Source organism: Triticum urartu, chromosome 1A, assembly GCF_056163025.1.
Source record: "Triticum urartu cultivar PI428250 chromosome 1A, HENAU_Tu73, whole genome shotgun sequence".
NCBI classification, from domain to species: Eukaryota; Viridiplantae; Streptophyta; class Magnoliopsida; order Poales; family Poaceae; genus Triticum; species Triticum urartu.
Genome location: NC_141873.1, coordinates 567869411 through 567939473, shown reverse-complemented (window position 1 = coordinate 567939473; position 70063 = coordinate 567869411). Strand labels below are relative to the sequence as shown.

The 70063-nt window shown below is 44.0% G+C and overlaps 7 protein-coding genes across 9 annotated transcripts; 5 read left to right on the top strand and 2 right to left on the bottom strand.

Moving 5' to 3' along the window:
* The first annotated feature begins 13894 nt into the window (after nt 1-13894).
* On the top strand, nt 13895-16999 carry LOC125530141 (uncharacterized). Of its 2 annotated transcripts, none has more exons than XM_048694543.2 (4): nt 13895-14182; nt 14636-14984; nt 15874-16001; nt 16402-16999. In XM_048694543.2, the coding sequence occupies exons 1-4, from the start codon at nt 14108-14110 to the stop codon at nt 16834-16836; spliced, it is 987 nt and encodes a 328-aa protein (XP_048550500.2). In that variant the 5' UTR covers nt 13895-14107; the 3' UTR covers nt 16837-16999. The 2 variants fall into 2 exon arrangements, with proteins under 2 accessions (XP_048550500.2, XP_048550508.2); XM_048694551.2 differs by having other exon boundaries at nt 13898-14176.
* An 850-nt stretch (nt 17000-17849) lies between these two features.
* On the top strand, nt 17850-21302 carry LOC125530119 (pentatricopeptide repeat-containing protein At5g39680). Of its 2 annotated transcripts, none has more exons than XM_048694522.2 (3): nt 17850-19982; nt 20791-20888; nt 20974-21302. In XM_048694522.2, exon 1 carries the CDS (start codon nt 17876-17878, stop codon nt 19922-19924), a length of 2049 nt encoding a protein of 682 aa, XP_048550479.2. In that variant the 5' UTR covers nt 17850-17875; the 3' UTR covers nt 19925-19982; nt 20791-20888; nt 20974-21302. The 2 variants fall into 2 exon arrangements, with proteins under 2 accessions (XP_048550479.2, XP_048550485.2); XM_048694528.2 differs by having other exon boundaries at nt 17850-20010.
* Nucleotides 21303-21885: 583 nt separating this feature from the next.
* Nucleotides 21886-32170, bottom strand: LOC125539465 (eukaryotic translation initiation factor 2 subunit gamma-like). The gene is made up of 8 exons (XM_048702927.1): nt 32065-32170; nt 31901-31962; nt 31535-31647; nt 31100-31202; nt 23085-23306; nt 22780-22998; nt 22427-22687; nt 21886-22188 (listed from the first exon to the last, which is right to left on the bottom strand). Exons 1-8 carry the CDS (start codon nt 32168-32170, stop codon nt 21886-21888), a joined length of 1389 nt encoding a protein of 462 aa, XP_048558884.1.
* Nucleotides 23736-25067, top strand: LOC147992839 (uncharacterized). Its single transcript, XM_087541558.1, has 3 exons — nt 23736-23807; nt 23908-24060; nt 24465-25067. Exons 1-3 carry the CDS (start codon nt 23736-23738, stop codon nt 25014-25016), a joined length of 777 nt encoding a protein of 258 aa, XP_087397684.1. The 3' UTR covers nt 25017-25067.
* Nucleotides 26815-30179, bottom strand: LOC147992838 (uncharacterized). The gene is made up of 3 exons (XM_087541567.1): nt 28762-30179; nt 27430-28687; nt 26815-27334 (listed from the first exon to the last, which is right to left on the bottom strand). Exons 1-2 carry the CDS (start codon nt 30119-30121, stop codon nt 28458-28460), a joined length of 1590 nt encoding a protein of 529 aa, XP_087397693.1. The 5' UTR covers nt 30122-30179; the 3' UTR covers nt 26815-27334; nt 27430-28457.
* A 1948-nt stretch (nt 32171-34118) lies between the features above and the next one.
* LOC147992837 (uncharacterized) lies at nt 34119-35323 on the top strand. Its single transcript, XM_087541548.1, has 3 exons — nt 34119-34205; nt 34332-34481; nt 34772-35323. The coding sequence occupies exons 1-3, from the start codon at nt 34119-34121 to the stop codon at nt 35321-35323; spliced, it is 789 nt and encodes a 262-aa protein (XP_087397674.1).
* An 18865-nt stretch (nt 35324-54188) lies between these two features.
* LOC125539456 (protein phosphatase 2C 51) lies at nt 54189-56686 on the top strand. The gene is made up of 3 exons (XM_048702915.2): nt 54189-55006; nt 55622-55727; nt 56204-56686. The coding sequence occupies exons 1-3, from the start codon at nt 54308-54310 to the stop codon at nt 56542-56544; spliced, it is 1146 nt and encodes a 381-aa protein (XP_048558872.1). The 5' UTR covers nt 54189-54307; the 3' UTR covers nt 56545-56686.
* Nucleotides 56687-70063: the final 13377 nt, after the last annotated feature.

Sequence of the window (70063 nt, the reverse complement as noted above, 5' to 3'; positions counted from 1 at the left end):
AAACTTTTCATAATCTTCTGACTTGTCTGTCTTGTCATCCACTCCCACGATGTTTCTCTTCCTAGAAAGAACTATGTGCCGCTTTGGCTCATCGTACGATGCATTCGCTTCCTTATCTTTTATTTTTCTTGGCTTGGTAGACATGTCCTTCACATAGAAAACCTGTGCCACATCATTGGCTAGGACGAATGGTTCGTCTGCATACGCAAGATTGTTGAGATCCACTGTTGTCATTCCATACTGCGGGTCTTCCGTTACCCCGCCTCGTGTCATATTGACCCATTTGCACCGAAACAAAGGGACCTTCAAACCACGTCGATAGTCAAGTTCCCATATGTCCTGTATATAACCATAATATGTTTCCTTTCCCGTCTTGGTTTCTGCATCAAAGCGGACACCACTGTTTTGGTTGGTGCTCTTCTTATCTTGGGAGATCGTGTAAAATGTATTACCATTTATCTCGTACCCTTTGAAAGTCATTATATTCGAAGATGGTAACTGGGACAGCAAGTACAGGTCATCTTCAATAGAGGTGTCATGCATGGTACGTGCTTGCAACCAGCTGGCGAAACTCCTGGTTTGTTCACGTGTAATCCAGTCATCAGACCGCTCCGGGTGTTTGGAGCGTAGCAAATTCTTGTGTTCATCCATATACGGAGCCACCAAGGCGGAATTCTGTAGAACTGTGTAGTGTGCTTCAGTGAGAGAATGTCCGTCCATACATATTATTTGTTCCCCTCCTAGCGTGCCTTTTCCATCCAGTTTGCCCTTATGCCGCGATTCAGGAACACCAATCGGCTTAAGGTCAGGAATAAAGTCAATACAAAACTCAATGACCTCCTATTTTGACGGCCCTTGGAGATGCTTCCTTCTGGCCTAGCACGGTTATGAACATATTTCTTTAAGACTCCCATGAACCTCTCAAAGGGGAACATATTGTGTAGAAATACAGGACCCAAAACGTTAATCTCTTCGCATAGGTGAACTAGGACGTGCGTCATGATGTTGAAGAAGGATGGTGGGAACACCAACTCGAAACTGACAAGACATTGCACCAAATCATTCTGTAACCTTGGTATGATTTCTGGATCGATTACCTTCTGAGAGATTGCATTGAGAAATGCACATAGCTTCACAATGGCTAATCGAACGTTTTTCGGTAGAAGCCCCCTCAATGCAACCGAAAGCAGTTGTGTCATAATCACGTGGCAATCATGAGACTTTAGGTTCTGGAACTTTTTCTCTGCCATGTTTATTATTCCCTTTATATTCGACGAGAAGCCAGACAGTACCTTAATACTGAGCAGGCATTCAAAGAAGATTTCCTTCTCTTCTTTGGTAATAGCGTAGCTTGCATGACCCTGATGTATGCCGTCTTTTCCGTGCATACGTTGCTGGTCCTCCCGTGCCTCAGGTGTATCTTTTGTCTTCCCATACACGCCCAAGAAGCCAAGCAGGGTCACACAAAGATTCTTCGTAACGTGCATCATGTCGATTGCGGAGCGGACCTCGAGGTCTTTCCAATAGGGCAGGTCCCAAAATATAGATTTCTTCTTCCACATGGGTGCGCGTCCGTCAGCGTCATTCGGAACAGGTTGTCCACCAGGACCCTTTCCAAAGACCACCTTCATATCCTTGACCATATCATGTACATCAGCACCAGTACGATGGCGAGGCTTCGTCCGGTGATCCGCCTCACCTTTGAAATGCTTGCCTTTCTTTCTTACGGGATGCCTGCTCGGAAGAAATCGACGATGTCCCAGGTACACATTCTTATTAGCCAAATATATACTGTCGGTATCGTCCAAATAGTGCGTGCATGCACGGTATCCCTTGTTTGTCTGTCCTGAAAGGTTACTGAGAGCAGGCCAATCATTGATGGTCACGAACAGCAACGCCTTTAGGTCAAATTCTTCCCCCATGTGCCCATCCCACGCACGTACACCTGTTCCATTCCACAGTTGTAAGAGTTCTTCAACTAATGGCCTTAGGTACACATCAATGTCGTTGCCGGGTTGCTTAGGGCCTTGGATGAGCACTGGCATCATAATGAACTTCCGCTTCATGCACAACCAAGGAGGAAGGTTATACAAACATAGAGTCACAGGCCAGGTGCTATGGTTGCTGCTCTGCTCCCCAAAAGGATTAATGCCATCTGCGCTTAGACCAAACCATACGCTCCTTGCGTCATCTGCAAACTCCTTCCCGTACTTTCTTTCGATTTTTCTCCACTGCGACCCGTCAGCGGGTACTCTCAACTTTCCGTCTTTCTTACGGTCTTCTCTGTGCCATCGCATCGCCTTGGCATGCTCTTTGTTTTGGAACAAACGTTTCAACCGTGGTATTATAGGAGCATACCACATCACCTTGGCAGGAATCTTCTTCCTGGGGCGCCGGCCCTCGACATCACCAGGGTCATCGCGGCTGATCTTATAGCGCAATGCACCACATACCGGGCAAGCGTTCAAATCCTCGTACTCACCGCGGTAGAGGATGCAATCATTAGGGCATGCATGTATCTTCTGCACCTCTAACCCTAGAGGGAAGACAACCTTCTTTGCTTCGTACGTACTCTCGGGCAATTCGTTGTCCTTTGGAAGCATATCCTTTATCATTACCAGCAACTTTCCAAATTCCTTGTCAGATACACCATTCTCTGCCTTCCATTGCAGCAATTCCAGTGTGGTGCCCAGCTTTTTCTTGTCACCTACGCAATTCGGGTACAACAATTTTTTGTGATCCTCTAACATGCGCTGCAACTTCTTCTTCTCCAAATCACTTGCGCAGTTTCTCTTTGCATCGGCAATGGCCCGACCTAGATCATCAACGGGCTCATCTGATGCCTCTTCTTCAGCTTCTTCCCGCATTGCCGGCTCAGCTTCTTCCCGCATTACCGGCTCAGCTTCTTCCCCCATTGTTGTATCATCGTATTCAGGGAACCCATGGCCAGGATAGTTGTCGTCGTCCTCTTCTTCTTCATTGTCTTCCATCATAACCCCTATTTCTCCGTGCTTGGTCCAAACATTATAATGGGGCATGAAACCGGACTTAAACAGGTGGACGTGAATGGTTCTTGACGTAGAGTATTGTGACCATTCTTACAGCGAGCACATGGACAAGGCATAAAACCATCCGCCCGCTTGTTTCCCTCAGCCGCAAGCAGAAAAGTATGCACGCCCTCAACGAACTGGGGAGAGCATCGGTCATCGTACATCCATTGTCGGCTCATCTTCATTACACAACACCGAATAGACCAAATTAATACAAGTTCATACATAAAGTTCATATAACACTTAAATGCAACAAACAAATAACTCTCTAGCTAAAGCATTTAAATGCAACAACAAATACGATCAAGATCGCAACTAAGGTAACAATGGATCCAACAGCATAATGATACCAAGCCTCACTATCGATGGCATATTTTCTAATCTTTCTAATCTTCAAGCGCATTTTCTCCATCTTCATCTTGTGATCATCGACGACATCGGCAACATGCAACTCCAATTCCATCTTCTCCCCCTCAATTCTTTTCAATTTTTCTTTCAAGTACTCGTTTTCTCTTTCAACTAAATTTAACCTCTCGGCAATAGGGTCGGTTGGAATTTCCGGTTCACATACCTCCTAGAAAAAATTTCTATGTCAACTTGATGGGCATAATTTGTCATAAACACGAAATGCAACTAGTTTTAAAAGAGAATATACATACCACATCCGAATCATAACAAGGACTAGGGCCGACGAGGACGGATATCAAAACCATGGCACTATATGTATAACAAACAACGTACGGGTAAGATAATTATACGAGTAACTATATATCCAAATCACACAAACATCAATTTTTATATAAAATTTCATGAACTAGAGGCTCACCACAAGGTGGTGCCGGCGACGGGACGGTGCGGGCGATCGACGGTGGCTACGATGGAGATTTAGAAGGCACTAAGTAAACCACACCTACATATGCAAACTAAGTGTTATTTTTGACCTCAAATTGCATATAAATCAAATACTAGCACATATATATATATATCCTCCCAAATTACTAAACTCACAAATTAATCACTATATAAAGCATTGCAAGAGCTAATCTAGCAATGAGAGATGAAAGGACAAAGTTGCTAACCTTTGTGATCATTTGAATGGATGGGGGCCTTCAAATCTTGACAAATTTTGGGCAAAATGTGTGATGAGCTCGAGAGGAAGAGGGGAAGAACAGAGAGGAGAGGGGAAAGGGGAAGAACAGAGCGAGCTCGGGTGGACGAAGGGTTTATGTAGGACGACCTTTAGTACCGGTTCGTGCCAAGAACCGGTACTAAAGGGGCTGGAGGGGCCCCAGTCTGACAACATCCTGCCACCACTCTCATTCGTACCGGTTCGTGGCACGAACCGGTGCTAAAGGTTCTCCACGAACCGGTACTAATGAAAGCGGCCCGGCTAGCCGTTGAAACCGGCACTAATGTATACATTAGTGCCGGCTCAAATACAAACCGTCACTAATGTGCTTCACGTTTGACCCTTTTTCTACTAGTGGTGAGGCAAGTCCTTCGTGGGCAATGGACATGGTGGGATAGACAAGGTTGCTTATTCGTGGGCCCTTCGTGGGTGGAGCCCTCCATGGACTCACGCAACCGTTACCCTTCGTGGGTTGAAGTCTCCATCAACGTGGATGTACGATAGCACCACCTATCGGAATCACGCCAAAAATCTCCGTGTCTACATTGCGTTTGCTCCCTCCAAACTCCTCCCTTTACCTTCATATGCAAATGTTTTACATTCCGCTGCTATACTCTTAGACTTGCATGTGTAGGTTGATTGCTTGACTTGTGCTAAGTTGCTAAAATCTGCCAAGACTTAAAATTGGGAAAAGGCTAGATTTTTATTTGGTTGAGTAGTCTAATCACCACCCCCCCCCCCCCCTCTAGACATACTTTCGATCCTACAAGCATGCATACACAAGTTCTATGTTCAAAAGCGCCCAAAATGGGTTCAAATTTAACAGCATTCACACTAGTCCTACTACCTATATGACCAAGCACATTGGTCCTACTACGTATATGAGCATCAACATTGATCCTACTAACTCTAATGAGCATGCATGTGTTGGGGAACGTAGCATAAATTCAAAATTTTCCTACGTGTCACCAAGATCAATCTATGGAGTCATCTAGCAACGAGGGAGGATTGGATCTACATACCCTTGTAGATCGCGCGCGGAAGCGTTCAAGAGAACGGGGTTGATGGAGTCGTACTCGTCGTGATCCAAATCACCGATGATCCTAGCGCCGAACGGACGGCACCTCCGCGTTCAACACACGTACGGAGCAGCGACGTCTCCTCCTTCTTGATCCAGCAAGGGGGAAGGAGAGGTTGATGGAGATCCAACAACACGACGGCGTGGTGGTGGAAGTAGCGGGATTCCAACAGGGCTTCGCTAAGCGCTGCGGGAGGAGGGAGATGTGTCACGGGAGGGAGAGGGAGGCGCCAGGCTTTAGGTATGGTTGCTCCTCCTTTTCCCCACTATATATAGGGCCAAGGGAGAGGGGGGAGGCGCAGCCCTTGCCCCTTCCTCCAAGGAAGGGTGCGGCCAAGGGGGGGAGGAGTCCATCCTCCCCAAGGCACCTCGGAGGTGCCTTCCCCTTTTAGGACTCTCCCCTTTTTCTCTTCTCTTGGCGCATGGGCCTCTTGGGGCTGGTGCCCTTGGCCCATGTAGGCCAAGGCGCACCCCCTACAGCCCATGTGGCCCCCCGGGGCAGGTGGCCCCACCCGGTGGACCCCCGGGACCCTTCCGGTGGTCCCGGTACAATACCGGTGACCCCGAAACTTGTCCCGATGGCCGAAATAGCACTTCCTATATATAATTCTTTACCTCCGGACCATTCCGGAACTCCTCGTGATGTCCGGGATCTCATCTGGGACTCCGAACAACTTTCGGGTTACCGCATACTAATATCTCTATAACCCTAGCGTCACCGAACCTTAAGTGTGTAGACCCTACGGGTTCGGGAGACATGCAGACATGACCGAGATGACTCTCCGGTCAATAACCAACAGCGGGATCTGGATACCCATGTTGGCTCCCACATGTTCCACGATGATCTCATCGGATGAACCACGATGTCAAGGACTTAATCAATCCCGTATACAATTCCCTTTGTCTAGCGGTACGATACTTGCCCGAGATTCGATCGTCGGTATCCCGATACCTTGTTCAATCTCGTTCCCGGCAAGTCTCTTTACTCGTTCCATAACACATCATCCCGTGATCAACTCCTTGATCACATTGTGCACATTATGATGATGTCCTACCGAGTGGGCCCAGAGATACCTCTCCGTTTACACGGAGTGACAAATCCCAGTCTCGATTCGCGCCAACCCAACAGACACTTTCGGAGATACCTGTAGTGTACCTTTATAGCCACCCAGTTACGTTGTGACGTTTGGCACACCCAAAGTATTCCTACGGTATCCGGGAGTTGCACAATCTCATGGTCTAAGGAAATGATACTTGACATTTAGAAAAGCTTTAGCATACGAACTACACGATCTTTGTGCTAGGCTTAGGATTGGGTCTTGTCCATCACATCATTCTCCTAATGATGTGATCCCGTTATCAATGACATCCAATGTCCATGGTCAGGAAACTGTAACCATCTATTGATCAACGAGCTAGTCAACTAGAGGCTTACTAGGGACATGGTGTTGTCTATGTATCCACACATGTATCTGAGTTTCCTATCAATACAATTATAGCATGGATAATAAACGATTATCATGAACAAGGAAATATAATAATAACTTATTTATTATTGCCTCTAGGGCATATTTCCAACAACATGTACTACGATCATGCAGAAATCCTAACTATGAACAAAATCGAACTATAACTGTGAATGAACTAAGAACGACACAAATAGCAAGCACAAATCTAGCGACAACACAATATCACTACCAATCTAGCATCAACGCAGACACGCAGTAGCACTACCTATCTAGCATCAACAGCCGAGGAGTACTAATCCAACAATCTAAAATAAACCCATGATCATGCACCAATTCTTCATCAACACCCGAGGCAGTTGCCACCTACATTTTCAATCAACCGCAATTGATTGGACTGAATTGATTCGATTCAAATCGGATCCTATCCAATCAAATAAAATCTAATCCTAGTACTCACTAAGCACAAACCCTAAACTACATCTACGAGCAAAGGGGGGTGTCACTACTTACCGGAGTGGTTGCCATTGGAGCATAGGCCGAGGAACAAACCCTGGCGGCAACGCTAGGCCGCCCGAAGAGGATGGCCCAGCCATCGCCGATGTGCTGGTGCTCTTGGTGACGCGCGTCGTGGACGAAGTGGGAGACATCGTCCATGGCTCTGCCGCCCTCCCCGGAGAAAACCCCTAATAGGGGGGAACCTTTCGTCCATGGCTACCGATGTCGTAGCCGATGAGGTTCCCACCGCCACCACAGTCGAACCGAGGACCAGTAGGTCCGGAATTCGAGGTGGAGCTGGAGCGGCTGGCAACATATTGGCCGGAGGACACGATCTGGTACAGAAGGGGTTGACGTGCAAATGGCCGCCATGTGGTCAATGCCATTGTTGGAGAGGCTGGCCACCCACCGGTCTTGGATTGGGTTGCTACTGGCGATGATGGGGTGGGGCGGCGCGGCGGCGGGCATGCCATTGGAGCCTGGAGGAGAGCACAAAAGGGTGTGAGGGTGAGGGAGAGAGGGCGGTGTGAATGAGAGTGGGGGTGACTAGAGAGAGGGAGGAGATTTATGAGACATCCCGTCCGTCTCCCGCGCTTTCCAATGCATGTAGGCGACGGGCACACGTGGCTCGAGCGAACCTGTCATGCCAAAAACGGTCGATTCGATAGTTCCCTCGTATTCAGCCCCGTGTGGCCTGAGAAGTAGATGCACGCCAACGGCCTAAAAACATCTCCCACAGGCCTAGTTGGCCTATATGCCGGCAACCAAACACATCATTAGTGCTTGTGGAACGCACGTGCTCGTTGTGCCGTATCATTCCGCCCCCGCCCCAAAAACTCGCATCAAGGCGCCCTCCGTTGGCAGAAATCCAATGGCGCAGCGCACATAGTGAATTGCGACGACCCGGCGCACAATCCCTCTTCTGGTTTTGAGATGTATCTAGAGCCATCTAAGGGGTACGGCTATGTCTCGCTTCTAGCAAGACAAGTTGTTCGCTTGCCTGAAGCGTCGATGTAATGGGCCGACCCAGTGGCACAGTTCGTTCGTTTGTTCACTCGATTTCGTTCTTTTTTCTTTTTTCTTTTTGTCATATTTTAAAAAACTACACATATTTCAAAACAAAAAAATTAAGTTTGAAAAACTGTTGGTGCAACTATAAAAGAACTTTAATACTTCCAAAACACCTAAATAAATATATTATGCAAAACACTTTAAATAAAACATTTGAACAAAATGTTAACCAAGCATTTGGAAAAAGTTAAATGCATATAAAAAAATGTTTCTCATGTACATAAAAAATATATACAGAAAAATATAAATGTGTATGAAAAAGCTGATCACGTATTTAGAAAATATTAATATTTTATTTGAAAATGTTAATCAAGCATTAGACATAAATAAAAATGTATACACAAAAATGTTAACCATGTATTTAAAAATTGCTGACTATGTATTCCAAAAATGTTAATATTTTTTCTAAAATGTTAATCAAACATTTGAAAATGTTTAATATGTATAGGAAAATTGTTGACCATGTATTATAAAAATGTTAATCTTGCATCTGAAAAATAGTAATCAAGCATTTAAAAATGCTAAATGTGTATAGAAAAGATTTTGACCATGTATTAAAAAAAGTTAAAAATGCGTATGAAAAAAATGTTGACCATGTATTAAAAAACTATTTTCCTTGTATTCACAAAATGTTGAACGTGTATTACAGAAACTTATTAGATATATACCAAAAAATGTACAATTTGTATGAAAAAAAGTAGACATCAAAAAATGTTAATTTATATAATAAGTTGTTCCTACTGTGCACGCAAAATGTACATTGTGTTTCAAAAAAAATGTGCAATATATACGAAAAAATGTTGACCATATATTAAAAAATGTTAGTTTTGTATTTTGAAATGTTAAATGTGTATAGAAAAATGTAGATATATATAAAAATGTACAATGTGCATGAAAAATATTATACATTAATATCTAGTTTTCAAAATATGTTAATCATATATTTGAAAAGGTTAAGCATGTATATAAAAAAATGTTTCTGATGTATACGAAAAACGTATAATCTGTAGTAAAAAGTGGACATGTGTTCAACAAAATTGACACCGGTGGAAATTGACAAATAAAAAATTAAACAAACAGGCCCAAAGAAAACCAAAAAAGAAAGTGAAAACCAAAAAAGAATGGAAAAGTAATATCTGAGAAAGAGTCAGAGAAATACAAAGAAAAAAGAATGAAATCCAATGAACACCGAAGAAATATTAGAAAATATGAAAGAAAAGGACAAACCTATGAAACCGGAGAAAGAAACAAAGAAAAAAAAAGGGAAAACGAGTAAAAACCAGGAATAAAATGTAGTAAACCGGTGAAAAAAACAAAGGAAAAAAATAGAGATACCAATGAATAAAGAAAGAAAAAAACAGAGAAAACGTGGCGTAGGCTAGCATGCGAGCGAAGGCTCCGGAGCAAGAAAAAGCCTGCAGAGAGACATAAGCTACTCTCGCACCAAGCGAGATATAGCTCTCGCGGCTTCTCAGACCCGTTCTTTTCGGTTTTCTTCGGTTTTTCTATTCTTTTATAATCTTTGTTTTTCCTTTCCTTTTTTCTTATTTCATATTCATTTCCTATTTTTTTATTACAGGTTTACTTTTAATTTTATCTTTAGATTTATTTTTTATTTTTTAAATATGGTAATAATCTTCTGTTCATAATTCCAAAAAAATAATCAATTTAACAATATGTTCATCAATTTCAAACATGTTCAGGTAATTCAACAAATGGTCATCAAATTAAATTTCTACTGTATCTATGAAATTCAAAAAACATACATCTAATTCAAAGATTTTCATCCTAATTAAAAAAATTCATCATATTTTTTAATATTTTTATGAATTTACAAAAAATCATCCAATTAATAAAATGTTCATCCAATTTGGAACTTCCTCATCTAATTTAAAACAGTTCATAATTTTTTAAAAAAAATCTTTGCATCGGTGCACATTTTGTGAAATTCATGAATGTTTTTTCCAATTAGTGAATATTATTTTGAATTTAGTTTTTTTTTTAATGCAAAAATTATATACATTTTTTAGATTTTAGGAATTTTAAAATTAATGAAAAAACTAAAAAAACATGAACATTTTGATGAAATCCTGAATTGTGATATAATAAACTAAAAAGAGAAAAAAAAACAGAAGACAGAGAGAAAAGAAATGTAAAAGAAACAATGAAAGAGATAAAAAGGGCTGCCTCGCCCCGCAAATGGGCCGGCCAAAAAGGGCGCGCTTGCGAAGTGGATGTACCTGTTTCATCACTTCGCATCGTGGTGCGTGATAAATAGGAGGTCCCCTACGTTGGGAGACCTCCTCCCCCAACGTGTTCAGTGCCAGGGAAGGTAGCAAGCGCTCATGCGCATCCCCCCCCCCCTCCTCACCAAGCTTTTAAATCTAGGCTGATATATCACTTTTGGGGCTCTACTGATATAAACATAACATATCATTTTGTAGATATCATTTTCAAACATATCATCTGATATGGATCGAAATATCGACCGATATGGCCGATATCTAGCTCGATATGTCCGCCAATATAGAATGATACATAGATGACAACAATTATTTATCAGAATGCAGTGAAAATATAATTATGCATTTACAAATTGATTATATATTATCAAAGTTGTGTACAATGTTTCATACAAATGCATGTATATCACATTGTTTTTAATCATAAAGCAAGGATTTTGTGAATATTTCCTTAATAGTTTCTTAATCAACAAGTCAATAAACTAGGAATCTAAAAGTGTCATGTTAAAGCATTGACATCATACATTTTGTTTTACTAAAAATAAAGTTTTGAACAAGAATAATGAAATAATAAACTAGACATGTTTTCTCCGATATATCTACATATCGTTCGATATATCACCCGATATCCGACATCCGATATGTCGAAGCCAAACCGATATGAACCCGATATCCGATATTTTGAAGCTTGCTCGTCACACGACCCACACAAGGAGGCGAGTGCTTGCTTGGGACATGCCGGTTATCCCGATTAATCAGAATTTCTTGACCAGTCCACCATTGATCAGTTGACCCTTGACTTTTCGAGAAAATGTGATTTTTTGGAGAAAAAAACATGAGTTCATAAAAAATGTTCATGAATTCAAAAAATCGCAATTTCAAAAAAATTTGACAAACTTTAAAAAGTGCACTAGTTCAAACAAAAATGCGGGATTAAATTCAAAAAAGTGCATGAATCTGATTTTTTAATGAATTTAAGGAAAAACATACAACATAAATTCAAAAAATTCACAGATGTTAGAAAGTTCAGGAATTTGAAGAAGGCTTTTGAATTGAAAAGGTTCAAGCATTTAAAAGTTCGGGAATCGGAAATATCCTTTCTATTGGAAGAAGGCTTTACATTAACCAATGTTTGTCTCAGTAGTATACCCTTGTACACGTTATCTTTCCTGGAGGCCCTAAAGGTTCCTTAAAGAAGATGAATACCAATAGAGCTAGAATGACCTGGCAGGACAAATAGGACCAAGAAGATATACCATTTGGTTAACTGGCCTTTAGTTTGTCTGCCAAAAGACTGGTGGACTTGGTGTGCTGGATTTACAAACTATGAATCAAAGTTTACTATGCAAATGACTATGGAAGCTTTATAACTCTGAAGGTCTACGGCAAAATTTTCTCACACAGAAATATCTTCACTCTCTAACCCTGCCAAGTATGGGTGTAGGAACTGGTGGGTGTCACTTTTGGCAGGGCTGAATGTGAATAACATTTTCCAACATTTTGCCAAAAAGAAACTTGTTGATAGGAAAAACACCCTTTTTAGGAAGATGTTTGGATTGATGATATCTCTCTGGCTGACAGATTCCCTAGATTGAATTTTGCATGCTTCACCAAGCAGGTTACTGTTGAAAGTGTATCCATGTCCTTAAGCATATATTGACATTGTTGATAGTATACATATAGGGGACTAATTACGTTTGCTAAGTTAACACACAAGTTTTAGCCCCCAAGGAAATTGTGTTGTGGATTATCGACCCCCCCCCCCCCCCCTCCCCAAGAATATGACTTGAGAATTGTGCAATAACGACAAAAGGTGTAGCCTTTTCTGTTTATATCTTAAGTTATAGGGATCTTGCACTATTAAGGGGATCAAAGGGGTTCATAATGGATTTGCCAAATCAATGCGATCTAACACTATTCCAATCAAATCACACACGAAAAATCCAAAGCCAAATAGCCTACCTAGCTCCAACTTCTATTTGGCCAAAACTCCCAAATTCAATGGTAGTCGGATGTCCAGCTATTGGCCGGACTTTTTGGGTTGCTACCTAGACGTCCGACTATACACCCAAAACACTAGTAGCGATTTTCTCTAGCGGGACGCCGGGTCGGACGATTAGTTAAGGGATGCTTTGGCCAGGATTATAGTCCGACTATCTTTGTTGCTTGCTGGACCTCTAGCTGATGCCCAACTATTTCGATTTCCTGCCAGTCATCCGACTTGTGGTCTCAAAACATCAGAGGAAGTTCTCAGTGTGGAAAATTGAGATGCATGATCATATGGAGAGATCCTCCAATGATATGTGGGAGATTATGGAAAGTGGCTTCAATCCCGACAAACTCATACCTAGCCCACATATGAGGCGGATCCGGCCCACCTTGACCCACCTATATTCATCCCTGTTCGCAATCCAGACCAAACCCTAGCCACTTCCCTCCCCTCAAGTTCCCTCAGCCCCTAGCTCCTATCCGGCGAACTTCGACCTTCTCCGGCATGGCAGGAAGTGGATCCAACTTCAAGATCTCCCGATCCGTTGAGTAGGACCTCATCCCATGCGGGGCGAGGAGGAGTGGCCACTTGTCTCTCTGCTAGTCCTGGGAGGAGTGCGCCCGACCGGGGTCGGACTCTCTCCGCGGGAATCCTTCGTGTCCGCGCAAATGACGCTTGGATCCGACGCCAGGGCATGCCCTAACCCCTTGGGGTGGTGCGCTTGTCCCTACGGTGTCAGGCTATGAGTCAGAGTTAAACGCTTGCATGGTTTACGGCCAAAACGCTGCGGATGCGAGGCGTCCCTGCCGTGCGAGGCACGTTGCGCGGCAGGCTGTGATAGCCCCACAGCCGATGCCGCAGAGGCGGAGTCACACGCCACCGTGGAGCCGCAACAGGTGACCGGCACCCCCTTGTCGTCGCAACCACGAGGGCGGCTCGTGCACGTCCATCGTCGATCTCACGTCGACCGGCGATGTCCAGGCGACGCCTCGTGTCCCATGTGGGCCAGTCTGCGTTCCCATGTCCTGCTCTACCTCGCCGATGACCAGACCTGGGACACGGAGGGAACAACAAAGGCGGTCGTCGATGAAGTAGACTAGTTTTACGTTGCATGCAATTGTATGGATTTCATGATTTGAAATGAGCCACTCCTTGCGCAATCGATATTTGAGTTTTGGCCGGTCACTGTCCACGGACTCACGGACGTTTTGGGGCAATTTTGCTAGGTCCAATGGTAGATTGTCTTGCAGGCGCAAAATATTTCATACTTTGAGTGGGGAGCGTGGCCGCTTGACGCCCAAATGGCATACTCGCCGAGCAGTAGGATCGGTGCCGGCCGCCTTCGTTTTCTTTTCGCATGTTTTTTTATGCTTCTTGTTTATTTTTATTCCACCTCGCCTCCTCGAGTTGCCGTCTAGTTCCCCTCGGGTCTCCTCCGCTCCCGGGGATCCTCGCCGTCTCCCACCAAATCGCCTCGCCTCTCCTCTCCTCTCCTCCAGATCTCCGCCCGGCGACGCGGAGGCCCCAGTCCGGCGCCATTCGGCCGGAGCCGCCCCGCTCCGGGCTCAGTCTGCCGGCGGTGATGCCGCGGACAGCGGCGCTCCTCCTCCTGCTCGCCTTCTCGGCCGCCGCCGTCGCAGCAGCAGCCGAGGTGAAGGTCTCCTCCCTCCCTGAACCTCTAGAGAGTCGTCTGCTCGGTTGCCCCCGGTCGCACCCTGCGCTAGAGTTGGTGCGATCTGGGGAGCTCTGCTTCCGCGATGAGAGGACGCAGAGAGCTTGATTTAAATTTCGTACTACATACCACTATTCACTCCTCTGTATTTAGGGTGTGAGATTCGGCTTCGCGTTACCTCCGATGATACGAATTCCGCATCAGTAGTGCTGGGTCAGATTGGGGGGCTGGTGAGAAATTTGGTTGCCAAGCGCTCCCATGCAAGCTTAATTTCAGACAGCTTAAAGCACTGCAGCAGTGATCCAGTGAGGCACTTGCCATGCAAACTTAGTTTCAGACAGCTAAATCAATACAGCAGCAATCAAATGACTAACATACAAGGCGATGTTTTTTTTTTTCCTTTTTGTCTTTGATTGACACGTTTTCTTTTGAATTCAGGATAGTACCGCTGGTATCCTACCAGCAGGAGGGAACAATGGTACCGGTATAGAGGATCCAGGTGTTGGGAGGACAGGGCAGAATGGCGAGGCAGATCCTACCACGCAACAGAAAGTACATGAGGAGGGGGAGCTCAAGAAATTCATTACCGAGAACACTAACACGGATAATTCCATGGAAGGAACCAGCACCGGGAAAGATGAGCCAGTACAGAAACCAAATGACAAAGATGGCAACGCAACATCCTCGACGGACTTCTTGCAGGATCCACTGGTCGGAGAATGTGATCCATCCCATAGATGTCTCATTGAAAAACAGAGGTTCATCGCTTGCTTGAAAGTTTCCGGAGGTGATTTTCTAGTCATTTGTTCTTCCTTATTCTCTGGTTGTGTGTAGTTGCTTACGGTATTATATGCTTTGCTTCTATCATGCATATACACCTGCTAGATCAAACATTATTTCATTCCTTTTGAATGCTTGCCATGGTCTTATGGCAGCTAAACTGATGTTTTTTTCATCAAGTATCAATGTAGTATTCAAAAGTTGGAAGATAAAACTGACGGGCTCATCCATGTTGGGAATCTAAAACTTGGTCAACCATGCCACTTAGATGTTTCCCACGTCCCTTTTGTTGTCTGTCAAATAACGGTTGGTTGTAATTGGCGCCATCAAGCAAAAATTTAGATATACCAAAGCACATGGTGCAATTTATGGTTTGGCCTTGTGACATTAATAAGTTGCCAATTATAGTTTAGTTCTCTGTCAACGCATAGCCAAAACTAGTGCTATCAATTGCTGCTACCATAATATGGCAATGATGGAATTGGACGGTTGGCACAACTGACATGACATTAATAAGTTGCCAATCATAGTATGTTTCTCCACCAGTGTGTAGCCAAAACTAGTGTTATCAGTTGACGATCTTGGTTTTGGTCATGATATACCCTGGCTACAGTTTTGGTCTAGGTGGGGCCACAAACAAAGACTAGCATACTTACAACCAGTGCTATATCAGATATAATTTATTTTTGCTGAAGTGCAAATGGAGTCCCTGTAGAACTTTGTGAGTGTTACCTCAAGAACACCTACTATCCATTATTTCTTCTCGAATGGAATATTCGCCAAGATATTTCTTCCTGTGATCTCTGAAGTTTTTTTCATGGAATATTCGCCATCTTAGTTCTTTCCAGCCCTTTCCACATTTTTGCACATAAGTGACCTGTTACAGTTGAAACCAGATTCGTCAGCTCTATCCCTTTTGATGGACAACAAAGGCACAAACCCACTTGATGTTAGCATAACGGCTCCAGATTATGTCATCTTAGCAGAAGATACAGTTCATGTTGAAGCAAACGGTCACAATGAGGTATGCTACTGTGCACGAGAATTAATCTTTGAAGATAATTATATTGTTGGTTTATATGTCTTAATTGTTTCATGTAAAATGTCTCGGTATTTTGCTTTTGCATGGAGTGTTCTGAAGAAAATGCCATTTCTTTTCCCTTTTGCTGTGAAAGTTTGTTCAACAAGCATCTGAGTGTCCTATTGCACTTTCCATGCCCGTGAATGCAAAATTCAAAAAAAAATTGTCTGCTGTTACATGATTGATTACGGGTGTTAATGCGATATATCGTGTTTGCCTAATGTTTAATACACTATCTTTGCTCTTATCAACTTCAATACGGAAATTGGGCCCTTGGCATTCTGATTTTAGTGCTATCTGAATGTTATACTGATCTTCTCTTCTTCTGTCATTATTAATTCAGACGCAGGTGAGTGTTTCTGTCAGCGATACCGTGAATGACATGGCGATAGTTCTCAAAGTCGCAGAAGAAACCTGTAAAATCAATCTTGAGACCGCAGTCACAAGGAACACAGGCCGAGTGATACCAATGCGGCTTACTCCGACCTACATGCTGGTGCCCGTATTTGTTCTCCTTGGGCTGGCGGGACTATGTGTCAAACTCCGTAGGGCGCGGAAGCAAGATGGTGGGCCAGCATACCAGAAACTCGACGCACCAGAGCTACCGGTCTCCATTGGAGGGAAGAAAGAAGCTGATCAGCCTGACCAGTGGGATGACAACTGGGGAGATGACTGGGACGACGAGGAGGCGCCGTCAACACCGTCGAACTCCATGCCCAACCTGTCGTCGAAAGGTCTGGCTTCGAGGAGGTCGACCAAGGATGGCTGGAAAGATTAGCCGCCGGTCGGATGTCTATATCAACGCCTATATTTTTCTCTCCTGTCTTTCTTGAAGAGTTTTTTTTTCCGCTTAGCTTTTTTGATAGGTTTCACTGAGGAGACCACTAGAGAATGTAATACGCTGGTAACACTAGAAGAAATATGAATGCTATTTTTTGCTAGTTTTATGTTACTGGTGAATGAATGCAGTATTTTAGTGGCACGTTCTGTACTTGTTTATGCTGTAATACTACGTTTTTTAGTACATTCCTTTTTGCCCAACAAAAAAAACAAATTGTTCAATTAATATTTACTCACCTTTAACTATAGTATTTTTTACTCACCTTTAACTATATTATTGCATAAAAAATCAACCTTAAAGTAATTATTAACCTTATCACTTTTTTCTACTCCGAATGTTAGTGCATAAATAAAATGAGATGGTTAATAGACTATATGCCTCCTAACCTAGGCACCATACATGTTTGTATTTTTTGGGGGAATTTCTAAAGATAGTTACAGATAAGTAAACATGATTATTTTTTAAAACTCCATTCTACAATTGTTTGGACAAACTGTTCCTTTTTGTTAAGGGCAAAACAAAAAAAATACTTATGTGAACACCCAGACTGCATCAATACTTTACCGCGATGCACCAGAGATGGTGGCGGTAGCTGGTGCATGGTTAGTGAGGGTGGACCTATGCTACCGCCATTGACTATAGCGGTAGCTTATATAGCCTACCGTCGCCGTATACCGGTCCGAGGATTGGATTGTGCAAAACTTTCAAATAGGGATTCAATCGTGCCAAACTTTGTTCAAAAGGTTAAAACAGTTTTTTTAAGACAAAGAAGGTTAAAAAAGGCTTAGGGAAGGTTAAACAGTTTTTTTTAGAAACGGGAAGGTTAAACAGTTATTTCGGCCTCTTTGGATGTACGGGCTGCACCTGCCGTCTCATGGGCCGAAGTGGGCCCCCAAATGGTCCATCCAGTGAAAGAAAACTGGGCATTAGGTCGACCGTCCCTTGACCCGAGCTGTCCAAAACTGCTAGTATTCCCATGGCTGGTCTCGGCGGCGCCGCTCTCCAGCTGCACGCGGCCGTGGCCGTGCTTCGCACGGCGGCGGCCGCCGGCAAGCTGTCCGCAGGCAAGGCAGTCCACGCGCATATGCTGAGAGCGTCCCATTTCCACGTCGTCCTGCACAACCACCTCATCGCCTTCTACGCCAAGTGCGGCTGCCTCGGCCTTGCCCGCCGAGTGTTCGACGCAATGCCCTCCCGCAACCCGGTCTCCGGGAGCCTCCTCATGTCCGGCTACGCCTCCTCCGGTCGCCACGGGGACGCGCTCGCGCTGCTCAGGGCGGCCGACTTCGACCTCAACGAGTACGTTCTGTCCACCGCCCTGTCGGCCACGGCCCAGGTCCGGAGCTACGACATGGGGAGGCAGTGCCATGGGCATGCCGTCAAGTCTGGGCTGGCGGAGCACCACTATGTCTGCAACGCGTTGCTGCACATGTACTGCCAGTGCGCTCATGTGGAGGATGCGGTCAAGGTGTTTGAGAGTGTGTCTGGTTTCGACGCGTTCGCGTTCAACTCGATGATCAATGGGTTTCTTGACAAGGGCAAGTTTGATGGTTCGGTCAGGGTTGTGAGAAGCATGGTCGGAGAAGTTGAGCAATGGGACCATGTGTCGTATGTCGCAGTTCTTGGGCATTGTGCTAGCACCAAAGAGCTGCTGCTTGGCCGTCAAGTGCATGCCCAGGCGTTGAAGAAGAGGCTCGAGCTGAATGTGTATGTGGGCAGCGCTCTGGTTGATATGTACGGGAAGTGTGAGTGCGCCTGTGATGCTCATTCCGCATTTGAGGTTTTGCCAGAAAAGAATGTTGTTTCTTGGACAGCTGTTATGACTGCCTATACCCAGAATGAGCTGTTTGAAGAGGCATTGCAGTTGTTCTTAGATTTGGAAATGGAAGGAATTCGGCCAAATGAGTTCACTTATGCCGTGGCTCTCAACAGTTGTGCTGGTCTTGCAGCCTTGAAAAATGGCAATGCACTTAGTGCCTCTGCTGTGAAAACTGGCCATTGGGGTGCTCTGTCTGTCTGTAATGCCCTCATTAATATGTATGCAAAAAGTGGCAGCATTAGTGATGCATGGAGAGTCTTCCTTTCTATGCCATGTCGCGACGTGGTCTCGTGGAATTCGATCATAATAGGCTATGCTCATCATGGCCTTGCAAGAGAAGCCATGCGTGTATTTCATGATATGTTGTCTGCTGAAGAAGCCCCATCCTATGTGACCTTTGTTGGGGTGCTGTCAGCTTGTGCACAGTTGGGTCTTGTCGATGAAGGATTGTACTACTTGAACATTATGATGAAGGAAATGGGTATAAAACCTGGAAGAGAACATTACACTTGCATGGTTGGTTTGCTCTGCAGAGCTGGACGGCTAGATGAGGCGGAACAGTTCATATTGAGCAACTGTATTGGCACTGACGTTGTTGCGTGGAAATCGCTTTTAGGTTCTTGCCAGGTATATAAAAACTATGGCCTGGGTCATCGAGTAGCTGAGCAGATCCTTGAGTTGAAACCCAATGATGTAGGAACCTATGTTTTGCTTTCTAACATGTATGCAAAAGCAAACCGATGGGATGGTGTCGTGAAGGTCCGGAAACTGATGAGAGAGAGGGGTGTTAGGAAAGAGCCTGGTGTTAGTTGGATCCAAGTAGGAAGTGAGGTCCAGGTTTTCACATCAGACGACAAGAATCACCCATGGATAAACCAGATCACCATAAAGCTCAAAGAGTTGATAGACCAGATCAAAGTGATCGGATATGCTCCGAATTTTGCAGTTGTCCTACATGATGTTGAGGATGAACAAAAGGAAGAGCATCTTATGTATCACAGCGAGAAAATGGCTCTTGCGTTTGGCCTTATTCACAGCCCCGAAGGAGCAACTATCTGCATAATGAAAAACCTCAGGATATGCGATGATTGCCATGTTGCTATCAAACTCATCTCTCTTGTGACGAGAAGAAGAATAGTTGTGAGGGATACTGTTCGGTTTCATTGTATAGAGGATGGAGTATGCTCATGTGATGACTATTGGTGATCCACACCTTGGTTGTCAGAAGTTCCAGAACATATGTGTTGTTATGGACATCAACATGGTATGTCATCTTATTTTCTAGAGCCAAGGTTAGAATCTGTAAATATTTTAAGGATTTTTGTAACTGAAAAAGTCAATTTGCTTGACCGAATAGAGACGGAAAGACATCAGGAATTCACCTGTAAAATGTGTGAATGTTACCACTGCAACAATGTCTCTGTTCACTATCTTTGATCATGTAGTTGATCAGATATACTCCCTCTGTAAAGAAATATAAGATCATTTAGATCACTAAAGTAGTGATCTAGTGATCTAAACGATCTTATATTTCTTTACAGAGGGAGTACTATATACTATAACGTTTAGTTTACATACATACACCTATAATGTTCTACAATTACCATTTTTTCCTACACACTGAACATTAACTGGATGATGAACTTTGTCAATAGATGTGTCTGGCTAGATGTCTATCTCTACAGAATTTGCAGAGCTGTTCATTTTGATCTGGAAAAGTTAACTTGTTTTTTGCAAAAAATGTTTTTCCTTAACTTGCCAATAGCATTTATATTGCTCATCATTTGGATCAGTAATCTAAAAAGTTAGCGACAGCAACTCATTTGTTGCTTGTTGCATGATGCTCCAGGTGAGTTCTGTTTCCTGCTGGCAGAAGTTGTCGCCTAGGTTCAAGTAAAAAAACATCACAAGAATATCTGCTCAAGCGTACACAGTAGTGCACGGGTTATTGCTTCTGCATGTTATTTTTCAACAGAAACAACCCCTTTTCTCTCTGGAGGTTTTGTAGCAAGCATGGTTTTCCTCTTCCTCCGAACGAGTTGTGATGTTCTTCAACTTTGCGTCTTGAGCAGAGTTCTTGGTGCTGCCCGTCGCCCTGCTCCCATCTTGCAGCAGATCCCCTTGCTGCTGGTGTCACTCAAGCCTACGTTCCCGCGGTCGATCATCCCAGGTTTGCTGGTTTTCCCTTTGCTCTTTGCAACTTTATTTCTTCGTTGCTCCTTTTGTCTGAACTGTTGTGATATTCCTTCTTTCAGGTCTCCCCCATATATCCAGTGGGAATAATTTTTATACATCACATTTACAGTGACGTATAGGAGTACCTGGAATGAACAGAACAGGTCGACTTTCCCCATTCTCGGGAACTTTGGTTTGACCAAACCACACATTGCCATGTCAGCGTACAAATATGTTGCCAAGGAAACCAAGCCATTCTCTCTCTGAAGCAGATCAAAAACCTGAAATTTGTCAGCTCAACTGAACGAGCCACAAATACAAAATGATATCGAATCTGATGTATCTCGTCAGAAACGACTAATGCCTCCGGGTCTCCCTATTTATCTTCAATGCAGGATCAAATGCTTTAGACGCCCTGTTACTATGGCTTATGTTTCCCTCGCAGCATGTTATGATCCCGTTGTATTCTGTCCATTCTTTGTGCGACAACGGAGTATCATCACTGAGACCTGTAGCCCTTGCCTGTTAGTTAGGCATGATATCGTTGCTGGGTGCTCTTTTTACTAAAAAATCGGTTAAATCATTTGGCCGAGCGGGTTGTAAAAGTGTTATCAGAAGTGAGGATGTAGGGAGAAGAGAAAATGCTCCTCTACTACGAATCGTCTAGAAACATGATGAACCTGATGAGGCGCCAATGGCCTGTTTTATCGAGAAAAAGTACTCCAAACCAATTGAAATATGTTCAACGCAAGGCGTAATGGTGATAGTGAGAGATTGTAAATCTGAACCAACCACGAGTCCAGGAGCATGATAACATGGCAAGTAACAGATCCTCAATTAGTACCCAAAAAAAAGCAATCTAGTTGCATAGAAAAATCCGGGATGACCCGCAAAGACTAGAAGACATTCAAACTTATGCACAAAAACAACACATAGGAGGAGCTCTCTGCCCTTCCACATTTCTTCTCTTGTTTCACCAACAGCGGTTTCATTTACAGCGGGCAGGGAGGGATTTCAAGCGTTGCACCAGCTTGGATCTGGCCCCATCCGATGAGGCGCCAATGCTTGTCGACACGACGGCTCAGGGCGACCTTCTCGCCTATGCTTGTGCAGACAGGGGTGGTGAGCTCAAGCTTGGCGAGATCGCCCTTAACAGCGACCACGCGGGCGCCAGTCGACATAGACCCTATGTTAAGCATCAGGATCTCACGCTTGCTGAGCTTGGCGACCTTCCCCGCCTTCTCTGCACCCTTTGATCTCACACCCAGAAGCCTTGGGAGAAGAAAAAAGTTGATCTGCAAAGCGATGTAGTCCAAGGAAATGTTATTAACATCTATCTCTGTTCTTGGCTAAAATTAGACTCCCTCCGTATCAAAATATAAAATGTTTTTGACACTGTCGTACTGTCGAAAAACATCTTATATTAAGTTACAGAGGTTGTAAAAGATTTGACAAACCTATGTAGTCCAAGGATGCCATGAACAGCTAGAGTACATCTCTGTTTTGGAAGAAAAAATGAAAGATTTGACAAACCTCAAGCTCCGCGAACACATCAGGGAGCGATCCGATTTCACCCAGGACCTGGCCAGTCAGCCTATCTGCACGAGTCAAAGTCGGATCCATGGTCGTTCCCACACCAATAAGCCCTCCTGGAACAGCAAATTGGAGCTCATTCTGCTCGGCGTAGAGCGAGACGATCCTCGAGTAGATTGGGCAACATTTGATTTTGCCACTCGAATCCTTCATGACCATGCCAGGGCGAACTTCGATATTCTGGTTCACCCTGAGGACTCCCTGTAAATAAAAGGATCAACATTATTCACCACAGCAGAAAAAAACAACACCTACAATCTTGAGACTGAGCATCTACATCTACATCTACATACCCTGAGGATGGTGCCACCTGCCACCCCACCTCTGATCTCATCAACCTCTGAACCAGGCTTGTTGACATCGAAGGAGCGAACGACAATCATGTTGGGAGGTGATGTGAAGCTCCTCTCAGGAATAGGGATTTTCTTCACAATATATTCACAGATGACATCAATGTTGTACTTGAACTGGGCAGATATTGGCACCACAGGAGCACCTTCAGCTTTCGTGCCCTACATACACAAAAGGGAGTAAAGATCAAACAATAAAGGTAAGACATGTACTAATTATAACAAGAGAAACGACGAACAGTAGTTACCTGGATGAATTTTTGGATTGCTTCATGCTGGTTCATTGCTGCACTCTCCTGGATAACATCAATCTTATTCTGTAGAATTATGAGGTGTTTGAGACCCGCAAGAGCCGCCAGATGCTCGGATGTCTGAGGTTGTGGGCAGCTCTCATTTGCTGCTATCAAAAGCAAGGCTCCATCCATGATAGTTGCTCCATTAAGCATTGTGGCCATGAGAATGTCGTGACCCTATTCAAAGGAGTATTTAACCAAAAACTACCACATTTGCCGGAAACGTGACGGAAAACTACCACTCTATGTTTTTGTGCGGAAAACTACCAAATTTTTCCTAAGCCGTGGCAAAAAACTACCAACTCACGAAATCGCTCGCTTCGCCCGCACTAACCCCTATTCTGACTGGTTGGGCCCACCAACAGTTGCCATGCGGGCTAACGGACGGCCGGCGCGCGCTGACGGCCGTTAACGGCCCGTCCGCTGTCGGAACGGCGGCTGTCGGTGGGCCAATAAGTGAGAGCGAGTGAGCTCAACCACTCGCTCATTCTCTTCCTCCTCGCTCGCTCTCACTCGTCCTCATCCTCTCCCCTCTCCCTGGTGCTCTGAGCTAGGTCAGCCTATCGTCGTCGCCGCCGCGGCCATTGCTGCCGGTAGAAGTTGAGGATGCCATCTTGGAATGACGAGGAGAGCTCGGACGAGGACATCAACATGGTTTCAATGGATCCTCAGCTCTTTGTAAGTGCATAATGGTGGAACAGAGTTAGGGTTAGGGTTAGTTCATCCCAAGTTGGAGATTCCAAGTTGCTTTTGGTTTGATTCGAAGTTTCTTTTGCAGGAAACCCCTGACAGTGTGGTGGAACCATCTTTCTGTGGTTCTTACACTGAATCTGAGCCGACGTGCATGATGCATCATCAGAGGCCGAAGAAGATGGTGGCTTTTGAAGGTGCTTTGACTGGGAGGCGATTCCTGGGTTGTCCTGTGCAGCAGGTATTAAATCTTGAACGCTAACTTGTTTTGCTGCTGGAGATGTGTGATGTGTTTTGCTGCTGGAGATGTGTGGTGCAGCATGTGGTGCAGAGATGTGTGCTGTAGTTTAGAACTGAATTGAATACATGACTGAACCTGAGAACACCTACATGCAGAGATCTTTAGTGTACTGTGAACTGAATGTATTAGTTAGGTGTTACTGAATATAGCTGTTAACTATAAAAGAACAGAGTTAAATGAATTTATATCTACTGCTAAATATAGCTGTTAACTGAATTTATCTCTGATGCTAAGTCAGGTGTTGTGTGCTTACTATGAAAGAATTGTAGGTGTGAACTTTGGTTATCTGTACTAAGTTTGTTACTAAGTGATTTGTGATTAATTATAAATAATTGCTTCTGTAGGATGTAGGTGTGAACTGTGGGGTTGTGGAGTGGGTGGATGGTCCTTGGCCAGAGATTCTACAAAGGTGCCTAACAAGGATTTGGGACATGTACCATGAGCAGAACTTGGGGAGGGTGAATGACAAACAAGCCCATGAGAAAGAGGTGGGCAAGCTACAGAAGGAAATTGATTTCCTGTCAAACAACTACAGCCAGTTGGTGGAAGATGTATCCAAGCTTTTTGACTATCAAGATGGCAAGATGTCTCATGACATGGACTATACCAGTCAGGCAATCAATGAACTAGCTGAGAAGAAGAAACAACTTGAGGATCAGGCAAAGATTGAGTTAAGTATGGAAAAGCTGAAGCTTGCTAAGGAGCAAAGGTGCATTCTTCAAAGCCAAGCAGATATCATTCAGAACATGAGGAAGGCCATGAAGGAACTGGAGGGGGACAGGGACCTACTTAAGCAAGAGAAGAAGAAGCTAGAGTATCTGATTGCTGATCTGCTCAATGCTGGGCATGCCAGCAAAGATAAGCTGGAGAGGATCAAGGCAATTATGAATGAGTGAAGTGCTTGGTGTGTGGGTTAAGTAATTAGTAGGCCTATATATATAGCTGGCCTTGGAATGTCATGCATGTTAGGTGTATATTTTGGGAAAGTTCCATGTGCTTTCAGAATGGTATGAGGGAGGGAGGTACTGTTATGGTTTAAGAACTAGTTGGTTTTATCTATGATGTAATGACTATTATGTTAAGACCTACTATGCTAAGTGAGTACTAATGCTAAGTTAAGTAAGTAAGAATGTTTTATCTATGATGAGGCTGCTTTACTCTGCATATATCATGTGTGGATAACTGACAATAGTGACATAGTTGAAAGTGGCAAGTAGCAAGTAACATATATAGCAAGTAGCTTAGATAGTGTGACAAATAACTTAACATATGTAGCAAGTAGCAAGTAGCAAGTAACATATATAGATAGTCTGACATAGATAGATAGTACTGCCATTCATAGTCTGACATAGAAAGCAACTAGTAGTAGATAGTGCCTGACAAAGATAGCAACTAGTACTAGTAGATAGTGCCTGACGAAACTGAACCTAGGAACTTACTGAACTTACGAAAGTTCAGGACTGACGAAACTGAATATTTTTGCACTGAAAGGCAGCACTTCACTCCTCCTTCAGCATCTTCAGGCGCTGGGAGCGGCGCACTGCAGTCACGGCCGCCCTCTTCTTCTTGCCCAGCGCCAGCTCCACCACATCTTCCTCGCCGCCATCTTGTTCTTGCTTCACGACGACGCCGTCTTGGAGATCGACCTCCGGCAGCGCATCCACGTGGATTGGAAGGTTCCTGTCCCCCTCCATGGCGTTGAGGATGGGAGCCAGCAGCTGCACTTCAGGCTCGTCGTCGGAGAGGACGACGACCTCATCCACCTCGTCGTCAGATTCGTCAGACGACTCATCCTCATCATCTTCACTGGACTCGTCGTCAGAGGACTCGTCGTCTAAAGACTCGCCGTCAGAGTCGTCAGAGGGCCCAGGGACCCATGGATTGCGCCTCTCCCAGTAGGCGTTGTTGATTGGGGCTGGGAGCGCGAGGACGGCGTCGGTGACGTGGTCCGCGGCGGCCGCCGGCGTGGTGGATGAGCGGTACATCCACCATCGGGCGCGCTGCCTGGGGTCGGGGGAGCGCTGCACCTCGCGCATCGCCCATAGCAGAATGGTCGGCGGCGGGATGGTGCGGCCGACAGGGAAGGCGCGCTGCTTTTCAGCAGCTGTCATCACCTTGACGAGGCCGCGGGCGTGGTTCCTCAACATCGCCAGACTGGGGAACCAGCGCGCGATCTCCCTGTACTGCGCGCGCATCTCCTGCTTGTTGCCGGCGAGAGCTTCGATGGCCAGCTGCCAGTCCATGGCGACGGCGGTGGCGGTGGTTGTCGGTGGCGATTTCGACAGGAGAGAGGGGGAAGCGGAGTGGGCGGTGCGAGCGGCGAGTGGGTGAGTGAGCAGAGAGCGTGGTGGGTGGACACGTAATAAAGTCGTAGAATCCGAAACGGCTGGGTTTACTCAACGCACGCTGAACAGACGACGTGATGGGCAACATATAATAAGTTTGGCCGATGCTAGTCAAACAAATCACTAGCACTAGCCCATTGGTATTGAACGCATGGTTACAACCAACTGGTCCTGGGTTTGAGCCCCAGGCCAGACATTTTTTTGTGCATATTTTTTCTAAAATGAATTTGGCAGTCACTTCTGAACTGTAGAAACGGCAAATTAAAACAAAAAACAAATTAAAACAATTAAAACATGCACCTAAACTGCACAAATGGCAAAGTAAAACAAATAAAACAAATCACTAGCACTTAACCCATTGGTATTGGGCACAAATAAGTAGCAACCATACATTCAACATTGCACACAAGTTCACATGTCTGAATTTAAGCAGTCTAGTAGCAGAGCACAAACTTAGTACCATACAATCAAACTAAGTAGCAGAACACAAACTTAGTAACAGAGTTTCAATGGTTTCCACTAGCACTAAAATATAGTGCAAACTTGCTAGGGGGTTTCCTCTTCCTCTTGCCTGATAATATCCCTGGTTCTGCAGTGGATGCTCTTGGTGCATTGAATGTTTTTGTTGATGCTGATCCTCTTGGAGCTCTTGTTGATGCTGATCCTGTTGGAGGTGCTGGTGAAGACCTGGCTGCTCCTGCAGAAACAGTTGATGCTGAAGCTTTCTTATCTGCTGCTGTTTTTCTGTTCCTCGCTGCTTTAGGAGGTGGAGCAGATGAGGCTGGCATCTGTGAAGTTTGGTGTTGATGTGGTGGTTCTGGAGGTGGGTGACTAGCACTAGAGGAACCCCTAAAAATTTCTCTATTCTCCTGCATGACAGAATTAAGATAGTTAGTACATAGAGCAGACCTAAAATAATTAAACAACTATTAACTAAACAAAGAATGCAACATTTTTAAATGACCTGGTGTAAGTTCTTTCTCATCTGAAGACTTGGGTTTAGAGCTTTCCCACAGTAAGTAAATCTATGGCCCTGTAGACCACAATTGCTGCATGTAATTGTTCCCATCCTGCTTGTGTCTTTTGGTGCAGGCACCTCAAACTGGCCCTTTCTCCTAGCTGTTTGTTTCTTCCCTGCTTTTTCTTTGAACACTGGTGGCTCAATATCCTGAGTATGGGTGTCAGGCCAGAATCCAGGACCAGGGACAGGGTACACTATGTCTTTGTATGCTTCAATATATAGTGGTTTTTTGAAAAATTCATGCACATAGTCCTCTGGGTGCATGTGAATCTTGCTCATTGCTGCTATTGCATGGCTGCATGTCACACCTGTCATGTCCCACCTCCTGCAGTCACATGAGTTAGTAGCTAGGTTGACACAGTACTGATTTCCTTACTAGACACTTGCCAAATGTCAGGACCAGCCTTATGTGCCTCACAAAATTTGGCATACTTCTTATTCTCCTCTAGTTTCTCTGAATAGTTGGGTGTGATCATCCACCTGTTGTTCTCTGTTTTTTCCCTGGTCTTCTGCCTTTTGATCATCTACTTAGTCCTTATTCCTTCAAACATAGTTCTAATTGGTTTGGCCCTAACATCAAGGATCATTTTGTTGAAAACCTCACTAAGGTTGTTCACAACAAGATCAATTTTGCAATTGTAATCCATTGAAGACCTACACCAAGTCTCCTTTGGAATTTTTGTAAGCCACTTCTAGGCATCCTCACACTCTGCTTTAAGCTTTGCCATTGCTAATTCATGGCCATGTTTGGTGAATGAGTAGCTAGCCTTATCTACTAGCTTTTTTAGTTCCGCTCCTCTGAAACCAGCTGACTGAAAATTTGCATAGATGTGCCTGAGGCAGTATCTCTGAGGGGAATCAGGGAACACCTCATTTATAGCCTTAAGAAGACCCTGATTGTAAATTAATAACCATGGTCATGAACAAAAACAAATAAAGCCAGTAATAACTATATTTATCTGAACTACTGGCTAAGATAGGTTGCATACCTTTTGCCTGTCAGAAATAATGGTGTAGGTTCCAAATTTGCTTCCACTTCCAATGCAACATCTTAGCTGGGTTAAGAACCATGTCCAACTTTCTGAATCTTCCTTATCAACCACACCAAAGACTATGGGGTAGATGTTGTTGTTGCCATCTCTTCCTGTGGCTGCAAGAATTTGCTGTCCAGTGGTTAGCTTGATGAAGCAACCATCAAGCCCTGCATCCATACCCAAATTAGCTACCAAAAAATTACAACAAGATATTTTGAACAAAATGCAGTTATATATTTACCTATAAAGGGCCTGCAACCATTAAGAAATCCTTGCTTTGATGCATGCAAGCAGTAGAACATGTACTTAAATCTAGGAGTTGGGGCAGGGTTTTCTGGGTCCTCAAATGTTGTAACTACACACCTGCTATCAGGGTTTGTGTCAAGAACTGCTTGTAGGTAGTCCCTCAGTCTATAGTACTGCTCCTTCTGGTCACCTTGGACAACCCTAATAGCCTTCCTCCTTGCCCTATAGGCCACACTATTTGATACATCAACTAAAAACTTGACTTTGCTGTTTTTAATAAGTGAATCCACAGGTGCTCTAGGATCTGCTCTAAGAGAAGGCTCAACTGCTTTGGAAAGCCACTTAGTAGTAACCTTTGTGTTCTCTGCTGATGCTGGACAAGTGTGCTCCATGTTACACTTCTTAATGCAAAATGTTCTTTCATGAGCTATCCTGAAGGCACACATGTAAAATTCACATCCATGATTTCTCTGTGAACACCAAACAATAATTCTTGTTGGAGTGTTCCTGTGGTAGTGAAAAGACCTCAAAGTCCTTATATGAAAATCTTTTAATGCCTCTCTGAACTGGTAAACAGAATCAAAACACAAGCTCTTGCACAAGAGTAAATGTGAATTGGGAATTGAAGGGTCAAAATATACCCTTTCCTTCATCTTTTTCTTACTACTCTTTGTCTTTGGCTTCTTCATGATGTATGGTAGTTCAACTTCATTTTCTTCTTCCTCATCACTTATGCCTGCATCACCAGCAAAACAAAACTCATCTGCTTCAGGAAACCAATCTTCAAAACGTTTTTTCTCTACCTCATTGTGACATCTGCTAGTTGGCCCAGGGTTCTTCACATGTTTCACAATAGCAGTACTTTGCAATGTTGTTTCCTCTTCAGAGGCACACTCTATTTCCATTTGTTGAACAACTTCAGCACTCCCATCCGAATGAACTGAATCATCAGAACAAAATTCAGACACTTCAGTGTCTCCTTCAAAGTGGTTCAAATTTGCCTCTCTTTGAATCCTGCTCCTCTCAAGCTGAGCATTTCTATCATCTATCTCATTCTGAAGCTCAGATTGCTCCACAACCTTTTGCACACAGCAACTCTCTTGAGTGTTCATGTAATTCTGAATAGCCTGTGTACTTATTGCAGGTTCAACATCTCTCACAACCCTTATGTTCACAACATTGACATGATTAAAAAACTCCAACATTTCATGAACACTAGCTTCATTACCTAAATACTTTACTCTTTCAGATCCAATTTCCTCCTCCTTCACATAGTACATGTAATCACTCTGCCCATATATACCCTTCACTAGCAATGAGTGATTGTAGAGTAACAAAAGATATATCTGACTCATATATACCCCTTTTCACAGGGTTTCTTCCTTCTAAATGAAACCATATCTCCCACTTCTTGTCAGCAAAACTGCAGAAATAGGTGCTCATGAATTCAATTGAAAATGACAGAGCTACAAGTGCAATACAATTTACTACACATGTCCAACAAGCTCTAACAAACACATCTTACTAATTTGCCAGATTGAAGCAGCTAACCAATTCATGAGCAGCTAACCTATTTGACAGATTGAAGCAGCTAATCTAGCAGATGATATTTCCATACCTGCAACCCATTGGCGATGACTGGGCGAGCTGTGCCTCCTGCTGCTGCGAGCCGGCCTGCGTCGAGAAGCTGGTGCTCCCCAACCAATTGTCGACTGAGCCCACAGCGTCCAAACTTGTGCCACCGCCGCCAGCGTCGCCGCCGCCGCCGCCACCACCCATATCGCCGACGCCCCCCTCCGGAACCACCGCCGCCATCGTCGTCGCCGCCGCCGCCACCTAGTTCAGAGAGAGGGAGAGGACGGAGATAGTGCAGCGAGAGGGGAAAGGATCAGATCTTGACCCGCACCCGACCGACAGCCGCCGTTCCGACAGCGGACGGGCCATTAACGGTCGTCAGCGCGCGCCGGCCGTCCGTTAGCCCGCGTGGCAACTGTTGGCGGGCCCAACCAGTCAGAATAGGGGTTAGCGCGGGCGAAGCGAGCGATTTCGCGAGTTGGTAGTTTTTTGCCACGGCTTAGGAAAAATTTGGTAGTTTTCCGCACAAAAACGTAGAGTGGTAATTTTCCGTCACGTTTCCGGCAAATGTGGTAGTTTTTGGTTAAATACTCTATTCAAAGAGATGGAGAAACTTTATGACCACAAATACATATAATTGACAGCAAACAAGCTAATCGACAATGTTGATAATCAGCCGGGTAGGACAATGTTAGTATACTAGAACTGTACAAGAGAACATTCATAACGGTAACAGGGTAGGGGAGGCTTCATCATACCGGACAATCAACAAAGGAAACATGTCTCAGAAGCTTCATCCTAGTGTTTTCAAACCCAGGAACATCACAGGCTGGAGAATCTTCTTTTCCGCTTCCATAAGCCCTTTACATAATTGCACACGAGTCAAATAGTGTACAAGAGCTCAAAAACCAGAGCAGTAATTGTGAGTGTGTGTGGTAAATAATCGTACGGTAGTTAATATCCGCAGATCAAATTTTATACTCCAATCATGAGTATACTACCATATATTCAGTAGAAAATAATCATATGCATAGACAGGTTCAATAATATATACAGTATGAGTATAGAACAGTGCCCCAGAAGTTCTTTGCTTTAAACTGTATAAACAGGGTTAGTAATAAAATCTAGAGTAATACATAATGTAAAAAAGGTAGCATCATGATTTTCGGTGCATGATTTGAAATTCAACATACTTGTAGCACATTGGTCGTGGACATCTGTCGTCCTCGCATTTATAGATTTTTGCATTAGCATAACCCAGCTTGATAGTGATGTTACGTTCAAGCTCATTCTTGAAGCGAACAGTCTACAAAACAAAATAAAGAATGAGTTCCCACCAGGTCAGGTCAAACTTTTGTGAATCGGGTTTAAAGACATCTGCAATGTATCCATAGCATAAATAAAGTACTATATGTGTAGTTTACTCGTTCATATACCAAAAAATAATATATGCGTGGAACTCATAAGCAGTCACTATAACTGTGATATATGCTTTGTCACTTGTCAGGCATATACAGAATTCAGATTAAGAACTTGGAAACAAAATGTTGCAAACATACCTGAACTCCGGTTATAGCTTTCACAACGGTAGACTTCCCGTGGGCCACATGACCAACTGTACCTGAGGTGTGACATGAATGAAAGTGGTGATCTGATAAGTAAAAGTAGTGAAGATCAAAACGCTGCCAAAAGGAAAAGGATGGTGGTGTCAGACTGTCAGTACCAATGTTGATGGTGGCTTGGCGTGAGATAACTTGAGGTGACAATGGGTGGAGCTTTGCGACGTCAAGCTTGCTTACGTCCTGCTCCATTAATCCTCCGGCCGCCATGTTTGAAACTGAAAATAAAATATGGTAACAAACATGATTATGAGATTGACGAGTTGCAGGAAAACAGAAGACGATCGAGCTGACACCTCTAGACAGCGTGGCGCGACGAAGAGGGTCGCCGCGCGCGTGGATGAGAGGACGGGCGGAGAAGGGGCGCAGCAGCCGGTCGCCGGAGACGGGGGTGTCGCTGTCGCCGGTGGTGTAGACGGACGTTCGAGCAAGAGCGATCAGCGTCTGGGAAAGATGGCGGGAGGGCGAGCGAGCTATTGTGGCTTCGTCTGCGGTATTGGATTCAACCAACTGGGCTGGGCGTGTTCCATGCCGCGGCAAGCACTTTATAGGTCCAGGCGACGGGCCGGCCACGCTGTCAACCAGTCCGTGTCCGACTAGAATTAAGCAAGGAATTCCCTATTTGGGGTTGCCCCGGTTTTTCCCTACCCAGTCCTTGTTTTGGCAAGGCTCGTCCAGTTTCTTCGGCGGGGTTTTTAGATTGCCCTTTTCTTCTGTTTTTTTATTCGGCTTGTTTTTAATATAGATTTTTCTTTTCATTTTTCCTCATTTTAAAATCCTTGAAATTTTTAAAGTTAATAAATATTAATTTGATTTCACAAAAAGAATCAAATTCATGAGCTTTATAAATTTCATGAACGTTTTTTCAAATCCATGAATATTTCTCTGAACGTGTGAACATTTTTTTTCAAATTCACAAAATATTTCAGAGAAGTGAACCTTTTTCAAATCTGTGATTTTTTAAATTCCCGTACATTTACTAATTCACAAGCATTTTTAAGATCCGTGAATACTTTTTGGAATAATGATTTTTTTAATTAAATTTTGAATTTCTCAAAAAAGTGGACATTTAAATACTTGTACAAATATTGATATTTACAAACATATTTAAAATTCATGGACTTATTTAAAATCCGTGAACTTTTTATTTAATTAGAAAACTTTTTCCAAATTTGAGAAGTTCTCAAAAATCTGTGAACATTGTTTTTTGAACCCACAATCATGTTTTTTCAATTCTTTAACTTTTTAAAATTCTCAAAAAAAATCATGGTCATCTTTCAAATCCTGGAACATTTTTTTGATTTTGCAAACTTTTTCAAAGTTGTGAACACTTGTTCATGTCTTGGTTAATAAGTGGTAGCAGGGCAAGATGCAGAAAGTATCAATCGGGAGCATCTTGATTGTCGAGATTTTTTTGTGACTCTTTTCTTGTGCAAGAAATCAATGATGTAACATAGTTTTTGTTTTTGATGGTGTCGCCTGCGGTTAATTAGGTGCGTCGTTGCTCGATCGGCTCATTGCTTTGCCCGCCATCGGAAGGCGGTCACTTTGAAATCTGGACACGTCAAGAGAAAAATAGTGGGGCTGGCACGCCAAAGTGGATGTGTACCGGGATGATTGAGCTAGAACAAGAGAAGCAGGAGCTGTACCTCACATTGTGCAGAGTACGTGTGGGTGAGACGAATGGCATGTTTTTCCTATGGAACTTGAGCGTGTATATTGCTAATCTCCAAGCTGGAGCACTAGAAGATGTGACTAGACAATTTGAAGACCTCCTAAGGGAGTAATTGACAAAAAACTACCACATTTCACGTAAGCGTCCCACAGAACTACCATATTTTGAAAACTGACCAAAAACTCCGGTTTAGCGCTGATTTCGTGACAAAAAACTACCACGCCGCGTTGATGACTATTTGAAGCGTTTTAAACCATTTTCTGACAGACCCGGCCCACCGGTCAGGACGGAGGCCGCGCTAACGGCTAACGGCGCTCGCCTGCCGCCTGTTAGCCGCGCGTGTCGGTCGGGCCCGGTCGGACCAGGCATAACCTGGCCGACCGGCTTGCTCCTCGTCCTCACCACCTCACTCTCCCCCGACTCACTCTGCTCCTCTGCTCTCCACTGCTCCTCTTCTTCTCACACTCCGGCGACGCCGCGACCATGCCGTCGTGGCCCAACAGCAACGAGACCTCTGACGATGATGATGAGTACATGAGCGAGTTCAGTAGCATGAATATGGAGTATTTTGTAAGTCAGCTCAATCTCTCCTCTCATCTCCTCTGCTAGGGTTAGGGTTTGAAGAAGGATAGGGATTTCTCCATTTAAGTTCATGTATGCGAGTTGTAGTTGACATATATGTGTTTCCTGCTGCAGCAAACTCCGGATACTGTGATAGATCCAAGCTTTTCTGGGCTTGTGACTGAATCTGACCGTAGGTGCATCCTGCACAGGGAGAGGGCTGGCAAATTTGTGGCATTTGAAGGCACTGACACTAGCAGGAGATTCATAGGATGTGCAACTGAGGTAACGAACCAAGCTGTCATGGCTGTGATTGATTCTTTTTGTGCTTTTCTGAATAATGCTGCTACTTTTCTCATTTTTGATGAATTATAAGAACATTGCTATGTCTAAATTATGTACTTGTAGCAAATAGCAGCAAAGAGCAATGGAAACATAGCACTGATTTATAATTTGTAGCATAGAGTTAGCTAGTGTATTGTAGCTACATATATGAGTACTGTTTATGATTTGTTATTGTGAATATGTTTGTTAATGAAGAATAAAGCTCACTTTAAATTTAACTGAATTTTCAGGATTGTGTGAACTGTGGTGTTTTAGAGTGGGTAGATGCCCCTTGGCCTGTGATTTTGCAAAGGTGCTTAACCAAGCTTTGGGATATGTATCATGAGGAGAACCTTGGTAGAGTGCAAGACAAAGAGGCTCATGAGATAGAGGTTGAGAAACTGAAGAAGGAGCTGGATTCTCTTGGCAATCACTACAGTCAGCTTGTGGATGATGTATCCAAGCTGTTTGATTACCAGGATGGGCAGAAATCCCATGACATGGATTACACAAGCCAGGCAATCAATGAACTTAAGGAGAAGAAGCATCAGCTTGAGGAGCGGGCAAAGATTGAGATTCAAATGGAGAAGCTTAAGCTCAAGAAAGAACAAAGGTGCATCCTGCAGAGTCAAGCTGATATCATTCAAAACACCACGAAAGCCATGAAGGAGATACAAGTTGAGAGAGACCTCCTTAAAGAAGAGAAGAAGAAGCTGGAGCATATCATTGCTGAGCTCTTGAAGGCAGGTCATGGGTGCAAAGAAAAGCTAGACAAGATCAAAGAAGTTGTCATGGAGGAGTGAAGTGGTAGCTAGGGTTGGTAAGTGAATATGAGGCCTATATATATAACTGGCCTAGTACTAGAATTTGATGCAGATATGCATCTTAGTATTAATATGAACTCCCTATGAACTGCCTATGGTTTTAGATCATTTTGGTTGTGTTGTTGGGTGCTGTAATGCCCCTGATCTGTAATGCTCTAAGATAATCCTATTTGTAATGCCACCTGAACCATATTATCCAGATGTTGTTATATCTCCATATGCAATTTGTTGCTGCTAGGTAGTTGTTGCTAATACTTACACTTGAATCTAGTAACACCAAACAACACTGAAAATGAAAATGAAAATGAAACTGAAACTGAAACTTGCATTGCATAGGAGGTAGCATAGATAACACAAATTGTCTGAGGATGCAACATACATAGCATTACATAGATAGATAGCACCAAATAGTTTGAGGATAACTGAAACTAGCCAACACTGAATAAGACTGATGAAACTGAATGTGAAACTAAATAGTTTCACATTCAGTTTCAGTTAGGCGTCTGCCCTGCTAAGCGGCCTGAGCGTCGTACCTCCTGCTTCACTTCGGTATGATGATTTGCCAGCATATGCACCTCTTGTTCTTCTTCATCTTCGTCTTCATCGATGAAGATGATGGGAGGAGGGCGGCGGCGAGCCTGCAGTGCTGGTGGTGCGATGATCTGGAGGTCATCGTCCTCGTCTTGGTGCTTGTTTGCGTTTGCTTCAGCCGTAGATTGTGCTGGGGCGACGTAGTGGTGGTCTGCCCACCGCTGCCTCTGCCCAGCATCGGCGGAGCCCGCCTCTTTCATTGCCCATAGCAGTATATCTATGGGCAGGATCCCCTTACCTCGGTTTCCATATTGTTGGTCCATGCGTTGCTTCTCCTCACTCGTCGCCTTCTTTCTCACTTCGTCTGCTCCATCCACCAGATCTTGAACGCTGGTGTACCTTGTGGCGACCTTCATGTAGTCCACGAAGAGGTCGTCGTCGCCGCGCGCTGAACCATAAAGCATGGCAACCCATCCCTTGCCAGTTGGGAATGGGTTGAGCCATGGGTCCGAAGAAGAGGAAGAAGCAGCCATGGTTGGAGCAGGAAGTGGTGAGTGCAGTGGTGTTGAGCTAGGTGAAGTTGTCGTGAGGTAGAGTAATGTGATTAGAGTGATGTGAGTAGAGTAGCTGAAAAAAGAGGGGGTAGTTAAAGAGAGGTGGAGTGAGGCAGTGGAGAAGTAAAACTTGTGCAGCAGTAGTTGACAGGGTGGTAGTTGTGGAGTAGTTATTGTGTGCCGAAACTTGTGCTGGTTAAGTGATGTTAGGTGAAAGTTGTGCAATAGTTATTTTGTGGTGAAAACAAATATTGTTGACTGAGATACTGTTTCTAGAGAAAAATCAGAGAAATTGACATACATTCAGAGCACAAATTCAGAAAATCAACAGGTGCGCATAGATTCAGAGCACAAATTCGGAAAATTCAGAAAATCCACGCATACAAAAGCGCATAGATTCAGAGCACAATTTCAGCAAATTCTGCAAACCCACGCATACAAGTGCGCATACATTCAGAGAAATTTCAGACACATCATCACATACATAGTAGAACCAGAGACTTGGAGAATTCAGATAACATTGAAGAACTTAACATTGAACTGTTTCAAGACGCAGAATCAAGGATTCTGCTCCACCTAGCCATTGTGACTTGGTAGCGATGCAAGGTTGCCCTATCTCTAGCCCACCAAATGATCAATTCATCGGTGATGATTGTTCCATCTGGGAACACCTCCTTGAACTACATCACGTCGAGGGAGTTGCGGGCTGCCATAATCGTTGCAGCCAGCCTCTGGCATTGCTCACGTGCCTGAGCCCTATGACTCCTCCTTTCTGCTCTTGCAGCCCTTCTTGCTGCTCTAGAACTCTCATCCTGGTCGTCGACAACCTCTCCTATGCTTGGATCCATCTTTGTGGCTAAGGTAGGGTTGTAGTGATGCTGGCAGCTAGGGTTTTAGTGGTACGGGAAAGGATAGGTTAGGGTCTTTTTATAGACACCTACGCAGGCTTGTGGACTGTGGTCCGATATGAGAGCCCAGTCTGAGGCCCATTTCCACCCACAAATGCACAAATTCAGAAAGTGCACGACATGTTTAGATAGTGCACGACAGGTTCAGATAATGCACAACAAGTTCAGATAATGCACGACAGGTTCAGAAAAGTGCACAAAAAAATTAAGAAAGTGCACATAAAACCTCCCAAATTTGAGCTGACAGGTTTCAGTAGTTACCACTGCAGTAGAAGTAGCCTGCCAATTTTGAGCTTGGGGTCCTCTTCCTCTTGGTCCCAACTTGAATATCTAAAGTGGTTGCAGCTCTTGGTGCAGTGAATCCATGGATCCTCCCTCCACCTGCAGTCCTACCTCTTTTAGCTCTTGGTGTAGGGCCTGGTGCAGAAGTAGAAGGACCTGGTTGAGATGTAGCAGGCCAACATGAAGCTTGTGCTCCTCTTCTACCTCTTGCAACAGGGACTGATGTGGTTCTTGCAGCAGGTATATCATAGTAAACTGCCATGTTTTCCTGCATGTCAAACATAACTTTTATTTCTAAAAGTGTACTCATTCAGAAATGTCTGAGTTTTTTTCCAAGCTTGATAATTACCTGGTGTTTATTTTTCCTCATCTAAAGACTAGGCTTCAGAGTGTTGTTGCATGTTGTATACCTGTGTCCTTCCAAACCACAATTTCCACATGTGATAGTGCCCATCCTACTTGTGTCTCTTGGAGCTGGAACCTCAAACTCTCCCTTCCTCCTTATTGTCTGCTTTTTGCCTGCCTTTTCTTTAAACACAGGAGGATGAATGTCTTGAGTGTTTGTATCAGGCCAACAATCTGGACCAGGGACAGGGTAAATAATTGCTCTGTATGTCTCCATGTACAATGGCTTCTTGAAGAATTCACACACATAGTCCTCAGGATGCAGCTTTTGTTTTGTCATTGCAGATATGCCATGACTGCAAGGTACACCTGTCATGTTCCATCTCTTGCAGTCACATGTGCAGGTTGCCATGTCCACACAATATTGCTTTTCTTTGCTTGTTACTTGCCAAATTGTTTCACCAGCTCTGTCAGCCTGGCAGTACTTGGCATATTTTTTATTCTCCTCTAGAATCTCTGAGTAATTTGGTGTGATTGTCCACCTGCAAGTCTGTAACTTCTCCCTAGTCTGTTGCCTCTTGATCATCTGCTTTGTCCTGATCCCTTCAAACATTGTCCTTATTGGTTTGGATCTTACATCAAGTATCATCTTGTTGAAGACTTCACTAAGGTTGTTCACAACTAGATCTGTTTTGCAAGTATGGTCCATAGCATACCTAGCCCAAGCAGAGACTTCTATATTTTAAGCCATTTCCAAGCATCCTCACACTGTGCTTTCAGCTCTGCCATCCCTAATTCATGCCCATGTCTAGTATAAGAGTAGCTAGCCTTGTCAACACACTTCTTTAGTTCTTTGCTTCTGTAACCAGCTGATTGGAAGTTGGCATATATGTGCCTAAGACAGAATCTTTGAGGTGAATCAGGGAACACTTCATTTATTGTCTTAAGTAAACCCTGTACATTCAGAAAATAGATCTACATATGAACACACTCACATAATTCAGTGAATTACTATACCAACTATGGTCAATGATTTAGTTTCTAACCTTTTGCCTGTCAGATATTATTGTGTATGTTCCAAATTTGTTGCCACTACCAATGCAGCATCTCAACTGAGTTAAAAACCAAGTCCAACTGTCTCCATCTTCCTTGTCAACCACACCAAAAGCTATAGAGTAGATGTTGTTGTTGCCATCCCTTCCTGTGGCAGCAAGAATTTGTTGTCCAGTGGTTAACTTGATGAAACATCCATCAAGCCCTGGATGGAGTCACACATTAGCTATAGAAGAAAATTGACACACAAATATGTACAACACAATCAGGAAATATTTACCTATAAATGGTCTACAACCATTAAGAAACCCTTCCTTTGAAGCTGCCAAACAGTAGAACATGTACTTGAATCTAGGAGTGGGTGCAGGGTTTTCTGGGTCAACAAATGTTGTTACAATACACCTGCTCCCAGGGTTTGTATCAAGAACAGCTTGAAGATAATCCCTCAGCCTCAAGTACTGCTGCTTGTGGTCACCCTGCACCACACCAACAGCCTTCCTCCTGGCCCTATAGGCAACACTTCTTGAAACATCAACTGAGAATTTAGTCTTAGTCTTCTTTATTAATGCATCCACAGGAGATCTAATGTCTTCTCTCAATGCTGGTTGTACTGATTTGGACAACCACTTTGTAGTTGAAGGAAATATGCCCTAGAGGCAATAATAAAGTTATTATTTATTTCCTTATTTCATGATAAATGTTTATTATTCATGCTAGAATTGTATTAACCGGAAACGTAATACATGTGTGAATACATAGACAAACAAAGTGTCACTAGTATGCCTCTACTTGACTAGCTCGTTAATCAAAGATGGTTATGTTTCCTGACCATGAACAATGAGTTGTTATTTGATTAACGAGGTCACATCATTAGTTGAATGATCTGATTGACATGACCCATTCCATTAGCTTAGCACCCGATCGTTTAGTATGTTGCTATTGCTTTCTTCATGACTTATACATGTTCCTATGACTATGAGATTATGCAACTCCCGTTTGCCGGAGGAACACTTTGGGTGCTACCAAACATCACAACGTAACTGGGTGATTATAAAGGAGCATTACAGGTGTCTCCAAAGGTAGATGTTGGGTTGGCGTATTTCGAGATTAGGATTTGTCACTCCGATTGTCGGAGAGGTATCTCTGGGCCCTCTCAGTAATACACATCACATAAGCCTTGCAAGCATTACAACTAATATGTTAGTTGTGAGATGATGTATTACGGAACGAGTAAAGAGACTTGCCGGTAACGAGATTGAACTAGGTATTGGATACCGACGATCGAATCTCGGGCAAGTAACATACCGATGACAAAGGGAACAACGTATGTTGTTATGCGGTCTGACCGATAAAGATCTTCGTAGAATATGTAGGAGCCAATATGGGCATCCAGGTCCCGCTATTGGTTATTGACCGGAGACGTGTCTCGATCATGTCTACATTGTTCTCGAACCCGTAGGGTCCGCACGCTTAAGGTTACGATGACAGTTACATTATGAGTTTATGCATTTTGATGTACCGAAGGTTGTTCGGAGTCCCGGATGTGATCACGGACATGACGAGGAGTCTTGAAATGGTCGAGATGTAAAGATTGATATATTGGAAGCCTATGTTTGGACATCGGAAGTGTTCCGGGTGAAATCGGGATTTTACCGGGTTACCGGGAGGTTACCGGAACCCCCCCGGAACCATATGGGCCTTCATGGGCCTTAGTGGAAAGGAGAAAGGGGCAGCCCAAGGGGGTTGCGCACCTCCCCCCTCCCCTAGTCCTATTAGGACTAGGAGAGGTGGCCGGCCACCCCTCTCCCTCTTTCCCCCTTGGGGAATCCTAGTTGGAATAGGATTGGGGGGGGGAGTCCTACTCCCGGAAGGAGTAGGACTCCTCCTGCGCCCTCTCTCCCTGGCCGGCGCCCCCTCCCCCCTTGGCTCCTTTATATACTGAGGTAGAGGCACCCTAGAACACACAAGTTGATCCACGTGATCTATTCCTTAGCCGTGTGCGGTGCCCCCTGCCACCATATTCCTCGATAATACTGTAGCGGAGTTTAGGCGAAGCCCTGCTGCTGTAGTTCATCAAGATCGTCACCACGCCGTCGTGCTGACGGAACTCTTCCCCGACACTTTGCTGGATCGGAGTCCGGGGATCGTCATCGAGCTGAACGTGTGCTCGAACTCGGAGGTGCCGTATTTTCGGTGCTTGATCGGTTGGATCGTGAAGACGTACGACTACTTCCTCTACGTCGTGTCATCGCTTCCGCAGTCGGTCTGCGTTGGGTACGTAGACAACTCTCTCCCTTCGTTGCTATGCATCACATGATCTTGCGTGAGCGTAGGAAATTTTTTGAAATTACTCTGAAACCCAACAGTGGCATCCGAGCCTAGGTTATTTATGTTGATGTTATATGCACGAGTAGAACACAAGTGAGTTGTGGACGATACAAGTCATACTGCCTACCAGCATGTCATACTTTGGTTCGGCGGTATTGTTGGACGAGACGACCCGGACCAACCTTACGCGTACGCTTACGCGAGACCGGTTCCCTCGACGTGCTTTGCACATAGATGGCTTGCGGGCGACTGTCTCTCCAACTTTAGTTGAACCAAGTATGGTTACGCCCGGTCCTTGCGAAGGTTAAAACGGAGTCTATTTGACAAACTATCGTTGTGGTTTTGATGCGTAGGTGAGATTGGTTCTTACTTAAGCCCGTAGCAGCCACGTAAAACTTGCAACAACAAAGTAGAGGACGTCTAACTTGTTTTTGCAGGGCATGTTGTGATGTGATATGGTCAAGGCATGATGCTGAATTTTATTGTATGAGATGATCATGTTTTGTAACCGAGTTATCGGCAACTGGCAGGAGGCATATGGTTGTCGCTTTATTGTATGCAATGCAATCGCGATGTAATGCTTTACTTTATTACTAAACGGTAGTGATAGTCGTGGAAGCATAAGATTGGCGAGACGACAACGATGCTACGATGGAGATCAAGGTGTCGCGCCGGTGACGATGGTGATCATGACGGTGCTTCGGAGATGAAGATCACAAGCACAAGATGATGATGGCCATATCATATCACTTATATTGATTGCATGTGATGTTTATCTTTTTATGCGTCTTATCTTGCTTTGATTGACGGTAGCATTATAAGATGATCTCTCACTAATTATCAAGAAGTGTTCTCCCTGAGTATGCACCGTTGCCAAAGTTCGTCGTGCCCAGACACCACGTGATGATCGGGTGTGATAAGCTCTATGTCCATCTACAACGGGTGCAAGCCAGTTTTGCACACGCAGAATACTCGGGTTATACTTGACGAGCCTAGCATATGCAGATATGGCCTCGGAACACGGAGGCCGAAAGGTCGAGCGTGAATCATATAGTAGATATGATCAACATAATGATGTTCACCGATGAAACTACTCCATCTCACGTGATGATCGGACATGGTTTAGTTGATTTGGATCACGTGATCACTTAGAAGATTAGAGGGATGTCTATCTAAGTGGGAGTTCTTAAGTAATATGATTAATTGAACTTTACTTTATCATGAACTTAGTCCTGGTAGTATTAGCATATCTATGTTGTGGATCAATAGCTCGCATTGTTGCTTTCATGTGTTTATTTTGATATGTTCCTAGAGAAAATTGTGTTGAAAGATGTTAGTAGCAAAGATGCGGATTGGATCCGTGATCTGAGGTTTATCCTCATTGCTGCACAGAATAATTATGTCCTTGATGCACCGCTAGGTGACAGACCTATTGCAGGAGCAGATGCAGACGTTATGAACGTTTGGCTAGCTCAATATGATGACTACTTGATAGTTTAGTGCACCATGCTTAACGGCTTAGAATCGGGACTTCAAAGACGTTTTGAACGTCATGGACCATATGAGATGTTCCTGGAGTTGAAGTTAATATTTCAAGCAAATACCCGAGTTGAGAGATATGAAGTCTCCAACAAGTTCTATAGCTAAAAGATGGAGGAGAATCGCTCAACTAGTGAGCATGTGCCCAGATTTTCTGAGTACAACAATCGCTTGAATCAAGTGGGAGTTAATCTTCCAGATAAGATAGTGATTGACAGAATTCTCTAGTCACCATCACCAAGTTAGTAGAACTTCGTGATGAACTATAATATGCAAGGGATAACGGAAACAACTCCCAAGATCTTCGTGATGCTGAAATCAACGAAGGTAGAAATCAAGAAAAACATCAATTGTTGATGGTTGACAAGACCACTAATTTCAAGAAAAGGGCAAAGGAAAGAAGGGGAACTTCAAGAAGAACAGCAAGCAAGTTGCTGCTCAAGTGAAGAAGCCCAAGTCTGGTCCTATGCCTGAGACTAAGTGTTTCTACTGCAAAGGGACTGGTCACTGGAAGCGGAACTACCCCAAGTGATTGGCAGATAAGAAGGATGGCAAAGTGAACATAAGTATATTTGATATACATGTTATTGATGTGTACTTTACTAGTGTTTATAGCAACCCCTCAGTATTTGATACTAGTTCAGTTGCTAAGATTAGTAACTCGAAACGGGAGTTGCAGAATAAACAGAGACTAGTTAAGGGTGAAGTGACGATGTGTGTTGGAAGTGGTTCCAAGATTGATATGATCATCATCGCACACTCCCTATACTTTCGGGATTAGTGTTGAACCTGAATAAGTGTTATTTGGTGTTTGCGTTAAGCATGAATATGATTTGATCATGTTTATTGTAATACGGTTATTCATTTAAGTAAGAGAATAAATTGTTGTTCTGTTTACATGAATAAAACCTTATTTGGTTACACACCCAATGAAAATAGTTCGTTGGATCTCGATCGTAGTGATACACATAATCATAATATTGAAACCAAAAGATGCAAAGTTAATAATGATAGTGCAACTTATTTGTAGCACTGCCGTTTAGGTCATATTGGAGTAAAGCGCATGAAGAAACTCCATGCTGATGGGATTTTGGAATCACTTGATTATGAATCACTTGATGCTTGCGAACCATGCCTTATGGGCAAGATGACTAAAACGCCGTTCTCCGGAACAATGAAGCAAGCAACAGATTTGTTGGAAATCATACATACTAATGTATGTGGTCCGATGAATATTAAGGCTTACAGCAGGTATCATTATTTTCTGACCTTCACAAGATGATTTGAGCAGATATGGGGATATCTACTTGATGAAACATAAGTCTGAAACATTTGAATAGTTCAAAGAATTTCAGAGTGAAGTGGAAAATCATCGTGACAAGAAAATAAAAGTTTCTACGATATGATCGCAGAGGTAAAATATTTGAGTTACGAGTTTGGTCTTCAGTTAAAACAATGTGAAATAGTTTCACTACTCACGCCACCTGGAACACCACAGCATAATGGTGTGTCCGAACGTCATAACCGTACTTTATTGGATATAGTGCAATCTATGACGTTTCTTACCAATTTACCAATATCGTTTTTGGGATCATGCATTAGAGACAGCTGCATTCACATTAAAAAGGGGCACCATCTAAGTCCGTTGAGACGACACAATCTGAACTATGGTTTGGCAAGAAACAAAAGTTGTCGTTTCTTAAAGTTTGGGGCAACGATGCTTATGTGAAAAAGTTTCATCCTGATAAGCTCAAACCCAAATCGGAGAAATGTGTCTTCATAGGATACCCAAAGAATACTGTTGGGTACACCTTCTATCACAGATCCGAAGGCAAGACTTTTGTTGCTAAATTCGGAATCTTTCCAGAGAAGGAGTTTCTCTCGAAAGAAGTGAGTGGGAGGAAAGTAGAACTTGACGAGGTAACTGTACCTGCTCCCTTATTGGAAAGTAGTACATCACAGAAAACTGTTTCTGTGACACCTACACCAGTTAGTGAGGAAGCTAATGATGATGATCATGAAACTTCAGAAAAAGATACTACTGAACCTCGTAGATCAACCAGAGTAAGATCCGCGCCAAAGTGGTACGGTAATCCTGTTCTGGAAGTCATGCTACTAGATCATGATGAACCTACGAACTATGAAGAAGCGATGGTGAGCCCAGATTCCGCAAAGTGGCTTGAAGCCATGAAATCTGAGATATGATCCATGTATGAGAACAAAGTATGGACTTTGGTTGACTTACCCGATGATCGGCGAGCAATTGAGAATAAATGGATCTTCAAGAGAAAGACAGACGCTGATAGTAATGTTACTATCTACAAAGCTAGAATTGTCGCAAAAGGTTTTCGACAAGTTCAAGGTGTTGACTACGATGAGATTTTCTCACTCGTATCTATGCTTAAGTCTGTCCGAATCATGTTAGCAATTGCCGCATTTTATGAAATCTGGCAAATGGATAAACAAAACTGCATTCATTAATGGATTTACTAAAGAAGAGTTGTATACGATGCAACTAGAAGGTTTTGTCGATCCTAAAGGTGTTAGCTAAATATGCAAGCTCCAGCGATCCATCTATGGACTGGTGCAAGAATCTCGGAGTTGGAATATACGCTTTGATAAGTTGATCAAAGCATATAGTTTTATACAGACTTGCGGTGAAGCCTGTATTTACAAGAAAGTGAGTGGGAGCACTACAACATTTCTGATAAGTATATGTGAATGACATATTGTTGATCGGAAATAATGTAGAATTATTCTGTAAAGCATAAAAGGAGTGTTTGAAAGGAGTTTTTCAAAGAAATACTTCGGTGAAGCTGCTTACATATTGAGCTTCAAGATCTATAGAGATAGATCAAGACGCTTGATAAGTTTTTTCAATGAGTACATACCTTGACAAGATTTTGAAGTAGTTCAAAATGGAACAGTCAAAGAAAAAGTTCTTGCCTGTGTTACAAGGTGTGAAGTTGAGTAAGACTCAAAGCCCGACCACGGCAGAAAATAGAAAGAGAATGAAAGTCATTCCCTATGCCTCAGTCATAGGTTCTATAAAGTATGCCATGCTGTATACCAGATTTATTGTATGCCCTACCACTGAGTTTGGCAAGGGAGTACAATAGTGATCTAGGAGTAGATCACTGGACAGCGGTCAAAATTGTCCTTAGTGGAATAAGGATATGTTTCTCGATTATGGAAGTGAAAAAAGGTTCGTCGTAAAGGGTTACGCCGATGCAAGTTTGACACTAATCTAGATGACTCTAAGTCTCAGTCTAGATACATATTGAAAGTGGGAGCAATTAGCTAGAGTAGCTCCATGCAGAGCATTGTTGACATAGAAATTTGCAAAATACATGCGGATCTGAATGTGGCAGACCCGTTGACTAAGATTCTCTCACAAGCAAAACATGATCACACCTTAGTACTCCTTGGGTGTTAATCACATAGCGATGTGAACTAGATTACTGAATCTAGTAAACCCTTTGGGTGTTGGTCACATGGCGATGTGAACTATGGGTGTTAATCACATGATGATGTGAACTATCGATGTTAATCACATGGTGATGTGATCTAGATTATTGACTCTAGTGCAAGTGGGAGACTGAAGGAAATATGCCCTAGAGGCAATAATAAAGTTATTATTTATTTCCTTATTTCATGATAAATGTTTATTATTCATGCTAGAATTGTATTAACCGGAAACGTAATACATGTGTGAATACATAGACAAACAAAGTGTCACTAGTATGCCTCTACTTGACTAGCTCGTTAATCAAAGATGGTTATGTTTCCTGACCATGAACAATGAGTTGTTATTTGATTAACGAGGTCACATCATTAGTTGAATGATCTGATTGACATGACCCATTCCATTAGCTTAGCACCCGATCGTTTAGTATGTTGCTATTGCTTTCTTCATGACTTATACATGTTCCTATGACTATGAGATTATGCAACTCCCGTTTGCCGGAGGAACACTTTGGGTGCTACCAAACATCACAACATAACTGGGTGATTATAAAGGAGCATTACAGGTGTCTCCAAAGGTAGATGTTGGGTTGGCGTATTTCGAGATTAGGATTTGTCACTCCGATTGTCGGAGAGGTATCTCTGGGCCCTCTCGGTAATACACATCACATAAGCCTTGCAAGCATTACAACTAATATGTTAGTTGTGAGATGATGTATTACGGAACGAGTAAAGAGACTTGCCGGTAACGAGATTGAACTAGGTATTGGATACCGATGATCGAATCTCGGGCAAGTAACATACCGATGACAAAGGGAACAACGTATGTTGTTATGCGGTCTGACCGATAAAGATCTTCGTAGAATATGTAGGAGCCAATATGGGCATCCAGGTCCCGCTATTGGTTATTGACCGGAGACGTGTCTCGGCCATGTATACATTGTTCTCGAACCCGTAGGGTCCGCACGCTTAAGGTTACGATGACAGTTACATTATGAGTTTATGCATTTTGATGTATCGAAGGTTGTTCGGAGTCCCGGATGTGATCACGGACATGACGAGGAGTCTCGAAATGGTCGAGACATAAAGATTGATATATTGGAAGCCTATGTTTGGACATCGGAAGTGTTCCGGGTGAAATCGGGATTTTACCGGGTTACCGGGAGGTTACCGGAACCCCCCGGGAACCATATGGGCCTTCATGGGCCTTAGTGGAAAGGAGAAAGGGGCAGCCCAAGGGGGCTGCGCACCTCCCCCCTCCCCTAGTCCTATTAGGACTAGGAGAGGTGGCCGGCCACCCCTCTCCCTCTTTCCCCCTTGGGGAATCCTAGTTGGAATAGGATTGGGGGGGGAGTCCTACTCAGGAGTAGGACTCCTCCTGCGCCCTCTCTCCCTGGCCGGCGCCCCCTCCCCCTTGGCTCCTTTATATACTGAGGTAGAGGCACCCTAGAACACACAAGTTGATCCACGTGATCTATTCCTTAGCCGTGTGCGGTGCCCCCTGCCACCATATTCCTCGATAATACTGTAGCGGAGTTTAGGCGAAGCCCTGCTGCTGTAGTTCATTAAGATCGTCACCACGCCGTCGTGCTGACGGAACTCTTCCCCGACACTTTGCTGGATCGGAGTCCGGGGATCGTCATCGAGCTGAATGTGTGCTCGAACTCGGAGGTGCCGTAGTTTCGGTGCTTGATCGGTTGGATCGTGAAGACGTACGACTACTTCCTCTACGTCGTGTCATCGCTTCCGCAGTCGGTCTGCGTTGGGTACGTAGACAACTCTCTCCCCTCGTTGCTATGCATCACATGATCTTGCGTGAGCGTAGGAAATTTTTTGAAATTACTACGAAACCCAACAGTAGTAACCTTTGTGGTCTCTGCACGTGCTCCACAAGTATGCAGCATATCACACTTCTTGATGCAGAAAGTTTTTTCATGAGCTATCTTAGATGCACTGATATGAAAATCACATCCATGGGCTCTCTCTGAGCACCAAACAATAATCCTATCAGGGGCATTTCTGTGATACTGAAAATTCCTCAGAGTCCTGATGTGAAAATCTCTAAGTGCATCTCTGAACTCATAAACAGTGGTGAAGCACAATCCCTTACAAAACTGTTCATGTGGATCTGGAAGCTTCTCATTGAACCATACCCTATCCTTTGACTTCTTCAACACTCTCTTCCTGCCACTTGCTAGTTTGAAAGCTCCTTCAGGCTCTTCTTCTTCATCACTAATGCCAACATCACCAGGAAAACAAAATTCATCTTCTTCAGGAAACCAGTCTGGTTTTACCTCTTTCTGAACCTCTTGGTGGGATCTAATGGTTGGACCAGGGTTTCTGACTAGCTTAAGTTTCTGGACCACTGATGTATCTACTTGTGCAGCTTCTTCTTCAGAGGGGGAACCTGGATGTAATTGCACATTGTTGTCATCTGAACCTGACTGCGCATCATCAGAAAGAAATTCAGACACATCAGTGTCACCTTCAAAATGGTTAAAGTCAGCTTCCATCTGCAGACAACTTTGCTTAAGCTCATCCTTTCTGTCACTGATTGCATCCACCAACTTTGTGCAACTTTGTTGAGTGTGAATGCAATGTTCAGCAAAATAACTATCTCTATTTTCATCTGCATTACAATGCTCATCTGCTCTGACAACTCGTATGTTCACACTCTTTTCCTTCTCAAAGTGAATTAACATCTGCTGCACATCATGTTCAGAACCAAGATGCTCCATACCTTCTATTCCTTTCTCCTCATCGACAACATAGTACATATAATCATCAGCTCCATAGCCCTCACTCCGAATGAGAGAAACCATAGTAAAAAATGATATGTCTGACTGGTAAATTCCTCTAACCACAGATTCTCTGGCTAAGAAATGGAACCAAATTTCCCACTTGGGTCATCAATACTGCACCACAAATTGGAAAATAATTAAATGGTCTGCACAATATTTAGTGTCTGACAGTTCAAATTTTCTAGTTTTTGACATTTTGGATTCAGTCACAGCAAAACAAATTGTTCATGTTCCCAGCAGATTTCAATTCCTATTGTGCTCAAACATGGTTCTAATGTAAATCTAACTATGCAACTATCCTATATATGGTGATTCCTAACAAAACAAATCATTTCAAAAAAACAATTACAGATCAGTTGCCATACCTCGCGCCGCCAGCAGGACAAGGAAGCTTGCGCCGGCCTCGAGCTGCGCCTCTTCTCTTCAACGCTGCTACACGCCTCTTCTCTTCAACGCTGCGCCTCTTCACAATCGTCTGGGACGGCTCAGGTTGAGGCTGGGATTGGTTTTCGACCGCAAAGCTACTGCTGCCTAGCCAGTTATCAATCTCAACAAAGACGGCATCCCCGCCGCCAACCACGTCGGGGGGCGCTCCTCCAAGCGATTCGGCGCCGGACTTTGGATCCGCCGCCGCCATGAATGAAGACGGCTAGGGTTAGGACAGTCAGGTCAGGGGAGAGTGAGGTGGTGAGGACGAGGAGCGAGCCGGTCGGCCAGGTTATGCCTGGTCCGACCGGGCCCGACCGACACGCGCGGCTAACGGGCGGCAGGCGAGCGCCGTTAGCCGTTAGCGTGGCCTCCGTCCTGACTGGTGGGCCGGGTCTGTCAGAAAGTGGTTTAAGACGCTTCAAACGGTCATCAACGCTATGTGGTAGTTTTTTGTCAAGAAATCAGCGCTAAACTGGAGTTTTTGGTCAGTTTTCAAAATGTGGTAGTTCTGTGGGACGCTTACGTGAAATGTGGTAGTTTTTTGTCAATTACTCCCTCCTAAGGCCTTGTTCGGTTGAGGTGGTTTTTGAAGGGGAATGGCAGGGTTTGAGGGGGATTAGATCCCCTACAAGCCAAAATCCTCTCCAATCCACTTCAATCCCCTTGGGAGCAGGATTAAACAAACAAGGCCTAAGGGAACCATGTGTGCTTTACGAGGTGGATTGTCCGACTTTGTTCATGTCTCGACTCCGTGAACGGTAGTAGAGCAATATGTGCATGTGTTATTAATTAACCAGGAACAATTTAATTTGAACTTTCTATTCTACGTAGCTTGCGGATTGAGGATAGACCGCAAAATGCGATGATGATCAATGAAGTCAAGTTATTTGTAGGTGAAAGGGATAGCCCTATTGCTCATGTTAGTAGGCACCAAAGTGTTGTCAGTCATAGATTAGCTTCTTTTGATCATGTAGAAACTAGGACGGCAGTTTGGCTTTGGTCTTGCCCTGCCAATGCACCACAACTATGTTTGGAAGATCTCCCTCTAGCTTGAGCAATGAAATCCCTTTTAACCCCGTAAAAAAAAGAGTAGTGAGTTTTATGCAGTAAATCACCATCGAGCATGTTTTAGGTTCGTGTGTAAGCTCGGAAGTATCCTCCCCTCAGAAAAAGAAGCATGGAAGTATCCTTGAACCGATGAAAAGAGCTCCATGCATGATCAATAGTGATTTCGCAAAAAAAAAAAAACCATAGTGATTTGCTAAAACAAAAGAGAGGCATGATCCATAGTGGAGGCCAACCTTTTTGGCGCTACGACACGACTAGGGTGATATGCACGAACACAATGTGAAAAGACGCGTGTGCATGCGCGCGGTCGACCGAACGTGCAGTGCATGCTATGTTTGCCGGTGCTAGCTATGCAAGAGGAAAATGATGCGATCGAGACGTACACGCCCATGCATGAGCCCCCGGACTTTTCTTTCACGCACGCACGCACGCACTATATATGTCTACTCAAATAAAAGGTACGCACTATGAGGAGCATAGGTAATTGCACAACCAGGTTGTTTAGGCATGGGCATTTCTACGTGGAACGATTGGGAGCTTTATACATTATCCTCCTCTTCTCTACTCCATCACGACCACACAGGTGCAGCTAGCCGTATGGGAGTGTATTATTAATCTGGTATAAATATCTTTGTGTTTGTGGAGACAATCCAAGTCCACCGTAGACCGTACTCCACTACCGTACGTATCAAATCACTACCAAATTAAGTAGAGGTGGGGCGTACCAGTACGTGTTAATTGAGATGACTGTATATATCCTTGCATTGTGTTTTAAGAAAAAAAATTACTTACAAATGTCTCCGTGGCTAGGAATCAGTAAGGCTACCCGTAATGAAAGTATCATAAGTGGTATCATGGATGCCAACTGTTTTTTTAATGATTTGATAGACAATTAAATGAGAAAAAAGAGAATGTGATATCATATCATGATATCGTATCATATGAAATGATGTACTGCATGCATAACAATAAATAAAGCAATCTACTAAGATGCTAATTTACGATATTATACCTTACATGAGTGAGTAGTATCATACACTGGTACTTAAGCTGGTCACGATGGGAAGTCACTCTGATTTCGTTTGAGTAATACCCCTGCTTATAGTCTAAAAAAACACCTTTTGAAACGTAATTTTTTTAGTACTATCTCCATTCTATAATTTAGTGCGCCCGTTCTTTTCGAGATTCAATTTTAATCATAAATTAGGCCAATAATATATAAATCATTTCACTAAAAAATTATGTCTTTGAAAACTTATTTCGAATACGAATTCAAAGGTATTTGTCATGCTCTCGCCCAGTCATCCATATTAGTTAAATTTATGATCAAAGTTAAATATCAAAAAACATGGGCGCACTATATTATGGAGTGAAGGGAACCGGATCCTCTAACATGAAAAAAAGAACTCAGGTAAGCTAGAGTAACTCTGACTCCCCTCCTTCACCTCCATATGATTAAGCCTAAAATTACTTGAATTAATTTGCAAATTACAAATATACTGTATACATTTACAAAAATTACATACAAATAAAATTATGGTGCAATAAAAATAATTTCAGATTTATTCCTATCAGCAGTACCTGCTCGTTACTGTGCTCGCTACAGTAACTCTGATTTTTTTTCTATGTTTTGCACTAGATTGCACTATAGCTTACCTCACTTCTCTTCTCCATGGTAGAGGATCCGTTCCGGAATGGAGGGGGCAACACTTGCCACGCATCAAGTTCAGTGGGTCAGTCTGTCCCTCTGCCGTGACCGATCTTCTGAAGGGCAGCAATGAACTACTCACTACTGTACTGCACTGCAGGCCACGCACTCCATGCACGTACGCTGCCGGTTGTTGCACCACGTTCGGTGGACCAATCGACGCACAAACCAATCGCGGCAAGCCACCAGCAACACACACGGCCCGGTCCCCGGTCGAAACGTCAGAGCCGGGCCGCGCGCGGGGGAGGACCGGAGGACGGACACGCGGTCGCCGGTGTTTCGACGCGAGCGGCTCTCAACATGTGCGAAAACGATGCAGTCACGTCCTCCGTCGCCGGTAGAGTAAAAGAAGTGCAACGTCGTGTTGCGAGTGGATGAGCCTCTCGATCGCTCCGCCGTGAGCGGGGCAGGTCGGCCCCGGCTTGTCAGCTCAGAGCCGGGACACGCGCCGGCCCGCGTCTCGCCGGCGCAGGTGAGTACAGCGTACCGGTCGCGGCCACCGCAGGCCACCTAGTCCTAGGAGCGAGCGAGAGGGAGATGGAGACGGGGATGGGCCGGAGCTATAGGCTTTTCGGTAGGGACATGCCTCCGCGATCACGGCGCAGCGCTCCACGTCGACGTCCGTAGCGCACGCCGCGCAGAGGTAGAGCATGGCAGAGCAGTCAGTCAGTCTGTCAGTGACCGATGAAGTGGCCGGACGCAGAGCCAGCCCGTGCGTGCCCCGAGGCCGCCTCTTCCCGTCGGACAGCGCCGACTACTGGTGCCGCGCCACGCGCCCCCCTCCGCCCGCCGGCTCCCATGCCCCGGTGGCCACCCCGGCACGCGCCCGCCCTGGACTCTCGTGTGGAACATCAAGATCTTTTCTCGGCCATGGACATGGACATGGAAGGGGTAACCACCTGCGCCTACGCGTGGCATTCTCTATTCATCTTTCTCTCTTTTCCATGGACCAGATGGTTGCGGCGTCGCCCCGGTTACCTTTGAGCGGGAATAAAATCACGCACGCTCGCACGCGCCGCCGTGTCACATCTGTCTCACCATGCTTGAAAAATATTACTCGGAGAACTTGTTGAGTTTCGTCCGAATCTCTCTCTCTGTCTATGTAGTATTAGTACGTGCTTCTTTGGGGAATCAATATGTGATTGAATGATTAAAGGGATTGTGGTATCCTCAGCCCACCAGGATCTAAATCCTTGTGCTCGCATTTATTTCTGAATTTATTTCAGAATTTTCGACGATGCGCATTTAGTGGGAGGAGACGTTTCCGTCGACGACAAGATGCATACGATGACTTCGTAAATTTAAAGATAATATATCGGCTCAGTCTTTCAAAGATGCTCATAAAGATAGAGTGTGCATGTATACGTTTATAGAGTTGAGTGTATGCGCATGTATACGAGCGCTTGTCTCTGTGCTGATGTTAAAAAAAAGTACGTGCTTCCTTGCAGTTGCACGTAAGGTTTGCGCGCCCTAACATTTGTCCCGGGAGCAGTCAAATCGCACGGCACCGCAGGCCAGGCCCCACCCGTCCCCTCGCCCCCTCCACGTAACCCCCCTGCCCCACGCCCCCCGGGCCCCACGTCTACCGAACGGTCCAAACACCCCGCTGCACCCGCCCTGCACCCTCCCCTCCAACGCCCCCGTCTCGGAAGCGACCATGCCGTGGCCGTCGGGTGCATGCACCGGGCGCAGGGGCGCCCCCCTCGGTCCCCGGTATCTGAAGCAGCGCATCCAGGGCTCCACGCCACGCGCCACCGACGATCTCCCCCGTCCACGTCCCGGTACGACCCGCGCGGCGCTGTCGCGCATCCGCCCGTCCGTTCCCCATCCACCGGCGCGCCCGAGCATCGCCTCTCGCCGTATTAAAGCCGCCCCGACCTCCTCCGTGGCCGCCTAGGCTACTCATCTCCGGTCCGGTCGGTCGAGCGAGGCAGGGGCAGGGGCATGCTGCTATGAGGCAGGCGGTGGGCGCCGGTGACGAGGGGCTGTCGCGGAAGGTCGCCGTGGCGGCCGGGGACGCCGACGGGGCGACGGCCGCGCGCCGTCGCCGCCGGCTCGAGCTCCGGCCGCACGGGCGGAAGGTGGCGTCGGGCGAGGACGAGCCGGCGAAGAAGGCCACGGACGGGTCCGAGTCCGAGTCCTCCGCGGACGTGGGCCGCGGGATCTGGCTGCCCGCGTGCCTGTCGCACGGCGCGGTGTCCGTGATCGGCCGGCGCCGGGAGATGGAGGACGCCGTGGCCGTCGAGCGCACCTTCCTGGCCTCCTCGCCGGACGCGTGCGGGGGAGGCGACGAGGGCAGCGGCGGGGAGGACTTCTTCGCGGTGTACGACGGCCACGGCGGGGCGCGGGTGGCGGAGGCGTGCCGGGAGCGGATGCACGTGGTGCTGGCGGAGGAGGTGGAGCGGCTGCGGTGCCGCCCCGGCGCGCGCGGCTGGAAGGAGGCCCTGGAGGCCAGCTTCGCGAGGGTGGACGGCGAGGTCGTGGCCGGCGCGGGCGCCGACGACGACGAGGAGTCGCGCTCCCGCACCGTGGGGTCGACCGCCGTGGTGGCCGTGGTGGGGCGCCGTCGCATCGTCGTCGCCAACTGCGGCGACTCGCGCGCCGTGCTGTCCCGCGGTGGCGTGGCCGTGCCGCTCTCCACTGACCACAAGGTACATACACCACACGTCCACACGTACGGAATCTCTTTACTAGGACTCCTACCTCGGACGCAAACTAGTTTCGCTACCCAATGCAGAATAATAGTATCAGTGGCCATGTGTCCCTCGTGTGTTCAAATGCTACACTCCACATGATCTTATTATTTGTACTCAGATCTGGTATCTTGGTGAACCACCACCATCGACAAGTCCTGTTGGCAAGCATCTGGAATTCTGGATCGTGTCGTTCAGTGGAACTTGTGTTCAGAAATGAACTACCTGCTTCACTTTGGGTGTGCAAACATTATTTTGTGACTGACTAGTGCTAATTGCTAAAGATGCAACTTTGTTGTTCTTTATTGTGCTATAGATGCAACTTTATTCTTCTTGGTAAAGAAAATGTTTTTGCACGGGAACTTTTTGCTAAATGTAACAAAATTCTACAGTATTTTCTTTTGCAAGGAAGTGCAGCAATGTACAGTGTCACTTTGGCTCTGAACTCAGAACCCAGCAAATTAACCAGCATCGCTCCGGTGCTTTTTGTTTTGTTTCGTGATCTAACGAACTCCAATGTTGAACGAAGGATCTACTATCATGTTCTAATGGGAGTTTACTCTACCATGGCAGCCAGATCGACCGGACGAGTTGCAGAGGGTGGAAGCGGCTGGCGGCAGGGTGATCAACTGGAACGGGTCCCGTGTCCTAGGGGTCCTATCCACCTCCAGATCCATTGGTACTTCCTCCATTTCCACTCTGATATATGTCATCTCAAGCACTAGCATCTTGCATTGTTTTTTTTTCCGAGGGTAAAGAGTTTTATTCCATAAGAATAGGGTTACAATCGAGAGGCAAAAGTTTTTCTATGCACGGTGGTCCACGATCTAGCCATACAGCAGTCGCACTTTCAATACAACTATACAAAGCCAACCGATCTGCTACCCTATTTTGCTCACGCTTGATTTTTTGTGGAATAAACTCACGAAGTACCATAAGATGCTTGATCTCATCAGCTACCAAATGTCCATATGCCGACCGGGACAGGTAAACACCGGTTAGGGACCTCGATGCATCCGAGGAGTCTGATTGCACTATTATAGGAACATCCCTGTATTGTTGAGCTGCCAGAGCCATATCTTGCATTGTTTCTGTTTACATTTGACTGTTCAATTCACCTCTAGTGACATGCTGATCTGGATTCCTTGCTTGCAGGGGACTACTACCTGAAGCCGTACGTGAGCGCGGAGCCGGAGGTGACGGCGGTGGAGAGGACGGGCAAGGACGAGTTCCTGGTGCTGGCCAGTGACGGGCTGTGGGACGTGGTGTCCAACGACGAGGCGTGCCGGGTGGCGCGGAGCTGTCTCACCGGCCGTGCCGCCGCCGTGTTCCCGGAGTCTGTGGCCGGGCGCAGCGCCGCCGACGCCGCCGCGCTGCTCGCCGAGCTCGCCATCACCCGCGGCAGCAAGGACAACATCAGCGTCGTCGTGGTTGAGCTGAAGCGGTTCAAGAGCAGGGTAGGGCGTCGAGCCATCGGAGGCGAGGTGCAGTTGTAGGAGCTTAAGTTAATTTAGCTGTTGTAGGCACGCGCGCGTGCACTAGCTGGTAAGTAGTCTGTACATTACGGCGACATTTATTCGGGCTGGGAAAAGATCTCCGGCCGATCACCGTCGGGACCTCAACTCCGGCGATCGATGAGCGGGTGTGAAAGAAAATTGTCCAACGTTTTTCGCTAATTTTATACAAGCTGTAGTCGCTGCTCAGGCAGTGAGCAGCAGGGACGTTCTCACGTTGAGAGGAGAGGCAGCGACTGGCCCTGGTTTTCAGTTCAAAAATTCAAAACTGAACCTGTTGATTCAGCGACATTTACTCGGGCCTGCCAGGCCGGGAAAAGATCTTCGGCCGCCGCCTACACAGAGCTAAAACTAAGATCGAAGATCACAGCGACTATGACAAGTGTAAGATATGTTGTGCAACTTTATTTTTATTTTTTTGAAAAAAAGGGCAAAAGCTTTGTCACTTATCATTATTTAATAATAATGGAGTTTAGAAATGAACATAACAACGCCGATGACAAGTACATGCAGGATATGTTGTGCAACTCATTGTATTTTTTTTTTAAACGAGGGCAAAAGCTTTGTCACTTCTCATGATTAAGAAAGAGTTTAGACATGAACATAGCAACGCCCAAAGGCGGTGGAAACAGCAAGATCCTACTGTAACGGCATATAATGTAACTCAAGTGCTTGGGCCTCGTCGGTGGACCAATATCCGGCTGCTTCTTTAATCTTAGCAACAAGCATAGGTGGCACTGTAGAGTGATTCCAAAATACCTGCACTTCTTTTTCTTTCAAATCTCCCAACAGACTAGCATGACTAAAGATGTCATAACTTTGCTCCGTCGGCTAAAGGGGTGAGTCAATGAAAAACAACCCTTCAAAGGCAGAGTTGTAGTTTTGCCAAGTGTGAATGCTCCGACTTGTGAGATTTAACGACATCCCGGATCATAGATCCTATAACTGGCCTTGTTCTTTCAAATAACTGGCCTCATGACAAAATAAGTAGTGCCTCAAATTGTGCATGCTAAGACAATGAAGTCGAGTAGTCATCACTAGAAGTAAGCTTCCATTAGATAGAGCCAACATCTTCATTTAGGTTCACATCCTGAAGCATCGTCGAAAGGTTGACGTATTCTTGCAATTGAGCTACGCTAATATCAGTAAAGGTGTTTATGTTGCTTATCCAAACATCCTCCGGGAGAGCCTTCTTAACATTACCATCGGTGGCCTTTGAGACAACGACGATGGTCGAGGCGATGTCCTTTGGTCTGCGCCTCTCGAACCATGGAATATGTCAGAATTTTCCAATTTGACCATCATCAAGGGTTACTGATGCCAACAAAGAGAAAAAGGTCCATGACTGTTATTGATTCAGGTGATACATCCGGTAATGAAAATGTTGATGCACATGATGAACCCGTCGTTGATGATGATCATGTCACTCCCACTCCAAATCAGCCTATTGTTCCACCAGTTGGAATCTTGCACGTGACAGAGTTAGGCTCCAAAGGCTCCCTTGTTGTGATGAAAGATGACTTAAGTTCGACCAATGGTCTTTATTACGTTTGAGGTTCTACCGTTTCAGGTAACGCTACTCCAGTTATTTTAAAGAATTCTGATTGTGATGCTGCTAACCTTAGGCATATGCGTCTTGGACATATGAGTGAACTTGGTTTAGCAGAGTTAAATAAGAGAGGTCTTCTTGATGGATATGAACCTGGTAAATTGAAATTTTGTGAGCATTGTATTTTCGGCAAACACAATAGGGTAAAGTTCAACACTTCGACTCATACAACTGAAGGTATTCTTGATTATGTTCATTCTGATTTATGGAGACCATCTCGCAGAAAGTCACTAGGTGGTGCTAGTTACATGCTGACTATTATTGATGATTATTCGAGAAAAGTTTGGCCTTATTTCTTGAAGCATAAATATGAAGCATTCTCAACATTTAAGGAGTGGAAGATTATGATTGAAAGGCAGACTGAAAAGAAGATAAAAATACTTCGCACTGATAATGGTATGAAATTCTGTTCTAAGCAATTTAAGAATTATTGCAAGTCTGAAGGCATTGTCAGACATTACACCGTTCCTTATACTCCTCAACAAAACGGTGTTGCTGAGCGTATGAACAGGACCATTATTTCCAGAGCCCGTTGCATGTTGTCCAATGCAGGTTTGCATAGGTATTTTTGGGCCGAGTCCGCTTCCATTGCTTGTTATCTCATTAACCGTTCACCATCTATTGCTTTTAATAAGAAAACTCCAATTGAGGTATGGTCTGGTTCACCTGCTGATTATTCACGGTTGAGAGTTTTTGGTTGCATTGCTTATGCTCATGTTGATAATGGTAAGTTGGAGCCTAGGGCTGTTAAGTGCATCTTTCTTGGTTATAAGTCTGGTGTTAAAGGTTTTAAATTGTGGAATCCTGAAACCCAGAAGGTTGTTATTAGCAGAAATGTTAACTTTAATGAATCTGCTATGTTACATGATGTTTCATCTACTAATGTTCCCGTTGAGAGTGAACAACAGCCTATTGTTCAGGAGCCCACTGTTCAGGTGGAGCATGTTATTGATTCAGGTGATACATCCGGTAATGAAAATGTTGATGCACATGATGAACCCGTCGTTGATGATGATCATGTCACTCCCACTCCAAATCAGCCTATTGTTCCACCCAGTTAGAATCTTGCACATGACAGAGTTAGGCGAGGTACTAATAAACCTGACAGGTTAATTGAAGAGTGCAATATTGTTTCTTTTGCTTTATCTATTGCAGAAGAAATTGAAGGTAATTCTAAGCCTTCTTCATATTCCGAGGCTATTATTTCTGGTGATAGTAATAGGTGGATGACCGCTATGCATGATGAGATGGAATCACTTGAAAAGAATGGCACTTGGTATTTAGTAAGATTACCTAAAGAGAAGAAACATATTCGTTGCAAGTGGGTTTTCAACAGGAAAGATAGTGTTTCTCCAAATGATGAGACAAGATATAGAGCAAGGTTAGTTGCTAAAGGTTACAGTCAGATTCTAGGTATTGACTATAACGAAGTCTTTTCTCCTATTGTGAATCATAGCTCTATTCGCACTTTACTTAGTATTGTTGCCATGTATGATCTTGAGCTTGAACAATTTGATGTTAAAACTGGATTTTTACATGGAGAATTAGAAGAGGATATTTATATGGAACAACCTGAAGGTTTGTTATTCCTGGAAAAGAAAAGCTTGTCCGTAAGTTAAAGAAATCTCTTTATGGATTGAAGCAATCCCCAAGACAGTGGTACAAGAGATTTGACACCTTTATGCTCTCTCAAGGTTTCAAAAGATCTAATTATGATAGTTGTGTTTATTTGAAAACTGTCAATGGTTCAACTATTTATTTGCTCCTTTATGTTGATAATATGCTTATTGCTGCAAAGAGTATGTCAGAGATTAATGAACTAAAGAAGCAATTGAGTAATGAATTTGAGATGAGGGATTTGGGTGCAGCAAAGAAAATACTTGGCATGGAAATATCCAGAGATAGACCATCTGGAAAAAGTATATCTAAGTCAGAAGGGATATATTGATAAAGTTCTTCGTCGTTTTAATGTGCATAATGCCAAGCTAGTAAGTACTCCATTAGTTGCACACTTCAAATTATCATCAGCTCTATGTCCTAAGTCAGATGCAGATATTGAGTACATGTCTAGACTTTCATATTCGAGTGCAGTTGGTTCACTTATGTATGCCATGGTTTGTTCTCGTCTGGATTTATCATATGCGTTGAGTGTTGTCAGTAGATACATGGCTAATCCTGGAAAAGAGCATTGGAGAGCAGTTTAGCGGATTTTCAGATACCTGCGAGGTACTTCTAATGCTTATTTATAGTTTGGGAAATCTAGAGATAGACTTGTTGGTTTTGTTGATTCTGATTTTGCTGGCGATTTGGATAAGAGAAGATCAGTCACGGGCTATGTTTTCACCATTGGTGGTTGTGCTGTGAGTTGGAGAGCAACTTTGCAGTCTATTGTGACTTGTTCCACTACTGATGCCGAGTATATGGTTATTTCTAAAGCATGCAAAGAAGCTATCTGGTTGAGAGGTTTGTACACTGAGCTTTGTGGAGATTCATATTGCCCTACCATATTTTCTGACAGTCAAAGTGCCATATATCTTACAAAGAATCCAATGTATCATGAGAGGACACAGCACATTGATGTCAGATTTCATTATATTCGAGATGTTGTTACTGAAGGCAATTTGAAGGTATGCAAGATAAGTACTCAGGATAATCCTGCTGACATGATGACAAAGACAGTTCCTACCAATAAGTTTGAGCTTTGCTCAGGCTTAGTTGGTATTTCTCACTAGTCCTATGGACTTTGACGCACAAGGTGTTTATGCTGATTTGGAAGGAGTTATTCACTTTCTTCAACTACTGGAGGGAATTTGGATCAAGGTGGAGATTGTTAAATTGTGATCCTAATTATACCGTTTTGGACTAGACGTAGTACAACCGGTGTGGGCCTTAGCGTTGATGTCGACGCGTACGAGTACATCTCATTTACTTGTCCTCCAAGGACTTTCATGTATTGCCCTCATATATACTCCATGTAGTCGCACATAAGACGGTCTGTCGTCTCATGCTTGTAATACTCCTCCTCATAGTGACTGCGCCTTCATGCGTATGTAGTTTTCTCCCACAAGGGTTTCCACGTAAAATTCGTGTCTTTCTATCTTGTTTATTTCCCGTTATTATCTAACAATGACTGCCTCGCTACATGGATTTTCTAAATAGACCCACGATCTTGTTGCGTCTCTGCATTTGAGCCATGGCTATCTCAATCAAAGTGTCGTTGAGTATTTGTCGAGATCAAGGATTCCCTCCCACCCAAGGTTGGTTGGCCTACAAACTAGGTGCCAATTAATCTTGCATTGGCCAGCATAAACTTTATCCATACTTGTCCAATGGAAAGCTCTCAATATCTTCACAATAGTTGGGCAATGGCACGTGATTCATGAATTGTACAATACATTCGCCCAAAAAAAGATTCACAAATTGTATAGTAGGAGTGCTCCAGGTTCAAGATGCTCACGGAGTTGGCGACTTGATCCCTATTTCATGCATATTGCACTGAATAGTGAATACTGCATAGACGCACACCTCTAAGAATGCTAGGTGTGCAATATGGACCGGCCCGTTTGTAGGTTTCTGCCTTTTATCCCACTCGTGTTTACTTGTTTTTTTTATTTTCTATTAGTTTTCTTTCATTTTTCCTTTTTCTTTTTTTGTATTTTATAATTTTCAAAATTCGTGAATATTTTTTGAATCTCAAACATTTTCAAATAATGGCAAGCATTTTTTGAATATTTTCCGAAACAATTTATTTTCATAAAATTTTTCCCAAATTTGCAAACAAAATTTGAATCTATGAATTATTTACAAATTAAGATGAGCGGATCACTTTTCGTCTCATGGACCAAAATTTCGACATCTCTCTCATGGGGTGGTGCAACCACTTTGGCTTCCCCAACAACGATGAGCACTACCGCCACACCTATTATATGCTTGAACCCCATCCACTTTTATTGTTTGGTCAAATGAGTTACCAAAGTTATAGTCATAGGGTCAGTTGCATTGAGTGTCCTACTATATGTTGTCTCTATTATGTTATCACTAACTTGTTGTAGGTGCGAGGAGAAGTTTCAATGGTTAATGAAGAGAAGATGATGATTCTTGGGAAGGCTGCAAACCCCGGCATCGAGTACTGCTCAACTTGGGCGCAATACTTTTGTTCACCTTGCACACTAGGCAAATTGTGCACAAGGAGACATTTCTTGCGGCGGAGTGATCACTATTAGGATTCATGTTCTTTTGAGTATGGCGATGGTAATTGCCCGCCATGGTCGTCGTTTCATTCAAATTCCTGGAGTGGGACATGATACATCCATTTTGCATCATGTTTACCTACTGTTATTTATAATGTTTTTATGCATAATAATACATTTTGGAGTAATTCTAATGCATTTTCTCTCATAATATGCAAGGTTCACACAAAGAGGGAGAATTACGGTAGCTGGAAATCTGGACCCGAAAAACTACGCCAGGCTACATATTCTGCATAACTCCAAATGAGCTGAAACTTCACGAGGAATTTTTATGGAATAAATAACAATTATTGGAGCGAATAACTACCAGAGGGGGCCCACCAGGTGGGCACAACCCACCTCAGTGCGCCAGGGAGCCCAGGCGCGCCCTGGCGGGTTGTGCCCTCCTCGGCCCACCTCTGGTGCCCATCTTCTGGTATATGAGTCATTTTGACCTAGAAAAAATAAGGAGAGGACTTTTGGGACGGAGTGCCGCTGTCTTGAGGCAAAACTTGGGCATGAGCACTTTTGCCCTCCGGCTGAGCGATTCCGCCGGGGGAACTTCCCTCCCGAAGGGGGAAATCATCGTCATCATCATCACCAACAACCCTCTCATCTTGGGGAGGCCAATCTTCGTCAACATCTTCACTAGCACCATCTCCTCTCAAACCCTAGTTCATCTCTTGTGTTCAATCTTTATACCGGAATCTCAGATTGATACTTGTGGGTGACTAGTAGTGTTGATTACATCTTGTAGTTGATCACTATATGGTTTATTTGGTGGAAGATTATATGTTCAGATCCATTATGCTATTTAATACCCCTCTGATCATGAACATGTTTATCACTTGTGAGTAGTTACTTTTGTTCTTGAGGTCACGGGAGAAATCATGTTGCAAGTAATCATGTGAACTTGATATGTGTTCGATATTTTGATAATATGTATGTTGTGATTCCCTTAGTGTTGTCATGTGAACATCGACTACATGACACCCCACCATATTTGGGCCTAAGGGAATGCATTGTGGAGTAGTTATTAGATGATGGGTTGCTAGAGTGACAGAAGCTTTAACCCTAGTTTATGCGCTACTTCGTAAGGGACCGATTTGGATCCAAAAGTTTAATGCCATGGTTAGATTCTATCTTAATACTTTTCTCCTAGTTGCGGATGCTTGCGAGGGGGTTAATCATAAGTAGGAGGTTTGTTCAAGTAAGAACAGCACCTAAGAACCGATCCACCTACATATCAAATTATCAAAGTAGTGAACACAAATCAAGCCAACATGGTGAAAGTGATTATGTGCCCTCAAGAACACTTTGCTTATTATAAGAAACTGTTTTGACCTGTCCTTTGCCACAAAAGGATTGGGCTATGTTGCTGCATATTATTTGCCGTTACCGTTATGTGCTCGTTACAAATTATCTCGCTATCAAATTGTCTGTTACTTACAATTTCAGCACTTGCATATATTACCTTGCTGAAAACCACTTGTCATTTCCTTCTGCTCCTCGTTGGGTTCGACACTCTTACTTATCGAAAGGACTACGATTGATCCTATATACTTGTGGGTCATCAAGGATCTTTTCTGGCGCCATTGCCGGGGTCTGAAGCGCTCTTGGTAAGGAAAAAAATATTACTACATGCTGAAATTTATTGTCACGTGTTACTATGGAGAACAATCCTTTGAGGGGTTTGTTCGGAGTATCTTCACCTCGATCGGAACCACAATTAGTTGTCCCTCAACCCACTGCACCTATTGAAAATACTGAATACGAAATTCCTTCGGGTATGATAGAACAACTGCTAGCTAATCCTTATGCAGGAGATGGGAGCGAACATCCTGACATGCACTTGATATATGTGGATGGAATTTGTGGATTGTTTAAGCTTGCAGGTTTACCCGGAGATTAAGCTAAGAAGAAGGTTTTCCCTTTATCTTTGAAGGGAAAGATACTGACATGGTATAGGCTATGCGATGATATTGGGTCTTGGAATTGGAATCAGTTGAAATTGGAATTCCATCAAAATATTTATCCTATGCACCTAGTTCATCGTGATAGAAATTATATATATATATAATTTTTGGCCTCGTGAAGGAGAAAGTATCGCTCTAGCTTGTGGGAGGCTTAAGTCAATGTTATATTCATGCCCCAATCATGAGCTCTCGAGAGAAATTATCATTCAGAATTCTATGCTCGGCTTTCTCGTAATGATCAATCCATGCTTGATACTTCTTGTGCCGGTTCTTTTATGAAGAAGACTATTGAATTCAGGTGGGACCTCTTGGAAAGAATTAAACACAACTCTGGAGATTGGGAACTCGACAAAGGTAAAGAGTCAGGCATTAAGCTTAAGTTTGATTGTGTTAAATCTTTTATGAATATTGATGCTTTTCAAAAGTTTAGCACTAAATATGGACTTGATTCTGAGATAGTAGCCTCTTTCTGTGAATGTTTTGCTACTCATGTTGATCTCCCTAAAGAGAAGTGGTTTAAATATCATCCTCCTATTAAAGAAGAAATTAAAGAACCGGTAGTTGCTAAAGAAGGGACTATCATATACAATGTTGATCCAGTTGTTCCTACCGCTTACATCGAGAATCCACCTTTTCCTGTTAAGATAAAAGAACATGCTAAGGTTTCAACTGTGGTCCGTAGAAGTAATATCAAAGCACCTAAACCCCCTAAGAAAATCAAAGTAAAACCAAGTGTTGCTATGGTTAAGGATCTCTTGGTCGATAATATTGATGGGCATGTTATTTACTTCGTTGGTGAAGCTGCTAGAATTGCCAAACCCGATGGGAAAGATAAACATAGACCCGTTGTTGGCATGCCCGTTGTCTCAGTTAAAATAGGAGATCACTGTTATCATGGTTTATGCGACATAGGTGCTAGCGTGAGTGCTATTCCTTTTACCTTATATCAAGAAATTATTGATAACCCACAAGTATAGGGGATCGCAACAGTTTTCGAGGGTAGAGTATTCAACCCAAATTTATTGATTCGTCACAAGGGGAGCCAAAGAATATTCTCAAGTATTAGCAGTTGAGTTGTCAATTCAACACACCTGGAAACTTAATATCTGCAGCAACGTATTTAGTAGCAAAGTAATATGATAGTGGTGTACCACGGTAGCAAAAGGTAATGATAACAAAAGTAATGTTTTTGATATTTTGTAGTGATGATAACAATAGCAGTGGAAAAGTAAATAAGTGAAGAACAATATATGGAAAGCTCGTAGGCAATGGATCGGTGATAGAGAATTATGCCGGATGCGGTTCATCATGTAACAGTCATAACCTAGGGTGACACGGAACTATCTCCAATTCATCAATGTAATGTAGGCATGTATTCCGAATATAGTCATACGTGCTTATGGAAAAGAACTTGCATGACATCTTTTGTCCTACCCTCCCTTGGCAGCGGGGTCCTAGCGGAAACTAAGGGATATTAAGGCCTCCTTTTAATAGAGTACCAGACCAAAGCATTAACACATAGTGAATACATGAACTCCTCAAACTACGATCATCACCAGGAGTGGTCCCTATTATTGTCACTTCGGGGTTGCCGGATCATAACACATAGTAGATGACTATAGACTTGCAAGATAGGATCAAGAACTCTCATATATTGATGAAAACATAATAGGTTCAGATCTGAAATCATGGCACTCGGGCCCTAGTGACAAGCATTAAGCATAGCAAAGTCATAGCAACATCAATCTCAGAACATAGTGGATACTAGGGATCAAACCCTAACAAAACTAACTCGATTACATGATAAATCTCATCCAACCCATCACCGTCCAGCAAGCCTACGATGGAATTACTCACGCACGGCGGTGAGCATCATGAAATTGGTGATGGAGGATGGTTGATGATGACGACGGCGACGGATTCCCCTCTCCGGAGCCCCGAACGGACTCCAGATCAGCCCTCCCGAGAGGTTTTAGGGCTTGGCGGTGGCTCCGTATCGTAAAACGCGATGAATCCTTCTCTCTTATTTTTTTTCTCCCCGAAAGTGAATATATAGAGTTGGAGTTGAGGTCGGAGGAGCTCCAGGGGCCCCACGAGGTAGGGGGCGCGCCCCCCACCCTCATGGCTAGGGTGTGGGCCCCCTGGTCTTGATCTTTTGCCAGTATTTTTTATTATTTCCAAAAAGACGCTCCGTGGAGTTTCAGGTCATTCCGAGAACTTTTGTTTATGCACATAAATAACACCATGGCAATTCTGCTGAAAACAGCATTAGTCCGGGTTATTTTCATTCAAATCATGCAAGTTAGAGTCCAAAACAATGGCAAAAGTGTTTGGAAAAGTAGATACGACGGAGACATATCAACTCCCCCAAGCTTAAACCTTTGCTTGTCCTCAAGCAATTCAGTTGACAAACTGAAAGTGATAAAGAAAAACTTTTACAAACTCTATTTTCTCTTGTTGTTGTAAATATGTAAAGCCAACATTCAAGTTTTCAGCAAAGATTATAGACTAACCATATTCACAATAACGCATAGGTCTCATGTTTACTCATATCAATGGCATAATAAACTAGCGAGCAATAATAATAAATCTCGGATGACAACACTTTCTCAAAACAATCATAATATGATATAACAAGATGGTATCTCGCTAGCCCTTTCTGAGACCACAAAACATAAATGCAGAGCACCTTTAAAGATCAAGGACTGACTAGACATTGTAATTCATGGTAAAAGAGATCCAGTCAAGTCATACTCAATGTAAACTAACAGTAATGAATGCAAATTACAGTGGTGCTCTCCAACTGGTGCTTTTTAATAAGAGGATGATGACTCAACATAACAGTAAATAGATAGGCCCTTCCCAGAGGGAAGCAGGGATTTGTAGAGGTGCCAGAGCTCGGTTTTGAAATAGAGGTGAATAATATTTTGAGCGGTATACTTTCATTGTCAACATAACAACCAAGAGATGGCGATATCTTCCATGCTACACACATTATAGGCGGTTCCCAAACAAAATGGTAAGTTTATACCCCCCCTCCACCAACAAGCATCAATCCATGGCTTGCTCGAAACAACGAGTGCCTCCAACTAAAAAGAGTCCCAGGGGAGTTTTGTTTGCAATTATTTTTATTTAGTTTGCATAAAGACTGGGACAGGGCATCCCGGTGACCAGCCATTTTCGCGAGTGAGGAGCGGAGTCCACTCCTCTTGAGAATAACCCGCCTAACATGGAAGATACGGACAGCCCTAGTTGATACATGAGCTATTCGAGCATACAAAACAAAATGTTTATTTGAAGGTTTAGAGTTTGGAACATACAAATTTACTTGGAACGGTAGGTAGATACCGTATATAGGTAGGTATGGTGGACTCATATGGAATAACTTTGGGGTTTATGGGATTGGATGCACAAGCAGTATTCCCGCTTAGTACAAGTGAAGGCTAGAAAAAGACTGGGAAGCGACCAGCTAGAGAGCGACAACAGTCATGAACATGCATTAAAATTAATCAACACTGAATGCAAGCATGAGTAGGATATAATGCACCATGAACTTAAATATCGTAGAGGCTATGTTGATTTTGTTTCAACTACATGCATGAACATGTGCCAAGTCAAGCCACTCGAATTGTTCAAAAGAGGATACCACCCTATCATACCACATCACAACCATTTTAATAGCATGTTGGCATGCAAGGTAAACCATTATAAGCTCCTAGCTAATTAAGCATGGCATAAGAAACTATGATCTCTAGTTGTCACTGCAAACATGTTTATTCATAATAGGCTGAATCAAGAATGATGAACTAATCATATTTACAAAAACAAGAGAGGTCGAGTTCATACCAGCTTTTCTCATCTCAGTCAGTCCATCATATATCGTCATAATTGCCTTTCACTTGCACGACCGAACGATGTGGATAATAATAATAGTGCACGTGCATTGGACTAAGCTGGAATATGCAAGCATTCAATAAACAGGAGAGGACAAGGCAATATGGGCTCTTTTTTCAGATCAACAATAATGCATATAAGAGCCACTTCAACAATTTAATTATGGTCTTCTCCTATCGATCCCCAAAGAAAGGAAAAGAAATAAAACTATTTACATGGGAAAGCTCCCAACAAGCAAAAGAAGAACAGGAAATATTTTTGGGTTTTCTTTTTAATTACTACTACTAGCATGGAAATTAAAACTAGCTAAAAGCTACAACAATTTTTTTTGGTTTTTCTTAAGGTTTATTAAACACACGGGAAGAAAGCATAAAAAGGAAATAAACTAGCATGGATATCACAATGAAAAAGTATGAGCATCGACATCTAGCAATGAGTGTGTGAACATAAATGTAATGTCGGTGAGAAATACATACTCCCCCAAGCTTAGACTTTTGGCCTAAGCTGGTCTAATGCCACGGATGGCCTGGCGGATATCCAAAGTTGTAGTTGGGGTCATACTGCGATGCAATAGTCATTGCTTCGTGGGCTGCAGCTTGGAGGCGAGCTATCTCAGCTCTCCTCTTATAATCTTCCGCCTCCTCTCTGGTTATAAAATATCTCCCTTTTCCTGAAAGTCAAAGAAAGTAGAAGCAGGGAGAGCGACGTGATAGGTGCGTCGTCTGTCAAAGATTAGTCGGTACTGGAGGAATTGATCGTTCCTCTCAACAAACTGATGACGAACCATAGCCTTATAATCCAAATAAGCAGGAGGCAACTCAATATCATCCTCACGTATGGTTATACCAAGAAAATTAGCTATGCAGGTTGCATAAATTCCGCGGAAGAAATCTCCATTAAATCTATTAAGATGCAACCTATGTGCAACAATGGCTCCCAAATTATAAGATTTATCTCCTAACACAGCACTCCTAAGAATACTGAGGTCAGGGACACACATGTGACATGCTTCATCTTTACCGTTAATGCATCTACCTATGAAGAGAGCAAAATAATGTATAGCAGGAAAGTGAATGCTCCCTATGGTAGCTTGTGCTACATCTCTAGATTCTCCCACAGTTATATTAGCAAGAAAATCTCTAAATTCAGATTTGCGAGGTTCGCTAGCACTACCCCATTGTGAAAGTTTGCAAGCAGTGGTAAAATCCTCTAAGTCCATAGTGCAAGAATTTTTATAAAGATCAAACAGGACAGTTTGAGAATTACGTGAAGATGAAAATTCAAACCTCCTCACAAAGGAACTAGTGAGATAGTGGTACTGGCGGCATTTTTCTTCCTCGAAGCTCACAAGATCAGCGTTACGCAAATATGCGTTAAATTCTTCCTTAATTCCCGCTCGATCCATGAAGTCCTCTGAAGGCCATTCACAAGGCCGCACTGGAGTGTCCCTCGGTGGCTCATCTCAGCATCACGCATTGCAAGCCTGGGTCCTTGCTTCCTTGGAGAAGCACCTTGGTACATTTTCCTAAGCATATTTCTCCCTCTGAAAAATTTCTGAAATTTTTAGTAACTTCAAATAAAAGTAAGCCAAACTCAACAAAATTGATAGCAACTACTCCTACAAGTGCCCAGAGCCTATATCATGCATCAAAACTACTTGGAACCATATAAATTTGACATGCAAACTCAAGAAGAGGGTCACCTAAGCAGCAAAAATATGCAATGAATAAAGCACTAGAACAAAAACTAATTGGACCAATGGAGGAGTCACATACCAAGGAATAATCCCCCAA

Bases quoted from the DNA above. Each gene is read 5' to 3' on its own strand.
- LOC125530141 (XM_048694543.2), top strand. From the start codon at position 14,108: ATGCCGCGGACAGCGGCGCTCCTCCTCCTGCTCGCCTTCTCGGCCGCC. The intron at 14,985-15,873 runs GTGATTTTCTAG...AGTTGAAACCAG, and splicing joins TTGCTTGAAAGTTTCCGGAG to ATTCGTCAGCTCTATCCCTT. The intron at 16,002-16,401 runs GTATGCTACTGT...TTATTAATTCAG, and splicing joins AAGCAAACGGTCACAATGAG to ACGCAGGTGAGTGTTTCTGT.
- LOC125530119 (XM_048694522.2), top strand. From the start codon at position 17,876: ATGGCTGGTCTCGGCGGCGCCGCTCTCCAGCTGCACGCGGCCGTGGCC.
- LOC147992839 (XM_087541558.1), top strand. From the start codon at position 23,736: ATGCCATCTTGGAATGACGAGGAGAGCTCGGACGAGGACATCAACATG. The intron at 23,808-23,907 runs GTAAGTGCATAA...TTTCTTTTGCAG, and splicing joins CAATGGATCCTCAGCTCTTT to GAAACCCCTGACAGTGTGGT. The intron at 24,061-24,464 runs GTATTAAATCTT...TTGCTTCTGTAG, and splicing joins TGGGTTGTCCTGTGCAGCAG to GATGTAGGTGTGAACTGTGG.
- LOC147992838 (XM_087541567.1), bottom strand. From the start codon at position 30,121: ATGAGTCAGATATATCTTTTGTTACTCTACAATCACTCATTGCTAGTG. The intron at 28,688-28,761 runs GTAAATATATAA...GTATGGATGCAG, and splicing joins TGGTTGCAGGCCCTTTATAG to GGCTTGATGGTTGCTTCATC.
- LOC125539465 (XM_048702927.1), bottom strand. From the start codon at position 32,170: ATGGCGGCCGGAGGATTAATGGAGCAGGACGTAAGCAAGCTTGACGTC. The intron at 31,648-31,900 runs GTATGTTTGCAA...TTTGTTTTGTAG, and splicing joins AAGCTATAACCGGAGTTCAG to ACTGTTCGCTTCAAGAATGA. The intron at 31,203-31,534 runs GTATGTTGAATT...AATTATGTAAAG, and splicing joins CCACGACCAATGTGCTACAA to GGCTTATGGAAGCGGAAAAG.
- LOC147992837 (XM_087541548.1), top strand. From the start codon at position 34,119: ATGCCGTCGTGGCCCAACAGCAACGAGACCTCTGACGATGATGATGAG. The intron at 34,206-34,331 runs GTAAGTCAGCTC...TTCCTGCTGCAG, and splicing joins GCATGAATATGGAGTATTTT to CAAACTCCGGATACTGTGAT. The intron at 34,482-34,771 runs GTAACGAACCAA...CTGAATTTTCAG, and splicing joins TCATAGGATGTGCAACTGAG to GATTGTGTGAACTGTGGTGT.
- LOC125539456 (XM_048702915.2), top strand. From the start codon at position 54,308: ATGAGGCAGGCGGTGGGCGCCGGTGACGAGGGGCTGTCGCGGAAGGTC. The intron at 55,007-55,621 runs GTACATACACCA...CTACCATGGCAG, and splicing joins CGCTCTCCACTGACCACAAG to CCAGATCGACCGGACGAGTT. The intron at 55,728-56,203 runs GTACTTCCTCCA...CCTTGCTTGCAG, and splicing joins ATCCACCTCCAGATCCATTG to GGGACTACTACCTGAAGCCG.